The sequence below is a fragment of the Pongo pygmaeus genome, chromosome 10 (genome assembly GCF_028885625.2).
Source record: "Pongo pygmaeus isolate AG05252 chromosome 10, NHGRI_mPonPyg2-v2.0_pri, whole genome shotgun sequence".
Taxonomy (NCBI): Eukaryota; Metazoa; Chordata; class Mammalia; order Primates; family Hominidae; genus Pongo; species Pongo pygmaeus.
Genome location: NC_072383.2, coordinates 56,206,994 through 56,279,082, shown reverse-complemented (window position 1 = coordinate 56,279,082; position 72,089 = coordinate 56,206,994). Strand labels below are relative to the sequence as shown.

Sequence of the window (72,089 nt, the reverse complement as noted above, 5' to 3'; positions counted from 1 at the left end):
ATACAAGTGCCATGATTGCTTGCTGCACCCATCAACCCGTCACCTACATTAGGTATTTCTCCTAATGCTATCCCTCCCATAGCTCCCCCACCCCTCAACAAGTCCCTGTGTGTGATGTCCCCCTCCCTGTGTCCACGTGTTCTCATTGTTCAACTCCCACTTATAAGTGAGAATATGGGGTGCTTGGTTTTCTGTTCCTGTGCAGGAAACTCACAGTTTGCTGAGAATGATGGTTTCCAGCTTCATCCATGTCCCTGCAAAGAACATGAACTCATCCTTTTTTATGGCTGCATAGTGTATACGTGCCACATTTTCTTTATCCAGTCTATCATTGATGGCCATTTGCATTGGTTCCAAGTCTTTGCTATTGTGAACAGTACTACAATAAACATATGTGTGCATTTGTCTTTATAGTAGAATGATTTATAATCCTTTAGGTATATACCCAGTAATGGGATTGCTGGGTCAAATGGTATTTCTGTTTCTAGATCCTTGAGGAATTGCCACACTGTCTTCCACAATAGTTGAACTAATTTACACTCCCACCAACAGGGTAAAAGCGTTCCTGTTACTCCACATCCCCTCCAGCATCTGTTGTTTCCAGATTTTTTAATGGAGTTGTTTTTTTCTTGTAAATTTGTTTAAGTTCCTTGTAGATTCTGAACATTAGCCCTTTGTCACATGGATAAATTGCCAAAATTTTCTCCCATTCTGTAAGTTGCCTGTTCACTCTGATGATAGTTACTTTTGCTGTGCAGAAGCTCTTTAGCTTAATTTGATCCCATTTGTCAATTTTGGCTTTTGTTGCCATTGCTTTTGGTGTTTTAGTCATGAAGTCCTTGCCCATGCCTATGTCCTGAATGGTATTGCCCAGGGTTTCTTCTAGGGTTTTTAGAGTTTTAGATCTTAGGTTTAAGCCTTTAATCCATCTTGAGTTAATTTTTGTATAAGGCATAAGAAAGGGGTCCAGTTTCAGTTTTCTGCATATGGCTAGCCAGTATTCCTAACACCATTTATTAAATAGGGAATCCTTTCCCCATTGTTTGTTTTTGTCAGGTTTGTCAAAGATCAGATGGTTGTAGATGCGTGGTGTTATTTTTGAGGCCTCTATTCTGTTCCATTGGTCTATATATCTGTTTTGGTACCAGTACCATGGTGTTTTGGTTACTGTAGCCTTATAGTATAGTTCGAAGTCAGGTAGCATGATGCCTCCAGCTTTGTTCTTTTTGCTTAGGATTGTCTTGGCTATACGGGCCCTTTTTTGGTTCCATATGAAATTTAAAGTAGTTTTTTCTAATTCTGTGGAGAAAGTCAATGGTAGCTTGATGAGGATAGCATTGAATCTATAAATTACTTTGGGAAGTATGGCCATTTTCACAATATTGATTCTTCCTATCCATGAGCATGGAATGTTTATCCATTTGTGTCCTCTCTTATTTCCTTGAGTAGTGGTTTGCAGTTCTCCTTGAAGAGGTCCTTCACATCCCTTGTAAATTGGATTCCTAGGTATTTTATTCTCTTTGTAGCAATTGTGAATAGGAGTTCACTCATGATTTGGCTCTCTGTTTGTCTATCATTGGCGTATAGGACTGCTTGTGATTTTTGTACATTTATTTTGTATCCTGAGACTTTGCTGAAGTTGCTTATCAGCTTAAGGAAATTTTGGGCTGAGACAATGGGGTTTTTTAAATATACAATCATGTCATCTGCAAACAGAGACAATTTGACTTCCTCTCTTCCTATTTGAATACCATTCATTTCTTCTCTTGTCTGATTGCCCTGGCCAGAACTTCCAATACCATGTTGAATAGGAGTGGTGAGAGAGGGCATCCTTGTCCTGTGCCAGTTTTCAAAGGGAATGCTTCCAGCTTTTGCCCACTATTATACTGGCTGTGGATTTGTCATAAATAGCTCTTATTATTTTTAGATACAGTCCATCAATATCTAATTTATTGAGTTTTTAGCATGAAGGGTTGTTGAATTTTATCGAAGGCCTCTTCTGCATCTATTGAGATAATCATGTGGTTTTCGTTATTGGTTATGTTTATGTGATGGATTACGTTTATTGATTTGCATATGCTGTACCAGCCTTGCATCCCAGGGATGAGGCCTTCTTGATCGTGGTGCATAAGTTTTTGATAGGCTGCTGGATTTGGTTTGCCAGTATTTTATGGAGAATTTTCACATTGATGTTCATCAGGGATATTAGCCTGAAATTTTCTTTTTTTGTTGTGTCTCTGCCAGGTTTTGATATCAGGATGATGCTAGCCTCATAAAATGAGTTAGGGAGGAGTCCCTCTTTTTCTATTGCTTGAAATCGTTTCAGAAGTAATGGTACCAGTTCCTCCTTGTACCTCTGGCAGAAGTTGGCTGTGAATCCGTCTGGTCCTGGGCTTTTTTGGTTGGTAGGCTATTAATTACTGCCTCAATTTCAGAACTTGTTATTGGTCTATTCAGGTATTTGACTTCTTCCTGGTTTAGTCTTGGGAGGGTGTATGTGTCCAGGAATTTATCCATTTCTTCTAGATTTTCTAGTTTATTTGCATATAGGTGTTTATAGTATTCTCTGATGGTAGTTTGTATTTCTGTGGGATGATCTCCCCTATATCATCTTTTATTGCGTCTATTTGATTCTTCTCTCTTTTCTTCTTTATTAGTCTGGCTAGCGGTCTATCTATTTTGTTAATCTTTTCAAAAAATCAGCTCCTGGATTCATTGATTTTTTTGAAGGGTTTTTCATATCTCTATCTCCTTCAGTTCTGCTCTGGTCTTAGTTATTTCTTGTCTTCTGCTAGATTTCGAAATTGTTTGCTCTTGCTTCTCTAGTTTTCTTAATTAGATCTTTCCTGCTTTCTCCTGTGGGCATTTAGTGCTATAAATTTCCCTCTAAACACTGCTTTAAATGTGTCCCAGAGATTCTGGTACGTTGTGTCTTTGTTCTCATTGATTTCAAAGAACTTATTTATTTCTGCCTTAATTTTATTATTTACCCAGTAGTCATTCAGGAGCAAGTTATTCAGTTTCCATGTAGTTGTGTGGTTTTGAATGAGTTTCTTAATCTTGAGTTCTAATTTGATTGCACTGTGGTCTGAGAGACTGTTATTATTTCCATTCTTTTGCATTGCTGAGGAGTGTTTTATTTCCATTTATGTGGTCAATTTTAGAACAAGTGCAATGTTGTACTGAGAAGAATGTATATTCTGTTGATCTGGGGTGGAGAGTTCTGTAGATGTCTATTAGGTCTGCTTGATCCAGAACTGAGTTCAAGTCCTGAATATCCTTGTTAATTTTCTGTCTTGTTGCTCTATTATTGACAGTGGGGTGTTAAAGTCTCCCACTATTATTGTGTGGGAGTCTAAGTCTCTTTGTAGGTCTCTAAGAACTTGCTTTATAAATCTGGGTGCTCCTGTATTGGGTACATATATATTTAGGATAGTTAGCTTTTCTTGTTGAATTCATCCCTTTACCATTATGTAATGCCCTTCTTTGTCTTTTTGATCTTTGTTTGTTTAACATCTGTTTTATCGGAGACTAGGATTGAAACTCCTGTTTTTTTTCCTTTTGCTTTCCATTTGCTTGGTAAATATTTCTCCATCCCTTTATTTTGATCCTATGGGTGTCTTCGCACTTGAGATGGGTCTCCTGAATACAGCACACCAATGGGTCTTGACTCTTTATCCAATTTGCCAGTCTGTGTCTTTTAATTGGGGCATTTAGCCCATTCACATTTAAGGGTAATATTGATATGTGTGGATTTGATCCTGTCATTATGATGCTACCTGGTTATTTTGCCCATTAGTTGATGCAGTTTCTTCATAGTGTTGATGATCTTTACAATTTGGTATGTTTTTGCAGTGGCTGGTATGGGTTTTTCCTTTGCATATTTAGTGCTTCCTTCAAGAGGAGCTCTTGTAAGGCAGGCCTGATGGTGACAACATCTTTCAGCATTTGCCTATCTGTAAAGGATTTTATTTCTCCTCCACTTATGAAGCTTAGTTTGGCTGGATATGAAATTCTGGCTTGAAAAATTCTTTTACATAAGAATGTTGAATATTGGCCCCCACTCTCTTCTAGTTTGTTAGGTTTCTGCAGAGAGATCCACTGTTAGTCTGATGAGCTTCCTCTTGTGGGTAACCTGACCTTTTTCTCTGGCTGCCCTCAATATTTTTTCCTTCATTTCAAACTTGGCGAATCTGACTATTATGTGTCTTTGGGTTGCCCTTCTCAAGGAGTATCATTGTGGTGTTCTCTGTATTTCCTGAATTTGAATGTTGGCCTGTCTTCCTAGGTTGGGGAAGTTCTCCTGGATAATATCCTGAAGAGTGCTTTCCAACTTGGTTCCATTCTCCTCGTCACTTTCAGGTACACCAATCAAACATAGGTTTGGTCTTTTCACAAAGTCCCATATTTCTTGGAGGATTTCTTCATTCCTTTTTATTATTTTTTCTCTAATCTTGTCTTCACGCTTTATTTCATTAAGTTGATCTTCAATCTCTGATATCCTTTCTTCCACTTCATCGATTCGGCTATTGATAATTTGCATGCTTCACGAAGTTCTTGTGCTGTGTTTTTCAGCTCCATCAGGTAATTTATGTTCTTCTCTAAACTGGTTATTCTAGTTAGCAATTCCTCTAACCTTTTTTCAAGGTTCTTAGCTTCTTTGCATTGGGTTAGAACATGCTCCTTTAGCTCAGAGGAGTTTGTTATTACCCACCTTCTGAAGCCTACTTCTGTAAATTCATCAAACTCATTCTCCATCCAGTTTTGTCCCCTTGCTGGCGAGGAGCTGTGATCCCTTGGAGGAGAAGAGGCGTTCTGCTTTTTGGAATTTTCACCCTTTTTGTGCTGGTTTTTCCTCATCTTCGTTGTTTTATCTACCTTTGGTTTTTCATGTTAGTGACCTTCGGATGGGGTTTCTGTGTGGACATCCTTTTTGTTGTTGTTTATGCTATTCCTTTCCATTTGTTAATTTTCCTTCTAACAGGCCCCTCTAATACAGGTCTGCTGGAGTTTGCTGGAGGTCCACTCCAGACCCTGTTGGCCTGGGTATCACCAGCAGAGGCTGCCAAACAGCAAAGATTGCTGCCTGTTCCTTCCTCTGGAAGCTTCATCCCCCAGAGGGGCACCCACAAGATGCCAGCTGGAGCTCTCCTGTATAAGATGTCTGTCGACCCCTGCTGGGAGGTGTCTCCCAGTCAGGAGGCATGGGGGTCAGGGACCCACTTGAGGAGGCAGTCTGTCCCTTAGCAGAGCTCAAGGGCTGTGCTGAGAGATCCTCTGCTTTCTTTAGAGCCAGTGGGCAGGAACGTTTAAGTCTGCTGAAGCTGTGCCCAGAGCTGCCCCTTCCCCCAGGTGTTCTGTCCCAGGGAGATGGGAGTTTTATCTATAAGCCCCTGACTGGGGCTGCTACCTTTCTTTCAGAGATGCCCTGCCCAGAAAGGAGGAATCTAGAGAGGCAGTGTGGCTACAGAGGCTTTGTGGAGCTGTGGTGGGCTCCGCCCCGTTCGAACTTCCTGGCAGTTTTGTTTACACTCAGTTGGAAATGCAGAAATCACCCGCCTTCTGTGTTGATTTCACTGGGAGCTGCAGACCAGAGCTGTTCCTATTCAGCCATACAGAGTCTCCCTCTTGGCAGCTCTTCAGAATAGAAGCCATGTCTCAGGCAGCAATGTGGCCAGATAGTAGATTCTTGTATGGCTACCCCCACTATTTTTATTACGTGGCTACAGAGCTATTTCATTATTCAATGCAATCAAACCTTCTGTCAGTAAATGGAAATACGTGGATTTTAAAATAGAGGATTTTACTCCCCACACTCAGTCTAATGAAGCTAGCAGTTTAAAAATCCAAAAATTATAAAGTGAAATGCTCCTTCCTCTTCTGATGATATTCCTGAACTCTAATAGACAGTGTTGGGCCCAAGGTCCTTGTCCACCCAGTGGTTTGATGAAAAATCACTGACATAAGGCAGATTGATTAGTTGGAGAAAAGACACACACATTTATTTAATGTGTATGCATGGGAGCCTTCAGAATGAAGACCCAACCTCGCAATGAGGTACATAAACTTACAGAAAGAATGGAGGGTTGGATGGACAGAACAGGTTACAGGAAAGGGAGAAGAGGAATTCTACTAACCAGCAATAAATGATTACTAGGCAGAATGATTGGATCCAGGGAAACAGAAATTAACTTGCAAATATTTCTCTTTGAAATTTACATGATCCTTGGAGACAGTCATTATCTTGAAAAAAGGGGTTTGTTCAGGTGTAGTTTCATTCTTGGTCATCTTTTCTGTAATGGCCAGAGAGGGGAACAAGAAAAATTGTTCTCCTTGGCGGTCTGGATCTTAGGCAGATAGAGGAACTTCAGTGTCTAGGAGAGGTCATACAGACCTTGAAGGCTTCTTCAGTGCAGCATGTCAAAAATGCCATATTTGGGGGTATTGTTTCTGAGCCCCAACAATAGCCTTTGTAGGAGAACAGAATATGCCACCCTAAAATATGCCTTTTTGGCATAAGGGTTATTTTGAACTAATTATTTTGAGAAATGGCAGACACATAAGAAACTCTGAAAACAGAGTTAAGGCTACCCTTTTTGTAAGGGAAATTAACATCTATACAAAAAATCTTAATTTGTAAAGCTATCTCTCTGTCTGCCTGTCTCTCTCTCTCCCTGCCCCCCAACCCCTAGCCAAGAAGAGATGTATGATTATAAATCATTTAAGACTCTTGTCAATGGAGAAGGCACCCACTTAAATCTGCATAACAAACTTTTCTCTTATTTACTATGCTTTTCCCATACCATTCGTTCTTTGTTTCAGTGGTAGATTGTCTGTAAGCCCAAGTCTAAACCAACTCTTTGAGATTTAGTGATTTCTCTAGATAGCTCCCATGTATACATGAGGTTACATGTTAATAAAATTGTGTGTTCTTTTCTTATCAATCTGTCTTTTGTTATAAGGGCCCATTCAACTAAAAACTATGAAAGTAAAGAGAAAAATCCTTTTTCCTCTCCTACACCTTAAATAGGGAACATACGACTAAAAATATTCAGTCAAAAAGAATTTTTCTGAATTGATGCTGAGTTTCTGTCAAGAAAATTTGTGGCTACCACACAAGGGAAAAAATCAGAAAATAAAATTCTCACTTTCTGGTGCATAAAGCAATGGGTTCATTTGTTAATATGGCTTTTAGTTTCACTATCAAAATTTGAACTTTTATGGTACATTAGCTGAGCTATTTCTAACATTCTTCTGAAAATGAGAAGATTCATGTCAAAAATTGGCTGTGACATATTTCTAATAAACAAATGGATAAGTGAATATCAGCTGCCTCTGCAATTCCCACTGACTTGAAAACTGCTTACTTTGAGCCATTCAGGATAATTCTAGAAAGTTATAATGATTTTCTGGGAACATGCAAATAATGAAACTCTGAGAAAGTGATTACATTACCATAGTTTTACTCTGGAACTTGGCATAATGAAACTGAACCTTTTGTCAACAGTTAAAAATATTTGAGATTTGCTGAAGCAATCTAGTGCTAATGTCTTGAGTTGACTTTATAATTGAGACAATATGAGCCCTACTGAATGCAGTTATTGTGATAGAAAGCTAATCTAAAGAAAGTAGGAACACGATAGACTGTACACATTCTCAACCAGGTTCAATTTGGTATTTCAGTTTTAACAGTAAAGGTATCAGACTGCTGAATATTTTATTGTTGTATAACCACCAAGGATACTGTGTAGACAGGTAAGATATTTTAATTTTCCCCCCTCTGGTGAATACAAGACCCATCAATGTCAGGAGTGGCACAGTGCAGCTGTAAAGTAATATTTTCTTTTGCATTCCAACAGCAGAAAACATCTCTGGCTGCCAACAGTATCTGCATTTAAATTCTTCAGAATCACAGTTTCCTGTTCTTGCAAAGGACACACATTAGGGCCTGAATGGCCTTTGAAAGTCATCTTATTTGTATTTGAGTGAGGGCTAAATTATATATCTTTTCCACGCTAGGAAGAAAGAAAGTGGATTAAAGAAGAAAGATAACTGTTTGAAATGCACAATGCCTTTACTAGGAACTAAAGGAACTGCATTCAATGGAAGCTGAATTTCAGACTAGTAAATGTGTTGGTAATCCTCTCTTTGTTTACTGAAAATGAATCACTTCTCAATTTCTGAAAAGAAACAAAGAAATGTGCCCTGTGTTTGCAAAGGCTATAAATCCTCTAGTTGAGGCCACTTCAAGCTCACTGAGACTGCAGGTAAGGTTGAGTCATGCTTTCAAGAATTCATGGCGCAGTTTCAAAAAGAAAAAACAAAATGTGTTCCGAGTCAGCAGCGTTGCTGAGCAAACTGATGATGAGGTGTTCTGGAGAATCAGCCTTCAGCTCTGTGCCCACAGTCAGGTCACCCATTTATTCCTCAGAGTCAAATGGCAAATGTGTTCGTGCTGGTAAAGGTCAGTCAACACATCCAACTCTCACCCTTGGAGAGAAAGCTGGAAACCATCTTGGACACTTCTCATTGGCTTAGGAATGTCAGCCGAACTTGGAAACCTGCCCAGACTGTATTTTGCCATGACTGGCAGAGATAGGGTTTCCCACCAACTTCTCAGAACCACACTTGCAAAGATTAACTCTTTTGCACGGGAAACACCAACTTTCAAAAAAGTTGGTAACACTATATGTCCCTGGTTCCTTAGCAAAGCTTGCTTTCAGTACTATTCTTAAAATATTGAATTGAGAGAAAATGACAGTCAGTACCACTGGTGTCAAAAACTTGAAGGAGCTTCTCTCTAAACATTTAAAAATTAAGGTGTGGGGGTGAAAAATCAAATCTTAGATGTTGTGTAGATTTTCTAAGTGATCTGTTTTAGTCCACAGGTTCATAAATACCATTAAATAGTAAGAAGAACTTTATTTGCCAAAATATTAACAATATCAGAGTTTTTTTAATACAAAGAACCTAAAAACACTTTCTAAAACATCTAATATTTCAAATATGTCAGACATTATTCTGATGTAAATTTGTGCTCCTGAATAAATTACCTATACCAGAGATTTCTATCATGTGGAAAGCTTTTTAAAAATGCAAGCTCCTGAAACTGACTTTGCAAAAATTATAACTGAGGATATTATGACAGTGAAAGAAGTCAGACCTAATCGACTCCATCTTGCTTTAAGCTGTCCTTGTTCATTCCTGGGTGTCCGCCAAATTAACCTTGGGAAGGAAGTTAGTTTATAGTTTGACTCTGAAACAAAAGTGTTAATAGTCCTTTTCCAAAAAGACCCCCTTTTTGCCTGGGGACCAGTCTGCCTTTGTAAGACTAACAAATTAGCTACAAGATTAGAAACTACTGTTTACGGGCCATGCAGCAAGGGTCTGAACCTCCCCAGATTGCTCCTGGGGATAACATCACTATTGTAAAACCTAAGATCAGTGCTTGAGATATTTTGCAGACCCTGTGCTCAGTGGATCAGCTGACACCACCCAAACTGATAATCTGGCTCAACCAATTCTGTGATCCCACCCAGGAACAGAAGACAGCAAGAAAAACTCACTTCAACCCTGCTGTAATTCCATTTGCCACCTAACCAATCAGCACTCCCCACTTCCAGAGCCCGTATCTGCCAAATTATCCTTAAAAACTCTGATCCTCAATGCTTGGGGAGACTGACTGCAGTAATGATAAAACTCTGATCTCCCATGCACAGCTGGCTTTGCATGAATTACTCTTTCTCCATTGAAATTCCTCTGTCTTGATAAATTGGCTCTGCCTGGGCAGCGAGCAAGGTGAACCCACTGGGCAGTTACATTCCTAAGCCTTACACCAGATCCACGAAATCAGAATCTCCAAGGGCAGAGCCCTTGAATCACTTTTTTTAAATTCTCTATCATTCTGATCATTGCTAATCATTGGTCATAGATGGGATTTAAAATCTTAGTTTAATTTGTTATACAGATTTGATCTTAAATATTTAGATTCTGTTTATACCCTTAATTATATCTAGAATAATCCTAAAATGTACATTTTGTATTTTTTAAATAAATCATTAACAAAATTTAAATTTTGCACTTGAAAACTTTTCACAGGTTTTATTCTACTTATGATAGAATGTGTAGGTTTTAAAAATTATCACGATATGATTAATAACACAATTTAAAGGTTTATATATGTCAGTGGTTTTATCACAACTCAAAAATTCCTAGTAATTAGTGCTTTGAGCCCCATTTAGCCTAAGAGTGCTAATTTGGCCCTGTGTGTTATTGAGCTTTATTAATTAACTCATCACCATGTATTTTATAAGTTCACAATTTATTTAGTGTGGTAGGAAAATAGATAAGCAGCAGCAAACAAACTTATTAATGCCGGTATATGTTGTTTTATTTGCTGTTTGCTTTCATTTTTTTGTGTGATTTTAGCTTGCACCACCATGAACCAGGAAACCTGGCCATACGTTGCACACTAACATGTTGATTCAGCACAATGAATGAACATCTCCTTTAAGTGGAATATAAATGACCGTTTTAGATGGTGGCAATGACTGCTAATTGTCCTACCTGTCAGTCCCGGCCTCCAGCCTGCCCCCAAGATTATATGGGACAGAAATATCTGTCTTATTTAAGCCACTGCTATCTTGTCTCTGCTACAACCAACACCTAACTAATACACAGCGAATGGTACTCATTGTGTCCATTTTTAGGATGCTCTACATCCTTTTCTGTCATTTTGACATTGATAGCATTTGGGATGATGTCAATTCTGCATACACAACGTACAAAACATCTACTAAATAAGGCAATAGAGCTTATGCTGCTATAATATTTATGTTAATGAAGGTACTGTACACCTACAGCAGAGATGAAGCTAAATCACAAGCTCATAATACATAAATGAATCTTAAATTTGGGGATTTAGACGTTGAAAGAATTGCAGTCCTTCCCTGGGCTAACAATATCTGTTACAACTCATTCTGAATAACATCCCAGGGAAGAGGAAAGGGAATAACTGGATAATCAGAAACCAAGAATTTTTAATGTGTATGTGGATAGATTTATGAATACTAACTGAAACTCTCAGTTAAAAGACAGCTACAACTGTGCACATATTGAGCCAATTTTTAACTGGACCATTGGCCCTTGATGGAAATTATTAAAGTACCATTGAGAGCTGTTGCACGGATCAGCAACAGGGTGTTTTCCACAGTAAAGGGGAGAACTAGACCATATTCTGTCCCGGGGAATGATACGTGGCAGATATGAATCTAGGTTGGAGGAACTTGGCTCCTGCTGGAAGATTTTCTTCTAAAAATCATTTAGTAGCACAAATGAATGTTCAGTGTTTGTTTTGGATAAATGTTCACATGTGAGGTTACCCTGGGCAAAAAGACTAATCGCTCTTTCACCTGCTTTTTTCTTCTTCTTTTATCTTGTACTCCAGCCTTAAAGGTGAATCTTTCAAATTTTGATTTACTGTATGATTTTCTTCTTTTTACCACATTTGAGTTTGTTTTTTGTCACTAATTTCTTTTATGTGGTTTCCAAGGCAATACATATTTTTGTAATGAATGTTTTTAAAACACCTCTTCTATTTTTCATTAGAGCTATCTACAGAACAATATCCCCTTATTTGTCTAGCAAACATATTTTATTGTGGATTGTTTGTGTTTTTCCATTTTAACCTGCTTCTTTATACAATCAAACTTACAAAACGCCCTGTTTTATATAATGTGAAAAATAAAATACTGAGTGTTGGAAAGGTCCACTCCTGGTCTAATGCTCTATAGATCAGCACATCTCAGCTGCTCTTCCCCACCTGTGCTGGCAAGATTCACTAGAGAAACTCCAGCATTTACTCAGTGAGCCAGTAAATGAAATGCTTCCTTAAAAATATCCAGATTACTTAGATAACCTAGAATGTTGCCATATAAAAGCACCTTTTCTGCTTAAAGGATCATCCTCCACCAGGTATAAGAATGTCTCTTTACTATGGAGTCACTTGTACATAGTCTAGTGCCTGACACTGAGTAAATGTTAAAATATTTGCTAAATGTTGCTGATTGCCAACAAATTACATGAGAAAAATGGTGGAGGTTTTTTTATTTTTCTTAAAGAAGACACAAGTAAAATCTTCTTAAGTAGTACACTTCAACATCCTATCATTTATGTAAAGTCTTCCCCATTCTTCATTTTAATTATTTCTATTTCCTCCTATTGATGCAGGATATTTTCTTGACTCCTTCATGGGATTTGCAACAGGGGTGCCCCATTTACTCAGCCTACCCCACTCAACCCCTCGCATGAGGGTGTGCGAGAGTAAACAAGTGGAGGAACCAGCCAGCTGCTTTGGCACCAGTGGGGGAAAACTCCATTCACTTGGGTGCGCCACTCCACCCCTTGCAGGAGGGAGCACATAGGCAAGTGAGTGCAGGAACCAGTTGGCTGCTTTAGTGCCAGCAAGAGCAAACTTCATGCAGGCCCCATAGCAGCATACAGGCCGGGGTGCCTGCGACCCCAAGGCCCCAGAGGGTGTGTTACAATGCTGTCTTAGCTCTACCGTCCATGGACAGCAGTGTGTTATCAGCTCAGTGGGCCCTTTCCATTGTCACATGGGGTGGCTGCCCTCTGCCAGTGAGGGCAAAGGGCCAGTGTGACAGCCTTTTTGGGTACCTGCACTTGGTGGATCCCGAATTCTTGCCTGGTGCTCAAGGAGAATGAGGTCGTGTGGATGAATTGAAGGGTGGTGAATGCATGTCTCAGCAGAGAGGGGAGCTGGAAGGGGACAGGAAGGGTGGTTCACTTTCCCCTGAAGTCAAGTTGCCTCTTCCCAACGTCCAGCCGCTTCTCCTCTCTACTGGCTGAGTCTGGGGTCTTTTAGGCACAAGATGGTTGGCAGGTGGGCCATAGGCACTTTTGCAAAAGGCAACATTCGATTGGTAAAAAGGACCTATTCAGAAACATCCAATCAGGAAATAGCGAGCACACTGGGATGGAAGTTCTCACGTTGAGCTGCAGGTTTAAGGCTTTTTGGCTTGAAGGTGGGGTTTTGCCAGGGACCCACCCCTGTCTGCCTAGAGTTTCTCTGCCTCCTGCCTCTATCACTATTAGTACTTCTATTTTATCTATACATCTATTAGTCTCCTCCTTCTTCTATTATATCAGTTTTAACATCTTTATGGCATTAGAAATTTTTATATTTTTTATATTTTTCATATTGAGAATAGCTACCAAATCCATGAGTTAGTACATTGTTTATCACTCATCATCTTTTCCATCAGACTCTCTCTTTGAAGTACAGTAACATTTTTTAATTCAATAAAAAGCTGTCTTCATTTAGTTTTCAGTCTTGTTTTCTTATTACAGAAGTATGTTTTAAAAATGTTAAATATAGTAAAGTCATCATAATGCATAAGCAAGTTTTGCACTGCAGAAAAATTGACCACAAATTCTTTTAGCTGCCACAATTGTTTTAATATGCAATATTTACAATCTCCCCCAGAAGGTTTTAACTAACCAGATATTTTAAATATAAAATAAAGATGCCTTCATGCAAATACCTTTAATGATGCTTCATTGTTTAGTGAAAAATATAAATCCTTTAGGTTGGCATCTACAACTTAGCACCGTATGGCCCTGATGTTCCCTTCTAACCAAATCCAAGTGCCTATGTTACAGCAAAAATGGACTATTCCTTATTCTTCAAACATACATTTCATTTTCTCATCTTTGTTCACTTTTTTCTACCTGGTACAACCTCTTCTGTCCCACTTCTACCTTCCATTATTTTCACTTCCTTTTAGTTCCACTTTAACTGCCCCTCCTTCCACTTTGGCTTTCTTGATCCTACCAACTACCAACTAGCTCAAGAATCTCCCCTTCCACTGAATAAGCATAATGTATACTTTTTTCTCTTACAGCTCTAACATTTTGCCTTTATTGATATTTCTTGCTTTAATGTCCTCCTATATAAGGATAAATAAAGAGGAAAATACTAATCATTTTTACTTATCATCATAGTCCCAGCCATACCAACACAATTTTGTTACAGCATCCCCAGGAAACTAATACACTCACTAAATAAGTATTTAGTGAGTGTATTAGTTTCCTGGGGATGCTGTAACAAAAAATAATAATAATAATAATACCACAAACTCAGAGCTTAAAACAACACAAATTTAATCTCTTATAGTTCAGGAGGCCAGAAGTCTGAAATCACTTTCACTAAGCTAAAATCAAGGTGTTGGCAGGACTGCACTCTCACTGGAGACTCTACGAGAAAAATCTATTTCCTTGCCTTTTTCAATGTCTAGAGCTGCATTCCTTGGCTCGTGGCCACTCCTTCCATCTTCACCATCAACAAGTAACATCTTCAGAATGCTTTCTGCACCTGTCTCATCACCTTCTCCTTCATATCAAATCTCCCTCAAATCTCCCACTGCCTCCCTACGATTTTTTTTTTTTTTTTTTTTTTTTGTAATGGAGTATTGCTCTGTCACCCAGGCTGGAGTGCAGTGGTGTAATCCCGGCCCACTGCAACCTCCACTTCCCAGGTTCCAGAGATTCTCCTGCCTCAGCCTCCCAGGTAGCTGGGATTACAGGCACACACCACCACACCCAGCTAATTTTTGTATTTTTAGTAGAGATGGGGTTTCACCATGTTGGCCAGGCTCACCTTCAACTCCTGACCTCAAATGATCCACCCGCCTCAGCCTCCCAAAGGGCTGGGATTACAGGTGTGCATCACCACACCCAGCTCTGCCTCCCTCTTAAAAAGACATGTGATTACTTTAGGGCCCACATGGATAATCCAGGATAGTTTCCCTGTTCCAAAATCCTTAATTTAATCACTTCTTTTGCCATGTAAGGTAATATTCACCCTGTTGCCATTATTCTTAAGTTCTGGGATTTAGGACATGGATATCTTTGGGAACCATTATTTAGCCTACCATGGTAAATTTAATGTAGCAGCCTTCACTAGTTCTGTCAATTACTTTTGTCCCTAGATAGGATGATGTAATAAGGTTCTGAATAGTTTACAAAGTGCTTTTATATTTAATCATCAGGACAGCTCAGTGAGTTCAGTATTGTTATTATCTGTGTTTTTTTGTTGCTTAATATTTTTTTAGAGACAGGGTGTTGCTCTGTTGCCTCAGCATGATCATAGCTTACTGCAGCCTTGAACTCCTGGGCTCAAGTGATCCTCCTGCCTCAGCCTCCCAAGTAGCTGGAATTACAGACACATGCCACCACACCCAACTAATTGTTTTTTAATTTGTTGTAGATACAGGATCTCGCTATGTTGCCCAGGCTGATTTCAAACTCCTGCTCTCAAGCTATCCTCCCTCCTCCTCCTCTGGAGTTACTGGGATCACAGTCATAAGCCATAGTGCCTGATTTATCTATGTCTTAACCACAGAGAGGTCCTGTCCAAAGCTGCAGAGTTGCTCTGTAAGCAAGCCGGGTTAGGCAGACTTTTTCCCTGGGACTCCCAGAACCATCAGCCTTTGATTCCTTTCTGGGCATCTTTCCCATGTCCAAAGTACACCCTTCTGTTAAAACTTTGTAAGCCACATTCATTTAAAGACTTTTAAAATATAACCATCTGATGTAACATTCAAAATATTTATACATGCTGAGTCTTCACCTAACAAGCAGTTTCCCCACTGACAGCATCTGATGTCCTCAGAGGTAGCAGTTCTACCCCGACAACCTCAGCTTCTGCCTATCTGACCCTGCTGAGTCCTCTGACCCACGTAACCCACTGGGTCTGCCTTCTATCTCTCCTAGCCTTGTTAGAGAGTTCATTTTCAGCAGCCTTACTTGAAAAAGCTGTTTCTTAGAAGGAAATGACTACCTTTCAGTCAGAACTCTCTACTAATCTGGTAGGAAAATGGTTGGATCTGTCTCTCCTCACTTTTGTACAGCCTGAGTTTTCCTGACAGTCAGATGCCTTACGCACAGCATACTCCACAGTCTGGCTGCTTCCTGGGTCTCTAGCATCTTCCCACATGGAACTGTGTCTTAGCACAGTTTGCACAGGCATGCCCTCTAATTGGAACACTTACTCTCACCCCTCCTTTGTCTCCCTGACAACACCCGCTCTTCCTCCAGGGTTTAGCTGCATCCACCTCCTCTTTACAACTTCCCCCAAGCAGAGCTGACCCTGCTTTATTTTGTCCCCCAGCATATCTGGGACCATTTTGCCGACATAGTACACTATTTATCAACTGAATGGCATCATTGTTTATCTCCTCACATAGGAATTCCCAAGGAACACACATTTTGTGTAATTCTTAAACTTAATCTCCCTGGGTCTCAGTTTCCTTATCAAAAAATAGTGATGATGATAATTCCTGTCCCATAGGGTTATTAGAAGGATTAAATGGATAAATATATGCAAAACAGACTAGTTCCTGGCACATGGAAGTGATCAATAAGTGCTAGCTGTCGTTATTCATGACATTTATCACACTCGGACATTATTTTAATACATTTGCTTATAGTCTTTCAACCTGCTTAGAAAGTAAGCTCCGTAATGGCAGATATTTTTGTCTGTTTTGTTCACTAGTGTATCTGCCAGAGCCTGGGGACTCTATCATATGCCTGGTACACAGTAGGCACTCAATAAAAATTTGGTGAACAAATACATAAGTCAATAAAACTTAAGCAACTAACATTATGCCTGTTATGTAGTAGGAACACAAGTTTTCTTTAAGTAGATTTTTTTCTCTAGTATCATTTTTACCTACCAGATTCTGAAACTGCACAATTGCTTTTTCAATGAAGTATTATCCTGAATTTAGATGAAAGACATATCGTCTCCATAACTAAAAGTTCCCTTCTACTAGTTCACTTTGGTTCAAGGTTTCCTCATCTCCTGTATTTTCTGTTCAGTTGCAAGGGGTTTTGGAATATTTTCTCTAGGTGTTAAAGAAATACTTTAAAGTATCAGCCAGGATACTGTGAAAGATAAATAGAATCTCAGGACCCCAAACTCAGTATGCCAAAAGGAAAGTTAAGCTTGGAAACTGTCACCCATACTGTTTTCCTTTTATTTCCAGATTGCTGTAATTTCACAACCCATGTCATAGCCTCGCTTCCCCTACTCCCTACTTTCACATGTAAAATGTAGGTTTACTGAGGCTAATCAGAGTCTCACAAGAATGTAACCACCTGCCTCACTGCCTAGCGTCCTTTCTTCCCCACCCCCCGACCCACTCCCTGCCCACTCTACTTGCTCTTTTTTCTTTAAATACCAAAGTTCACAAAATCCCCTTTGGAAAAGCATAGATGACAGATGCTCCTGTGATTCATGTTTTTTCCCTGGTGAGTCCTCAACTTTGGCTAAGTAAACCTCTAATCAATTGAGACCTGACTCAGTCACTTTTTGGTTTACAATGCTTATTTAAATGAATTGAGACTAAATAAAATTAAACTTTCTTTTCCTGAGTCACACTAGCCACACCTAAAGTGCTCAATAGCTGTATGTGGCTAGTGGCTACCATACCAGACAGTGCAGATATAGAACACTCCAATCATTACAGAAAGTTCTATTAGATAGGCCTGGTCTACTAAGTTATGCTTCAGGAACAAACACCACCAAAATCTCAGAGGTTTAATGCAGCAAAAGTTTATTTCTGTGTACCCAAAGTTTACTTCAGGTCAGGATGACTCTAGGGTACTACCTTCCATGTGCTAGCTCAGAATTATAGGCCATTTGGTTTTTGTGGCACTTCTATATCCACATATATTTCCATGAGCGCAGTGGCAGGGAAGAAAACAGATAAACATGCACCAGTTCTTATGTGCTTCCACCTGGAAATGACAGCCATGCCTAACTTCAAGGGCCTGGGAAGCCCAGTGCTCTTTGAACACAGAAATAAAAGGAAATTAGTAAACATTAGTAATATCTGCCACATTTAGCATGACTAAGTTTGTGTTCAAACAATCTCCTTTAGAAACTGCTTATCTTACCAAGGATTTGACTGGAATGGCATGCTTTCCTTTAAGGAGTCAAACTTGAATTATAGGGCCAATAAAAGCCCCTTGGGAAAACTAGCTTCATACTTTGCCTACACAGTCCCTGTACAGGGTTCCTGACCTGTGATAAGTACAGAATGTCACTTTCTTACAGGCCCAGGAGCCCCACATAACCTTGGGACCTCAAGAGAAAAGGAATTTACCCAGTTCATAGGTATTTAAGGGTACAAACCCATGGCTGAGCTTGGCTTTAAAAAAAAGTCTTATCTGAGATTCTTTATGGAACAAAGTTCCATCGAAACCAATTTTAAAAGCCTATGTAAAACAATTATTATTCTTGCTGCACTTTATACAAATAATCAGGCCAAGTATAATAAAGCAAATTGATCTTACCATGATTTGTCTTTAGTAAAAACGGGAAACTGCAGGGAGAAAAAAAAAATATGTTTCAAGAACTATGGTACATTCATTATTAGATTCTAGTCTCATTTTTAAGCTTTTTAAAGCTTTTTTCCTGCAATTTAGACTAACCCTGCTTATTCCTGTAAACCAACCAGTGATCTCTGGCTGTAGCTCAAAAGAAACAAGAGGGATGGGTAATGTAAAAAAAATCTGGATCAATATTCTAATTCTGGGCACATATTGGAATCAGCTAACAACCCCATATCAGCTTGGTTCCAACAGTTGCCGACTTCATGGAAAGCCTTCTAATTTGGTTTATTTGGGGTAATTTTGCTTCTTTTGCTTTACTGTTATGAAATACGTTTGCTGTTGTACTCTTTGTGTAGGAATACAGGATAAGCTTACTGAATGTTTTCTTAAATTGAACACCTCCTAATCTTCCAGATATTACCTTTTGTCAGAGTTATGAATGGCCCTTACCATGCTGATGCTTTCTGACTGAGCTTGTCTCTCTCCTTAATACAAAGGACCCTAATAGTTAGGCAGGAATATCATCACTCCTATTCAGCCTGAAGAACTTATAGAAGGTGGATCTTCATCCTCCTACAACCCTTAGGATTAAGGGTTCTCTTATAAAAGGGAGGCGGGGGAATATGTCAGAGGTGTTTGAACCAGAGCAGCTCCATCTTGAATAGGGGCTGGGTAAAATAAGGCTGAGACCTGCTGGGCTGCATTGCCAGTAGTTTAGGTATTCTAAGTCACAGGATGAGATAGGAGGTCAGCACAAGATAAAGGTCTTAAAGACCTTGCTGATAAAACAGTTTGCAATAAAAAAGCCAGCCAACACCCACCAAAACCAGAGTGACCTCTGGTTGTCCTCACTCCACATTGTGCAACAATTATAATGCATTAGCATGCTAAAAGACACTCCCACCAGTGCTGTGACAGTTTACAGATGCCATGGCAATATCAGGAAGTTACCCTATACTGTCAAAAAGGGGGAAAAACCTTCAGTTCGGGGAATTGCCCATCCCTTTCCTGGAAAACTCATGAAAAATCCACCCCTTGTTTGGCATATAATCGAGAAGTGACAAAAAGTATCCTTAGTCAAGCAGCCCATGCTGCTGTTCTGGCTATGAAGTAGCCATTCTTTTATTCCTTTACTTTCTTAATAATCTTGCTTTCTTATGGAGGAAAAAAAACTATCTCCTTGTATGTACCCTCCTGTAATGAAGACTATGGCATACTCACTGTCATTTTAGAAACACAGTAGAGACTGTCATAAATGCTACTTCTCTACATCTTTCTCTTCGCAATCATTTTTAAATATGATGTCTCAGGTTTTGACCTCAGCATGATTAAACCCATTTTCTACAATACCTCAGAATGACCAAATCATTTATCTGCTCAAATCCTTCTGCAGTTCCTTACTGAATACAGATTAAAATGCAGTCTCTTGGCTGGGTGTGGTAGCTCACACCTGTAATCCCAGCACTGCGGGAGGCTGAGGTGGGAGGATTGCTTGAACCTAGGAGTTTGAGACCAGCCTAGGCAACACAGCAAGACCCCACCTCTATTCTAAAACAAATTTTTAAATTTGTTTAATTTTAAGAAATGCAATCTCTTTAACATGAGATTCAAGGTCTCCCAGAATCTGGCCCACCTGCTCTCCCGAACTTATCTCCCATCATGCCCTGCACTCCAGCATTACTGCACATATGGCTGTTTTACTCCCTGGTCTTTTGCATAATTCCCTCACCTTATGCTCTCTCTCTGCCTGAATGTCCTTTCTCTCCTTCCCTATCCATCGTAGTTCTCTCGGCCTTTTAAATGCCACCTTCTGTGATTTCTTCAGTTAAAATTAACCTTCATCCCATATTCTCCCATAGCTTGTATCTTACTCTGGTTATGTATCTCTTATAAGCAGCTTGAGGAAAAAAATATAGTCTTATTCATCTTGATTGTCTTACCAAAAGCTAGGAATATACAGCCGTCTGTGCTTAGTAAATGTTTGGTGAATTTAATAACACTTTCCCTGAGAAGTCTTTCTTCAGACATTTTCCTCCCAAACTATTATCATCTTGCAGAAAAAACTATATTCACAGATTAGAAATGCAATCTTTTTTTTTCAATAAGCAACCAAATAGATTTGGGTTGAAAATATAAGGAGTGGATCAATACCTTAAAATTCAAAAGAAATTACTCAGTGTTTCACTCCTAAGAAAAGTAAACATTTAAGTCGTTTTGAATCAACATTTTCTAAGACTTTAGAGAAATGAAAGATTATATTTTAAAGGCTTTTAATAGAAATCAGGAAAATTAAAGCATATTTAAAAATAGCCTACAAGAACTTCCTGTGTCCTTGAAATATATGTATATGCTTTAATATGGTAAGAGAACATAATTGTGAATTACCTCTAAAATTTCAATATCATTAAGAAGGCATTGAAAAGAGATTCTGAAAAAAGATAGCAAAGACTTAAACTAGAAAAAAGAAGTATAGGAAAGATGTGATTTAATTTGTTAAATTATACAAGAATAAGGGGAAATACTTCTTGAAATAATAGAAAATGGAAAAAGGAGAGACATTATCTCAAAACATCTGGAGATGAATGATAATCATTTCCAAATAGGATGAAAACCTAGAAGAAATTATCTCAATGATAGTCTACATAAAAGGAAAAAACTGGGAGGTTTTTCACAGTCACCTACAGAGGCTATCTGTAAAATAAAAGGTAGATGACAAACTGATAAAGATGTAACAGGCTATTTCCTAAGAGAATGTTCTCTGTGGGAGAAAAGATATTACAGTTGATTTTTCAAATTTGAGTTTTTAACAGTTTAGCTCTATTAAAAAATATGCCCTTCCTCATTTTCAAAGGATCACGGGGAACATATAATCACTCTTTCAAATACCCTTTTTGGAGTAAAACAGCTGCTTTTCTTACAGATGGCCCAAATCATCAAAACATCATGGTGGATGAGCTCTTTCCTAGAAAAGTCAAGGAAAAACATCAACACTCTCTGATGAGCCAATCATAAAGACGGTAAAGAGTCTATTTGTGCCCAGATGGCTGGCAGCATTCTTTAACCCTTACCTTTGATTCAGCTGTTGTGCCCATGCTAAATAGATCAGCTCAATTAATGTAGTATCCCCTGGGATCACAGCCATAGGTGTCATCTCTATTCAGAGAAGTGAGCTGTGCTCAGAGAAAAACTGTGCTATAGCCACAGGAGGTTGCTCTGTGGTGGTCATCCAGCTCATAAATTAATGTCATTGGTTACAGAATCTGGGTCAAGATCCCCAATTCTTGAGAGTGGGAGAGAGAATGTCTAAATTTCTTTTAAAAATGTATCCATGGACTCCAGTGAATGAGTTTCTACCCAGCCTAGAGGACAACCCAGATGGCTGAGTTCCAATTTGCCCTAAGATTTAAATATGTTGTAGGACATGAAAAATGAGAATCTCTGAGAAAATACAGAGAATGCAAGGTCCATTCTAGAAGAGCAGCAAGGCCTTAAAAGGTCTAACTCTTTAAGGCCTAGAATAGATGTCTCAGAAGTGTGGCTGGCTGGGAATGACTTGTGTTGTCACATATAAGATGGCAAGAATCTGCTCTATGCCCCTATGGGACACCGACCCAGATTCCGCCATCTGACCTTTTCTGACCTCTGTCTGATTACCAAGCCAGAGCTGGTCTGGAACACACATCTTTTCTTGGTATCTAATGCCTCAATCCGTTGTATGACTAGCGCTCCTGACCTGTTCTTGCTTTGGCATTACCCAACAATTTGTCCCAATCTTCGCCTATCTCTTAGGCTCCAGGATACCATGTTCCCCATTAACCCTAGCCTGTTGGTTCACATCTCCAGCAGAAATGTGCAGAAACCACAGGAACAAAATGGCCCTCTGCTCCAACTGACCCAACAGGACAGCAGAAAGACACCCAAGCTATGCCCTGGGCAACAGAGAGAGAGACGCAAACATCACATTGCTCACAACATGTCTCTCACTTTGCCATGATTGAACACAGCATCCACTCGAATATCCTGATATCTTCCTTCATGATGTCTTCTCTATAAAGGAAGCCTCTTTCCACCCACTTCCCCCTTAGTGCCCATCTCCACCTCTATTTCTACCACTCATTAAGCCAGTGCTAGGGCATGTGGGGTTCATATATTCCCTAACAGAAACAGTGTCATTGGGGATTTCCAAATTAGTTAAGATTATAACCTTGAAGTCAGGTAGAATCCCAACACCCCCACCTTCTAGCCATAGTAACATACTCATAAAATTAGTCTGATATTCATTTTTATTTTCAAATCTCCAAAAGACTATTATAACTAATCTCATAGGTTTGGCATGAAGATTGTATCAGATAATGTGTACAATGTACCCAATACAATACCCAGCTCATAGCAAGCATTTAATAAGGTAAAATATTATCCCAAGTCTAGACCATACAACAGAGACACCATCTATCATGTTCATCACTGTATCCCCAAAACTTAACATAGTGCCTGGTACAGAGTGGGCACTAAATAATTATTTGATGAATGAATCAATTAAATAGTAATGAAATGCATAATTGTATTCAGTATCCCTTCTCTCCCACCTGTTCGCATATAATAAGAAAAAGAGTAAAGTCAAGGTCCATTAGACATAATATCACTATTTAATAGATCTAGAATAGTCAGCTATAATTTAAACAAAACTAGTTCTCAGGGGGACATACAATTAGGTTTAAATAGAGAAAGGGACAATGTTCAAGGCATATTGTGAACACATGGACAGACTGTGCCAGTTGGCCTGCATAATGCACTCTCACTGTCCCTGTACTTCCTGAGCAAAGGCTTCCAAGGTCAGCAGACAAACCTCTGCACAGTCATGTCCTGGAGGAATGCTCTGGGACTCCCATGCCCAAGATGGATCTTCTGCCAGGTTTCTCTTTCGTCCCTGAAGGCATTTGTGGCAATTAAGAATTGGGTTTGTCTGCAAGTAACAGAGATCTGTTTTCCATGGTTTACACATGTAAGTTTATTATTAATTACAAAGTCTGAGGATAGCAGCTGCTGTCACTAGCACAGCAGCTCAAAGATTTCAGGGACACTGTCTCTGTGTGGTCTTTAACTCCTTATCCCTAGCATCCAAATATCATGTCCACATGAAGGAGAGAATATCACGTCCAAATATCATGTCCGCATGAAGGAGAGAATGGAAAAGCCAAAAAAGCACAGCATCTGTAGCAGAAAAACAACTGTTTTCAGAAACCAAACACTGTAGTTTATGCATCATTGGCCAAAATTTTATCACATGACCTCCTCTAGGTCAAGAGAGATTTGGGAATGTAGGTTGTTGTTGTTTTCAGCTAGGCATATTGATGCCCTAAAAAAAATTAGTGAGTAAAGCAGGATGGGCAATGGATACAGGGTAAACAACCAGCACACTCTGAGCTAGCACTGTACATGTCCTGAGACTGGAATGAATGACAGCCAGGGTTTCTTACTGAAATCTTCATTCTTAATTACTCCCTCTACCAAGCTATTTCAAAAATATCAAGTCTTTCAATGACTGCCTAAAGCTCAATTGTCCTTCATCCTCTTGAGTTAGAGAGCTATCCCTGCTGCCAGGTCAGTGACAGGTATTCACCTTGGAGAAAGATGCTTTTAATATAACAGTAAGGTCAGTCTCATCTCCGGTCAAGAAAAGCTGCTTCTCTCCCCTCATAAAAAGGCATCTCCAAATCAATAGAATAAACTGGATCAATATATTTTTCATTGCCTTACATATCAAGAAGGCAAAAGAGCTTTGCCCTTCTGCACAGTGGAATCCATATAAGGAAGCTTCACTACATCCTCATTGCTTTCCAGTCAGTTAAAGATTCTCCTACACATAGAGGGGGAACAACAGACACTGGGGCCTTTAGCAGGATGGAGGGTGGGAAGAGGGAGAGAATCAGGAAAAATAACTAATAAGTACTAGGCTTAATACCTGGGCGATGAAATAATCTGTACAACAAATCGCCGTGACACACGTTTACTTATGTAACAAACCTGCACATGTACTCCTGAACTTAAACTTTTATATATATATATTATATATATTACTATTTAAATTATGTATAATATATATTACATATATGTTATATAAATTATATATTATATACATATATTTAAATTATATATATTATTTAAATGCTCACAGAGCACCAATATCCCCAGGTGAGTTTGGAAATATATCTAGAGCAGCCTCTCTAATCTCCCAAGAACAAAACAGCCAAAACATAGGCCTCAATACATCTCTTGCAGTGGGAAACCAAAATATAACTCCCACTAAGCATCTCAGCTTCCTGGAAAGTTAGGCAATGAGTGCACTAAATGAAATTCCACTGAAGACACTCAATGAAAATTTCCAAACCCATAGCCTATGAGCCCTTTACTTCTCCAAAAGCACAATTACTCCTTTCATATATTGAACCAGGCACAAAACCACACTCTCAGTTCACACACTCCCTCATTCTAAAACTCAAGCTGATTCTTAAGAGCAGTGGAGATGGTGACTTTATACATACTAACGTGAATACAGCCTAGAGGCCTTGAGCCTTGTTCCCAGCTGGGTCCCTGGAAGGGAAGTTTGGGGAGTGGGGTAATGAGAAAAATATCAGAGACCAGAAAAACAAACATTGAATGCCCATTTCACCAGGCTGAGTTCTAGAAGAAGAGTAGATGAGTTCAGTGAAGAAAATCAGACCTTTTGGGACCTGGTTCCACTTACCTCTCTGGCCTCCCCTCCTGAACTCCCCTCTTCTGGCTCTGCATTCAGCGTGCACATCAAGCGTGCTCCCTCTAGCCTCTGCTTTTATGCATGCTGCTCCCCTGCCTGGAACACTCCCCCACCTCATTCCTGCCCTCCACTTGGCTAACTCCTATGTGTTCCTTAGGACACAACGTGGACATCACTTCCAAGTTAAAGATCTCACCTCTATGCTTCCGTCATTTCCCTTAGCAAGCACTTGCCATATCTACAGCTATAATACAACTCACACTTGCCTGTTGGTAACATCCTTCCTCTCGACCCCACAGTAAATTCCAAGATGGTGGCAGCTGTGTCAGCCTTGTCCACAGGTGCATCCCCCATGTCTGTGACTGGCCTGCTACATAGTAGGCACTCATTAGAAGTTTACTGAATCAACGAGTATCTAAAAGCAGGTGCAGGTACAGACAGGTGGCCTCGTGTTCTCTCTCAGAGCTGGCTGGCCAGAATTTTCTCCCAGTCACATACCTGGATTCACCCTGATACTAAGAACATGCAAATGAAGGGAATAAAATGTGGATAATTCATGGTATAGCGCCACAAGCAGGGAAACAACTCATTAATAGCTCAACAGGTGAAAGGTCAGAAGCATCATATTGTACGCTGGCAATTGATGTGTCTGTGTGAGTTTCTTTGTAGATTTGAGGGAAGGGTTGTTTGTCTTTTCTTTTGTTTGCAAGTATTTCCATATTATTTTCTTCCTCTGATAAGTTACAGCTGGTTTTGTTCCAGGCAATTTTAAACATTTTGTATAAATTCAACCACCACCATGACTTTAAAAATGGATAAGCATACCAAAATCACTGTGGTCCAAGAGAAATCACGACAGCCTTTTGTCATTAAAATAGAAGTACATACTATCACGTTGGGAGAATCTCAACAAGCCAAAGGGAGAAAAGAATGGGGAAAAAGCATAAAATGAGTTGTTTTGCTTCCGATTCAAGGCTGTCTCCCCACAGGCAGAACAAGTCTGGCTGAATCAAAATCTATGTTCAGGGTATTAGCTTTCTTATCCGAATCAGGCTGTAGGTAACTTGGGGACGTCTTTCTCTCTCCTTCAAATAACAGCACTAACAGCACCCGTGAATGTTAATGTCGCACTCACAAGCCTGCCATAGCACTAGCTCTAAAACTCTCTTAAAACAGTTACCACACCACTTGGCTTTGAAGACATAATAAGTATATGTAACTGTCGCTTCAACCAGTTGTGAACTCCTAGAGGGGAAGAGAGACCACTTCCTTCCACCTTTGAGTCCTACATAACACCCAGCCATTCAGTGCATGGTATGCGTAGGTCTCCTGATACTTCTTTGGAGTTGGGAATGTCAAACAGAATTGGAATTTTAAACATTTAATTGGGGCTAACTAAATATTTTTGACTTTTAAATGATGTTTAATTCCATGAAACCAACAGCATTCAATTCTAGTAATTATGCTTTTGATTATTTTCCCCCCATATCTTATGACTGTTTTGACACTGTGTAGCTTGAGTATTTTTAAATAGTTATTGAATTGCTTCAAAATCCCATTAACTTTTACCTTTTATCTAGTGTGCTTATTCTTTTAATCCATGAAATTTGGCTAATGGAAATTAATTTATTTCTTCTAAGTGTAATTTTCTTGCCACATCTAACCCACATCCTATGTTACTAAGCTTATAGGTTTGTTATGTAGTCATTTCTGGTGTTAAGTTTGTAAATGATGCTTATATTTCTTATACCTGAAGAATATTGCTTTGCTATCTTTCCAGGAGTAATTAATCTATAATATCTTGGTTCATTTCAATGGGATTTTCATGTTTTTTTTTTTTTCCAGCAGAAAACTAAGTCAGATCATTACTGTCTCATTCAACAAATATTTAAATGCTCCAGATCTCTAAAGGTGATTGTTGCCATTGCCATTTATTGCACTGATTTAGGAACTATTCACTTGGTAAAACTGTCCTTAGTACTATACTGTGGGAAGGAAGATACCTTGCTTATGCTTGTCTTTGAAAACTCTTACGTGCTATTAACTAGCCGTGTGACCTTAGGCAAATTACTGGACATCTCTGAGCTTTAGTTTCCATATCTGTACCTAAGTCACAGGATTGTTGGAATAATTGCATAAGAAAATGTTTGAGAAAGTTTCAGGAAAGATGTCCACTGCATAATAGGGGGTTAAATAAGAGTTTATCTTCTCTTATCATCTTCCTAAAGTAGCTCCTTTCTTCCTATTTCTATTCTATATCCTAAAGGTCTTATCGTCAGACTACTTAATGATACTTTAATAGGGTCCTTTTAATGGGAGACTCTGAAAGTCTGAAAAAAAAAACTAATGTTCAAAAGATACGAATGTTGGGCATCAGGAGAGGTGAGAGGGGAGAATTCAGAGGCCAGAGGTAGCTCCTGGCCCCATCAAACTACATTGTATTGGTCTATGCTTTCTGCCCTCATCTAAGGGCCTGTCCTCTGGGCTCATTCTTACAGTCAAGCAAAAAGAGAACAAAAAGATTGGTTTTTCAGGATATTTGATAGTAGATGAGTCGCTTGGGAAACAGTGCAACCTCCCTCTGAATTTTGGCCACAGTGTTCCATACCACTGTGATGAGGAGAAAAGAGAGCAAGATTTTTAAAAAATCTTTAAAAATTAAAGACATTATGGACTCTCAGAAGCAGGTGCCCTACTGGCTATCAGCACATTACTCTTCTGGGGTCGCATTGTCTTTAAAGCTTTAACATGGAGTACTTTGAAATTCAACGACAAAATAAGATGATGGGTGTGGTCAGGTGTATCTTATAGCCTTTCAATTCTCCTGTAATGTGGAGATTTTCTATGAGGATTTTTAAATGCTTCTTACTTTTATTAAGTGTCAGTTCTGCTGCTCAGCAGTAATTAAACTGAAAGAAAAATGCCAAGAATGATAAATTACTATTACAGGTTTATTCTTTCTTTTTTTTCAGAAACTAGTCAGCCCTGTATCATGAGATTCAAAAATATTAACTTTGAGGATATTGAAGAAGAAAGCCTTCCTACTATGTTATTTTCAATAAATGCTGTCTCAAATCCATGTAAATTTTAATGTCTAGGATTTAAATATAATCCATGGTGTCTGAATACCCCCATGTTTATTCAATTTCATTTAGAACTACTTGACCCTGCAGAAGTAAGCTACCACAGCTGAAACAGGCATACATGGCCAAGTTTGTTATTTGACTAAGAGTCAATAACTTTATATTTCAATATTTAACATAGAGAATGAGGTGGGGTTGAGTGAATAATTTTTCTGAATCAAGTCAATCATCATTAAAGTTTTTTAGAGACAGTTTTCCAAGTGTCTCTGGTATTTTCATCCAAATAGAGCCTTAGGGATCATGAGTAAGAGCATTAAAAGCCAATTACTTTTCTAAGCATTATATTCCAGACTTGAAGTCTCCTTATTTGAGATAATTACATTTCGAGCTTATTTCTCAAACAAATAGAAGTCAAGATAATAAGCAGGATGGAAGTATAGAGCAATTTAAAGACCCCCCCCCAACAATTGATTAGTTTTGGATGATGGTATCCAATTTCAAGGAAGGAATATGTAAAATCTAGAAATATAGTTTTCAAATCATTAATATTAATAAAAATGTACCCATTTTTCTTACAGAAACATTATATCTGTCCAATTGAGTTAGACACATCACTGCCTCACTCTCAGCCAAAACTAATTTCCAACATTTAGTTGGAGACAATAATTCCTGTAAAAGTAGCTGAGAGGTAAGAGAAACAACCTACAATAAGGCATGGTTTCTGGGAAGTGTAGACCCTCCACATGTAAAGATTTGCATGTGGAAACCAACAGAGAGGAGCCTTGGCAACTGTGTACATTGGGAATTGTGGTGTTTCATGTGTTACATAAATCAAGGAGTTAAAAATATTAGGTAACAAGAATATTAGGAAATAAGAAAGAAGATTTCTTTCCTTCCTTGGTGTAATAGAGTTTTAGTATAAGAATACCTTCTGGATAATGAGAATTGAAATGGGAACTGGGAGCATGAAAGAACTTGGAAACGGATATGAAGGGATTTGAATATTACCAAGTTAATGGTCAATTAAAGACTATGCTTTTCCACCCACATCCAGCCGCTGTATGTTTGAGAAGCTCAAGACTAAATAAATCTCACTTTGAGAATAAACAAAGAGGAAAGATTCACACTTGGAACTATAGAAATTTCAGAGAAAGAAAAATTAAAAATATTCTAAAGACTACAAAGAAGAGTAGACTCTTAAAATGATTGACTTTTGTAAATAGAAGATATTGACTGATTTGATTGATTGATTTAAATCGGTATTTATTTCATAAAATATAGTCCACACCTGCACTGCAATAAATGTTAAGAAAGTTCTACAAGTAGAAGGAAAATGATAACATATTAAAATTCAGATTTACAGAAAGGAATAACGTGTGCTGGAGGTGGTAAATATGTAAGTAAATAAAAATATTTTTTCTCATTTGTTCATTTGTTTTATGCTTAAAACGAAATAACAATAATGTATTGTGAAGTTCGGAACATATGCAGAAATAAAATATATGGCAGTGAAAGCCCAAAGAATAGGGAGGGGATACTAAAATTTTGCTGCTGTAAGAGTCTGCATTTCATGTGAAGTAGTGTAATAGTATTTCATAGTAGGCTCTGATAAGTTTTAAAATGTATATTCTAAACTCTAGAGCAACCACTAAGAAAAATAGCAAAAAGAATAGCAAATAAATCAATAGTTGAAATAAAATACTTAAAATTACTTAACATAAAACAAAGATGGATTTTAAGGAGGAATATAAATAGTGTAACAAATAGAAAACAAATATGAGAAAGTAGATTTAAACTCAACCATATTAATAATTACATTAAATATAAATGGTCCACCACTCTGATTAAAAGCTAGAGATTATCATTTAATTGAAAAGCGTCATCATTGTCAGCTTCATTATCCTGTTTAAAGAAATTCCGAACAGATACAGATAGATAATTCAGTAGTTCTTTCTAGAACAATTAGTTTACCTTTCAGAAACGAAAAATGAAATTAGATCCCACCTTGGACATTAGAGAAAAATAAACTTGAAATAAATTAATAAGTTGAATTTAAAAAGTAAAATCATGAATTAACTGAATGAAAATATAGATCAGGATTTATCTGATATTAGGATACTTTTTTAAGCAGTGATAAAAACAGAAACCATAAAGGCATACTTTTAATATAGCAAAACTTCAAATGTTTTGCCATTCCAAGCACACAATTCAACAGAGAAGAAATAAAGATGGCTAAAAAACATGGACAAAATATGCTTCATCATTGAGAAGGCAATTTTTAAATATCTAATTGGAAAAGATTTTTAAAAGCATGACATTATTCAATACTCATGAGAACATATGGAATCAGGCATTCTCATAAACCATGGAAGAAGCATGAACACATGCAATGCTTCCAGATGACTATTTACACTATTAATATGTGCTTTAAAATATTCACTCCTTTTTAAAACATTTTTGTCCAGTTTCTAAAGTCATTTAACAGTATTGAAGATGCCCACAAATATTTTTTAATAGACAAAATTTTAGGGTTGGGCATGGTGATTCATGCTGGTAATCCCAGCACTTTCAGAGGCAGAGGCAGGAGCATTGCTTAAGGCCAGGAGTTTGAGACTAGCTTGGTGAAAATAGTGAGATCCTGTCTCCAGCAAGCAATCACTCAATAAAATATTAATATAAAAGTATGCATATTCATACAATAGAATACTCTGAAATTATGCAAATTGTTTTATTTTTTTAAATTTATAGATTCAGGAGGTACATGTGTGCAGGTTTGTTACATGGATATATTGTGTATGGCGGAGTTTGGGCTTCTAATGTACTCATCACATGAATAATGAACATTGTTATATTGTGTATGGTGGAATTTGGGATTCTAGTATACTCATCACATGAATAATGAACATTGTATCCGATAGGTAATTTTTCAACTCTCATCCTCTTCTGACTCTCATCCTTTTTGGAGCCTCCAGTGTTTATTATTTCCATCTGTATGTCCATGTCCAGGTGTACCCATTGTTTAGTTCCCACTTATAAGTGGTATTTGGTTTTCTGTTTCTGAGTTATTTCACTTAGGATAATAGTTTCCAGCTCCACCCATGTTGCTGAAAAGACATGATTTTATTCTTTTTTATGGCTGAGTAGTATTCCAGGGTATATAGATACCACATTTTCTTTATCCAGTCCTCCACTGATGGACACTTAGGTTGATTCCATATCTTTACTATTGTGAATTGTGCTGCAATAAACATACAAGTGCCAATATCTTTTTGATATAATAATTTCTTTCCCTTTTCATATATGCCTTGTAGTGGGATTGCTGAATCAGAAGGTAGTTTTATTTTTGTTCTTTGAGAAATTTCCATACTGCTTTCCATGGTGATTGTGCTAATTTACATTCCCATCAACAGTGTATAAGCATTCTCTTTTCTCTGCATCCTTATCAATATCTGTTGGGGTTTTTTTTCTTTAGTTTTTAGTAATAGCCATTGTGACTGGTGTGAGATGGTCTCTTATTGTGGTTTTAGTTTGCATTTCTCTGATAATAAATGATGTCCAGTATTTTTTCATGTTTGTTGTCTGTTGAGAATTTTCTGTTCATGTCCTTTGCCCACTTTTTAATGAGGTTATTTCTTTTTTTCTTGTTGAGTTGTTTGAGTTTGTTGTAGATTCTGAATATTTAGTCCTTTGTCAGAAGCACATTTTCCAAGTATTTTCTCCCATTGTGTAAGTTGGATGTTTATTGATCATTTCTTTTGCTGTGCAGAAGCTTTTTAGTTTAATTAAATCCCATTTGTCTATTTTTGGGTTTGTCACATTTGCTTTTAAGGTCTTAGTCAATTATTCCGTGCATAGGCCAATGTCCTGAAGAGTTTTCCTTAAGTTTTCTTCTAGAATTTTTATAGTTTCAGGTTTTATATTTAAGTATTTAATCAATCTTGAGTTAGTTTTTATATATGTTGAGAGATAGGAATCCAATTTTATTCTTCTACATATAGCTATCCAATTTTCCCAGCACCATTTATTGAATAGGGTGTCCTTTCCCCATCGTATATCTCTGTCAACTTGCCAAAGATCAGGTGGTTATAGCTATGTGGCTTTATTTCTATTCTCTATTCTGTTCTGTTGATCTATGTGTCTATTTTTATACTAGTACCACGCTGTTTGGATTACTATAGCCTTGTAGTAAAATTTGAAATCAGGTGATGTGATGCCTCCAACTTTGCTCTTTTTGCTTAGGATTGCTTAATTCTACTAAATGTAAAAAGAAGAGCTGGTACCATTCCTACTGAAACTATTCCAAAACGTTGAAGAGGAAGGACTCCTCCCCAACTCATTCTTTGAGGCCAGCATCACTCTGATACCAAAACCTGGCAGAGACACAAAAATAAATGAAAACTTCAGGCCAATATCCTTGATAAAGATTGATATAAAGATCCTCAGCAAAATACTTGCAAACTAAATCCAGCAGCACATCAAAAAACTAATCCACCACAGTCAAGTAGGCTTTATGCCTGGGAGGCAAGGCTGATTCAACATATGCAAATCAATGAATGTGATTCATCATATAAATAGAATGAAAGAGAAAAATCATGTGATCTCAATAGATGCAGAAAAGGCCTTCGATAAAATTCAACATCCCTTCATGTAAAAACTCTCAATAAACTAGGTATTGAAGGAACATACACCAAAATAATAAGAGCCATCTATAACAAACCCATAGCCAACATAACACTGAATGAGCAAAAGCTAGAAGCATTCCCCTTGAAAACCAGCACAAAACAAAGATGCCCTCTCTCACCACTTCCATTCAACATAGTATTGGAAGTTCTGACCAGAGAAATCAGGCAAGAGAAGGAAATAAAGGGCATCCAAATAGGAAAAGAGGAAGTCAAACTATACCTGTTTGTGGACAACATGAGTCTATATCTAGAAAACCCCAGAGTCATAGCCCAAAAGCTCCTTCAACTGTTAAACAACCTCAGCAAAGTTTCAGGATACAAAACCCATGTGCAAAAATCACTAGCATTCCTATACACCAACAACAGCCAAGCCAAGAGCCAAATCAGGAATGCAAACCCATTCACAATTGCCACAAAAAGAATAAAATACCCAGGAATACAGCTAACCAGGGAGGTGAAAGATCCCTACAATGCGAATTACAAAATGCTGCTCAAATAAATCAGAGATGACACAAACAAATGGGAAAACATTCCATGCTCATGGATGGAAATAATCGATATTGTTAAAATAGCCATACTACCCAAAGCAGTTTACAGATTTGATCCTATTCCTATCAAATTACCAATGACATTCTTCACAAAACTAACAAAAACTATTTTAAAATTCATATGGAACCAAAGAAAAAGCTTGAATAGCCAAGGCAATCCTAAGCCAAAAGAACAGAACTGGATATATCATGTTACCTGACTTCCATACTACAGGGCTACAGTAATCCAAATAGCACAATACTAGTACAAAAATAGACACATAGACCAATGGAACAGAATAGAGAGCCCAGAAATAAGGCTGCACACCTACAACCATCTGATCTTCGACAAAGCTGACAAAAACAACCAATGGGAAAAGGACTGCCTAGTCAATAAATGTTGCTGGTATAATTGACTAGCCATATTCAGAAGATGAAACTGGACCCCTTCCTTACACCATATACAAAAATCAGCTCAAGATGGATTAAAGACTTAAATGTAAAACCCAAAACTATAAAAACCCTGGAAGACAACTTAGGCAATACCATAGGAACTGGCAAGGGTTTCATGAGGAAGATCCCAAAACCAATCGCAACAAAAGCAAAAATTGACAAATGGGATCTAATTAAATTTAAGAGCTTCTGCATAGCAAAAGAAACTATCAACAGAGTAAACAGACAACTTACAGATTGGGAGGAAGTATCTGCAAATTATGCATCTGGCAAAAATCTAATATCCAGCATCTATAAGGGATTTAAATAAATTTACAAGAAAACAACAACCCCATTAAAAAGTGAGCAAAGGACATGAACAGACAGTTTTTAAAAGAAGACATAAATAGGGTCAACAAACAGGGGGAAAAAAAGCTCAGTATTGCTCTTAATTAGAGAAAGGCAAAGCAAAACCACAATGAGATACCATCTCACACCAGTCAGAATGGCTATTATTAAAAAGTCAAAACATAACAGATGCTGGCGAGGTTGTGAAGAAAAGGGAACACTTATACACTGTTGGTGAGAGTGTAAATTAGCTCAGCCATTGTAGAAAGCAGTGTGGTGATTCCTCAAAGAGCTAAAAACAGAATTACCATTCAGCCCAGCAATCCCATTACTGGGTGTATACCCAAAGGAATACAAATTGTTCTACCATAAAGACACATGCACACATACGTTCACTGCAGCACTATTCACAATAGCAAACACATAGAATCAATCTAAATGCCCATTAATGACATATTAAAGAAAATGTGGTACATATATACCATGGAATACTATGCAGCCACAAAAAGATCTTTCCTTTGCAGGAACATGGATGGAGCTGGAGGCCCTATTCCTTAGCAAACTAATGCAGAAACAGAAAACCATATGCCACATGTTGTGACTTATAAGTGGGAGCTAAATAATGAGATCAAGCGGACACCAAGAGAAGAAGGGAACAACAGACATAGGGGCCTACCGGAGGGTAGAGTTTGGGAGAAGGGAGAGAAACAGAAAAAAATAACTGTTGGGCACTAGGTCTAGTACCTGGGTGATGAAATCATTTACAGAACAAACTCCTGTGACACGAGTTTACCTATATAACAAACCTGCACATGTACCCCTAGACTTAAAATTAAAAAAAAAAAAAAAAAGAAAACAGGTGATCCTAGATTATCCAGGTATCACTAATGGAATCACAAGGGTCCTTATTAGAGCTAGGCAGAAAGATCAGACTCAGTAGAAGGAGATATGATGACAGAAGCAAAATATTGGAGGTAAGGAATAGGAAAGGAAGGAGCCATCCTCTAACAATGCAGGTGACCTCTAGAAGCTGAAATAGGGAAGGAAACAGATTCTGCCCTGAAGCCTGCAGAAGGAGCATCATCCTGAAAATACCTTGGTTTTCGACTTTTGGCCTCCAAAATTTTAAGAGAATAAATCCTGTGTTGTTTTAAGCTCCTGCACTTGTAGTAATTTGTCACAGAAGCCACAGGAAACTAGTACATACAAAGTATTTTTAGTGGCCTCTTTGACCACACTAAAACTTCCTCTGCTGTTGAGTTAAAAATTCCTCTCAATTTCACGCTTTAAACAGTCCTAAGGAGTCCCCTAATGCAGGGCATCCGGTGTCCTGAGTGGGTCCAATATGTCCAGTCCGCTTCTAGCAGCTGTTCAGAAACTACACTGACAGCATAGTCAGCCAGGAAGACTCCCATTCATTACAATGAGGAGAAAGTAAGTTTATAAGCAATTTTGCAAAGGGTAACTATGTCATAATTGCAGCTTCAGTGTATCTGCTATGACAGCGGAGAAATCTATTTTGAAGAGCAACTATTTTTATTTTCTTTTATTAATTATGTATTGAACAAGTAAGATTCCCTGACATCAAACAGACCAGTTCTGAGGTTTTACCCAAGATAATTTAACAGCTCCAGCTCCTGCAGTGTTCATCAAAATACAAAAGAAAAAGTAGAGGTCATCTTTTTTTGATAGCAAATTGGACTGTTGCAAGCTAAGGGAGAGAAAGCTATGTCATACATGGAGATAGGGTGCTTCCAAGGGTCTGTAGGTTTAGAAGCATGGCCTGCCTGGCTCACACACACTCCTACTGGTGATGCCAAAGACATCCCACCAATATGTCTAAGACAGTGTCAGTGCTGGAGGCAATGAGCCCACTCTGGCCACATGCTTACCAAGGGACAGGTGGGGCCTGTGTCCCCTGAGCTGGCTGTGGGCAGGTGGATGGGCAGCTAAGCAGCCTAGGGGAGAGTGGGCTGGCAATGGGTTCCTAGTCCAGCCCTTAGGAACCATGGAAGCACAGGGACAAGCACAAGGCTATGGGATGCAAAGTGACTCAAGAACAGGTGAGTCACAGGGGTCTCTACTGCAATCATGCAGAATTGATGTGGTCTGACAGGCCACCACCTCACATTCCTGAGGGGAACAGCCAAGCTGGTGACTAGCATCCAGGCCATAACTGCAAATCCACACTAGGGAGTGTCTCCCTTCTGTGTGTTCAAGTGTTCTCAACTTGGATTTTTAACCATTTTAAAAATGGCTGAGTTCAGGCTTAAAACCAACCACAAGAATGGATTTCAACACAGCTCTAAAGCCAGGGGTGCGTCCAGTAATCCCAACACAGTGACTCCCAGAGGCCAGGTGCCCACAGGCCTACAATCCCTCTCAGCACTGACCAGTGAGTTGATTTTATTTTTTACAATTAAAAAAAAAAAGCTGAGTAATATTGCACGTGACTACCAGAAACTGTCTTGTTGGAAACAAAACCTATTTACATCTAATGAAAAGCCTGGCCACAGGCTGCTTCTGCCACATTTACAGCACAGTGCAATGCACACAATAAGCCAAACCACAAAGGCAGTTTCTGGTACTCACAGTACAGAGCTTTTTGCCACATGGGAGTAAAGCAGAGGTTTTAAGAGGAGGAGGGAGATGGAGAAGGGTGTCACATTCACTTCTAGTTCTGGAGCTGACTGGACAGCCAGTCCAGTCCTTCATGGAGCTGGTCACCACAGGTGCCACAGGTGGCCTGAATGTACCAGTTCCTGTGGAGCAGGGAATGCAGCCCCAGCTTGTCTGTGATCTCAGTGGTGTTCATGGTGTTGAGGAGGGCCTACTTGTTGGGAACACCAGGGGGACTGCATTCCAGAGCTCATCCTCAGCCGACATCCTCATGAGCTCCTCATGGGCCTTGTTCATGTGCTCTCTGTCACTACTGTCCTCCATAAAGATCAGGCCTTATGTGTTCTGGAAGTAGTGGCACCACAGAGGCCAGATCTTGTGCTGGCCTGCCATGTCCCACACAGTGAAGCTGATGTTCCTAGACTCCATGTGTCTGCATTGAAGCCTGTGATGGGAACAGTGGTCACAATCTCAACTAGCTTCAGCTTATACAAAATCATCATCTTGCCTGCAGCATCCAGGCCCACCATGAGGACAAGCATTTCTTTTTTGCCAAAAACGCCCTTAAAGAGGTTGGTAAAAGATATTCCCCATGGACCCTCAGCTTCCCAAGTAGCTGGTACTACAGATTAGCACTACCACGCCTGGCTAATGTATATATTTTTATTCTTAGCAGAGATGGGGGTTTTGCCATGTTGGCAAGGCTGGTCTCGAACTCCTGGCCTCAAGTGATCCACCCACTTCAGCCTCCCAAAGTGTTGGGATTACAGGTATGGGCCACCATGCCTGGCCTCCATCAAATAACTTTAAAAAAAAAAAACAGTTCTCTTAACTTCCTTGCATGACTATCTTCCCTTCACACTCCCTGGAATTTGTCTCCATATCTAGACTTTCCCTGAGCTTCTGATCACACTGGCAAATATTACATAATTTTCCAATTGCTATCACTCTAAATCAAGGGTCTTATCTGGGCTCCCCTTCCTGCTCCACAACCCCTTCTTCTGTCTTTGGTCAAATCCCTTTTCCACTTCCTGAAGTGATGCTTCAAACTTCATTGTCTCCTTAGGCTTCCTACTCTACCCTCCGCAATCCCAGCCCTCCCTCAGGAAATTATCTCACTTCATACTTCGCATGAATTTCAACTTCTTGTCCCCTGTCTCACCACTACCTCCCTTTAAGGCCAAGCTTCCTTTCTTGCTTTGTGTCCTCAGAAGATGAGATGTTCCTCCTCTAGTTCAAAACTAACTTCTTTCTTTGGGTTTTAATCTCATTCTGTTTTATTTCTACCTCAACTTACTCCAATTATTATCTGCTCTCTCTCTCCCATTCAATTGTCTGTTTTACCTCAAAGTATACAGTGCTTTAGTCATTCCCGTCTTTGAAAAAAAAAAGTGTTTGGACTCCAAAATTCCCTCTTGCTTTGAGCCACACTTTCTAGACCACTCTTGATTCCTCTACTTCTTCACCTCTCATTCACTCTTCACCATAATTTAATGTCTACTCCAAAAGCAGCCCTGAAATTACACTGGCAAATATGACCAATGAACTCCATGTTTCCAATTCCAACAGATATGGTCATTACTAGATTCCTTTTTAGAAAATAGAGCAAGAAATTAGCTTAAACAGAAATAGAGAATTTTTTTTAGGGTTATAGAAATGACTCCACAGGACTCAAAGGCAAAAATGCCTGAGCTTCAAGAAAGACTAGAACCAAAAAGCAAAAAGTTACTGGCAATTTGGGCAGGTTTCCCTCTCTGCCTCCACTCCCCTCTACTGCCCTAGACTCTGTAGATGGGCTTTCTCTGCCTCTTCTGTCCACATAGCATCCCCAGTGAGTCATCATCAGTGCTACACTTCATTGCCTCTGGTAGAATTCATCCCTTCTGAGGTATCTATCTCGTTTTAAATCAGCTCTAAGATTAAAAGTTATTTATGTTTCTACACTCTGTCTCCCTGCTTCTTCCAAATAACCTACATCCTACTTCTCAGACTACATAGAATAAACTTAATCTATTTTTATACATATCATTCCTACAAATACTTCAAAACAACTATCATGTCTTATTGAATTTTCCTCTTCTATGAGAAAAGCATCCCCAGGTCCTGGTCCTCCCTAGCCTTATCCTGGTCTAAACCAGTGGCTCCCAAACCAGCAACAGCATCATTACCCTTAGGAACTTGTTAGAAATGTAAGTTTTGGGGTCCCAATTCAAACCAATTGAATGAGAAACTCTGGGGCTTAGGATTCAGCAATCCGACTTTTAAAAAGCCCTCCAGGTGTTCCTCATGCAGCTCAAGTTTGAAACCCATTGCACTAAACTTTCTCTCATCTGTCTAATTCTGCAGAAGTGTGACTCACCTCAGCTGAGGACAATTCTATAGGCATGGGGTTGGGTGATAGATACAAAAAAGAACAGTATGGTCTTCATCACTCTTGCTGTTCTTATTAACACTTAACAGTAACTGAAAAGTATTTTATAGATTTGTTTGTTGGTTTTTATTTTACTAATCACGAGAATGTAAGTTCCTTTAAATGAGAAGACCATGTCTGCTTTACTCATCCTTTTGTTCTTAGTGACCAGTGTAGCACCTGGTTTACGGTAGGTGCTCAATAAATAGCTATTGAATAAATGAACAAATAAATGAGTGAATAATATACTATGATAATTTGTTGTAGCCACATCATATCATTGATTCATATTGAAAGTGTAGTCAACTAAAGGTTTCAGGACATTTTTCTCCCATCTGATACACATTCATTTGGGGTTTTGTAGCTAAATATGGGAATTTGCCTCTATTCCTTATCAAATCTCACTTGTTAAGTTTAATCTATAATTTCAGGCTATAAAGATCCATTTTCTTTTCAAATATCACAATTCTATCATTTGGAATAATATTTCAGCCCCATTAATATATTATAAATTTTACCAGGATTAGATAAATTTCTCTTCCAAGTACCTATTCATAAAACCAAATACCGTTTTCTAGCATTCCTTTGGTAATTCATTTAAGTAGCTGCAAATTTATCCATGTACAGTGCTGCTCCAATCCTCTAAAGCCCGTGGTTCTCAAACTTGAGATGCATCAGAGTCTCCTGGAGCACTTACTGAAATACAGATTTACAGGACTGCACTCCCAGAGAACCTGATTTGATAGGTCTGGTGTAAGACACAACAAATTGCATTTCCAAAATTTTCCCAGATGATGCTGATACTTCTCATCCAGGGACTACACTTAAGGAACAACTGCTTCACTTCATAACACACCTACAATCACAGAAAAAGGGCCTCTTATACGCTGGCATTTTTACAACTTTAATCTCAATCTACTTGTTGTTATTCCTTTGAACTCCACTTTTAAATTATCATGGGGATCAGGATCTTAGGGATTAAAGAAAGCTTGTATGAAAATAACAAATGATTCCTGAAGCTCTGGAAAACACTTGTTAAATTATTAGGTTCAGAATATTGAAGTATATAAGCAAGTCGCTCCATAATTTTGCCTCCCCCATTCCATTCACAATTTAGACTCCATATACTACTGTACTATTACATCTGTCTATATAGAATACAGAGCTTATGTAGCTATCTAATTTAAGATTTTATATTCTGCAACTAATTGCCACCTAGATATCATTCTTTGGATGACTTTGTGCATAAAACATATTTGAGCGGTTTTCACTCGCGTGGTTGAATTTAGAGATTGGGCTTATGTGAGCCAAACAGTGCTCAGGAGAAACAGCTCTAAAGCCTGGTTATACTGTGGCTTTTTTCACTATTCTTGTAACACTGATGGAGGAAAGATGTGACTTTTCATGTTGCCAATAGCAACTATAAGCTTCTTATGGTCTGCACGTGCATGAGTTTTTGAGGTGGTCTGTCAGCCCAGCTATGGCCCGTATCTGTCCTATCTTCCAGGCTTTTGTCCTCAGAACTCATGTTCTCCTATATTCCATTCACCTCACCCTCTGCCCTTGAGCTTCGCATTGCTTTTCCGACTTGGACCTTTTGCTTTCCAATGCAGCCTGTCACTCTAACTACATTGCACTGCTTTTAAATGCCTGGAAGGTTCTATTTTTTGGGATGGATTACGAGATGGGAAAAAGTAGAAATATAGAGTTTGAAATAGGGAAATAATACAGCAACATTCTGGGGGAGAAGGAAGGGATAGAATTAAAAGCAAGTCAGTGCATGCATGCAGGGGCTCACTGCGTGCACAAGTTTACACCTGGGGTAGGAGGGGATGGGAGTACTGACTACACATGGAGAGAGGGTCACATCATCTATCCTCTGACACTGAAAGAAAGAAGAAAAAATAGATACAAATGGGGCAATTCTGTAAGTGGTGAGTGGAGAGTTCAAGTTATTTCACAACTAATTACCTTGCTTTTCTTGTGAAAGTAGCAAAAGACATACTCTGCAGAGAATTAGGAGATATGGGCAGATATATGACTTGAAACATTTAGAAATGATTTGTATTGCCTGAGGAGAAACATGGAAGAGGGAAATGATGAAGCATGAAGGTCCTACTGAGGCTGGAGACAAGTGTGTGTCCAGATATCTGTTCACATGGCAGTAAGATTTTCTTCAGCAGCATGGAGCAGCACCGCTAAAGGAGCAGAGAAGGTAAATTGTGGCATTGAGCTCAAATCCACACACTCAAAATGCAGGTAACAGGATGAATGTTAGTAAAAGAGTTATTGGGCTGATGCATGGAATCCAGATTAAGTACTGGAAAAAAAAGATAAATAAGTGAAGATAAAGAAGAATTCAAAGATTAAGGTCAAATCATGGTTTTACTAGGAGTGAGGATTTAAGAAAGCTGGAAGAAGTTGAGGTTGTAATCTGCAAATGGAATATTGACACTTAAGAACTTTTAATGGATATAAATTTCTTGTGCCAACAAGGTTTACTAGATGGCCGCAGTGTCAGTGCCTGAACTTTGGCGATGTTTGAGGTTGCTAGAGTTGGAAAGAGTAAAAAATTCTGAGACTATGCCACTAAATTGACTATAAATAGGACACAAATAATAAAAGATACTTCCAAGACATGAACAAGAGACATAAGCCAAGTGCCAATATTTTTACTTCATATAGGGGAAAGATCAGAAAATTAGCTGATGGCAAGTAAAGGGTAGAAAATAATTAACCCCAAAGATAGGATTATAATAGCTATCATTGAGCATGTATTATATACCCAGATTTATCAATGTTTAAATCACATTGTAATCACAACAACCTTTTTTACAGGTGAGGAACCCGAGACCCAGAGAGTTTTAAGTAGCTTGCTCAGTGTCATCTAGCTAATAGTAAGTGATGTCAAGACTCAAACCCATGAGTCAGTCATCCAGTCAGTAGATCTGACCAGAGTCATCACTTGTAACCATAATTCAGTGTGTTTTTTCATTCCAGAAGGAGCAAGAATTACACCCAAGGTGGGGAAAATCATGTTCTGGAAATAGAGAGGGAACCAGCAGAAGAATTAAATTTGAGAAATATTACCAAATTCACTTAAATATTAAATAAAAATATTAATATGAATTAAAGCAGTTTTTCAGATTCTGCCATACAGACCCATGCCAGATTGAGAGTTAATACAGTATGAAAAAGAAGAGATGGCTAACAATTAAGTGGCCTACTTTTCTTTTTTTTTTTTTTGAGACAGAGTCTCACTCTGTTGCCCAGGCTGGAGTGCAGTGGCGCGATCTTGGCTCACTGCAAGCTCCGCCTCCTGGGTTCACACCATTCTACTGCCTCAGCCTCCTGAGTAGCTGGGACTACAGGCGTCCACCAACACGCCTGGCTAATTTTTTGTATTTTTAGTAGAGACGGGGTTTCGCCGTGTTAGCCAGGATGGTCTTGATCTCCTGACCTCGTGATCTGCCTGCCTCGGCCTCCCAAAGTGCTGGGATTACAGGTGTGAGCCACCGCGCCTGGCCTAAGTGGCCTACTTTTCTTAGAGACAACCACTGTTTTGGGCAAATATTATAGCTTGTAAATAGATCTGAGAGTATGTCAGTCCTTAGGGACAAAAGAATATAATGAACAGAGGACCTGCATTTGAAACTTCTGTGTTTTTTCAAATATGCATTACTCTTTTCAACCATAAAATTCACAGTTTATAGAGTTAGATTCTAAAGGCCTGCCATATTACTATTCATGTATTTTATTATGCAGTTAAAATCAAGATTATAAAAATAAACATTTTATGTTCTATTTCAAATCAAATTTTCTAACTAATTCTCTCAGTAAAAGAGGAGAAAACTGCACACACACCCATGCATGCACACAGACACACACACACTGGTTTTGTTTGTTTTACAATGGAGCCTGCCTAAAATAGCAAGTCAGAGATAGGGTCAAAGACTTATGAATTTATGCTTCTTTTTTAAAAGAAATTAGTTAGAATAACTCCACTCCAGCAGCATCAATGTCTAACAGATTTCTAAATCACTAGCATTCCTGTCCCCACTTCCTCTCCAGAGCTCCCTATTCTCCTCCTATATCAAATCTTACCAATCCCCATGTGTTAACAATTAACACAATACTCCAGCCTATAGGATCAATTGTTATTGCCTCTGAACCAGGGCAAAAAAAAAAATCAGTTGATCTTTTAGCATTTATATATTGTGGCAAACAGTGTCTAAGATGGCCACCCAAGATCCCTACCGCCTGGTATTCATACCTCTGTGTAGTCACCTCCCCTTGAGTGTGGGCAGGAACTATGTGCCTTTCTTCTAACCAATAACAGATGGTAAAGATTATGAGATGCTACTTCCTTAGTTACTTTAAGTTATATAAGACTCCATCTTGCCAGCAGACTCACACTCCAGAAACTCCTTGCTGGCTTGATGAACTAATTCACCACGTTGGGAAAGCCCATGGTGGGAAGGATATCCAGGAACCATGAGTTGCCACTAGGAACGATGAGTAGCTTCTAGGAACTTAAGTAGGCTCTAGGAACTATACCAACTTTAGGAAGTAAAGATGGCCTCCAGCTGACATCCTTCAAGAAGCTGGGGCCCTCAGTCCTAAAACTGCAAGGAAATGAATTCTGCCAACAATCTGAGTGAGTTTGGAAGAGGTTGCTTCCCCAGTTATGTCTCCAGATGAAAAGGCAGTCCAACTGACACATTCGTTACAACTTTGTGACACACTAAAGAGTAGGCTTAGCTAAGCCATGTCCAACTCCTGATCCACAGAAATTGTAAGGTAATAAATGTGTATACAACCTTCCATATTCAACTTAGACTCCATGGTCTACCACTCATCCACTTTCTTGCCAATATCCCCAACAACCTGTTCTAAAGCAAATATCTACCAAATTCCCAAACTGGAATAAATCCAACAAATTTCCTTCTCCATTCTTACCCTGTACTCATTGAAAAAATGATTCAACTGTGCAAATTGGTGATACTGAAAATTCACGAGTATAGAAATCTTTTCATTATTAAAAATAACCAATATGTGTGTGCATTTTGTGAAGAATATTGAAAAGGTGGCTGGTGAAGTACTGGATGCAAATTTAAGTGAAAATTATCTCACTGGTGGATAATGCATATAATGGTGATTTCTTCCCTATTTAGGTAATGCTATTACAACTGTATTTTTAAGTCTTACAAACAATTATTCAGTCATTCCTGCTATGCCTGGCAGAAAGAAGGCAAAGGAAGTGGGGATTCCAAGAATTCTTCCTTGTGACTCAGTAGAAGTCATGTCATAGCCTTTCTGTTCTCATTTCAGAAACAGTAATGTCTCTGTGTCATTTGGTGAGAAAAGCTACTTTGGTTCTAATTTGCTTTGGGTTAAGGTATTTTATTGGCTAGAATGCAAGTGGCTCTTGGGAGCATAATGGAATTGTTTAATGGCTTATGGTTCCTGAGTGGGGAAGACACGGCTAGATATTTCACCAAATGTGTGAGATTGTTCTTTGTTACTGTCCTTGTCCTGTAGTAACAAAAACTCTCTTAATTGCTCTTCCGTTACAGATATTCCCAAATCCATTATTTCTATATCTTTCTTTTTTTAGATACAGAAACTTCAGAAAATAGATAGCATTATTTTTTAAAGTATCCGTTTTATAATATTCATTTAACTGCTAACTAAAAACAATTATACCAAATAACTAGCATTGTGTATTCAAGACAGCTTTGTCATCTGAGAGTTAGTGTTTTTTCACTTCTGAGAGTATATACTCTTAAAATAAGTAGAATTTTTGTATGTTGTTTGTGTCAGTATGGCATTAAATTTTTTTTTCTCATTTTTTACTTTCCTAAAATATCTTAAACTCTTTCCTCTTCTAGCTGTAGCATTTTCTATCTTCTTCCCTGTCTTCCTTTTTGGCAACAGTTTCATAAAGATAGCCCTAGTATGTCCAAATCTAGATCCCAAAGATAAATTTTACTCTCTTTTTTTATAGGAATTATATTTAGTGGATAACGGGCCACAAAATAATGTTTAAAAATGAATACCATATTCATTTATTCGTCACTCCTTCTAGAGTAAGCTTTATGCAAAGCTATGAATTCACTTCGGTTATGTTTCTGCCAGATTCTGTGAAGTAAGTGAAGTAAATCGTAAATTTCTTTTATTCCCTGTCTACCCTCCTTCCATCCTTTCAGCAATCACCTCTTTATATCAAAGAAACAAACGCCATCCCCAACAGCTACCAGCCTTGGTTTTACTTTTTGAAAGGACCCAGTCATTTGAATGTCTACTGAATTCTTAATATGTGGAAGACATTGTGCAAGAGGAGCTGTCCTCACTGCTAAGCCCTTACCTTCTGCCTTGACTGGTTTCTCTCTGGGCACTGTGCTTCACCTGTCTGGGACTAGTTGACTCCCATTCACCACTCAGGTCTGAAACTGGTCAAGATTTCTTCTAGGAAGCCACCCTTGAGCTCAGCATTGTTCCCAAAATCAACTTGCTCAAGGTGTTAATTGTATTTGAAGTTAAGCTCCTCCAAATTATTTGTTGTTGTTGTTTTTATAGTACCTAAAAAAGGGAGAGACTGTTATTGGAATGAGATATGTTATCTTTAGTCATGCAGGCTTAGGGGGAAATCTTCTTTTATTCCTATTCATAGAAGGAGACATATCCAATGCCTCTTTTCAAAAGGTTTTGGCTTTCATCGCAAGCCTTCTCTGCAGTTTTTGAAAAAGAAAAACCTTGGCTAGTAACCAGCATTCTGATTTCATAAATATATACAAGGAGTAATTGATTATCTTTCCCCTTATAGAAGCAAGGGGAAGTAAATTCCTACCCTCTAATGTATACACCAATTCAAAGCCTCTTGACTGACCTGCATGCTTAAGTTTTCCTTTTTGAAAATTTAACTAAAGCAATAAAATTTAACCAAATCGACTACATAGCCCAGTATAGTATTCATTCATCACACAAAAATTAAAGTCAATTTAGTCCCATCAATAGGGCCTCTATTGCAGTCGTCATCAGAAATAACTTTGCATATGTTAGTGAAGTCAGTCAGATTTTAATCATTTCAGCATTTGTTCATAGGAAATAGGCTATAGACTATTTCCCTTTGGATTATATAAGCAAGATGAAATGTGTAAAATAAAAATTCAAGAAGAAAGCAGTTCAGATACAGAGAAAAACATTTCACTATTATACTATTTTACAGTGATGGTGGTGTGTGTGTGTGTGTGTGTGTGTGTGCCTGCACATGTACATGCTCTTGCTCCCTGTATCCTGTGGAGCTGATCTGAACAAGATGCCAGCTTTGAAAAGAAACATGCATGAGAGAGATACAGAGCTGGAAGGAAGCCGTAAAGCTGGCCTTTAGTTTAAAGATCTAGTTAAAAATACGTTCACATTTTTTTTTAGTCTTTTACTTCCTAATATTTTTGATGAATGTACATTCATAGTATCAGTCTCACTCTGTAAAATTAATTACATAATTTATAACCCTAATATAGTATCCAACCATGCATATTTCCTCCCAGATCAAATATATCCAGCCACAAAGAAATGACAAGTCAAAAAAAATTCATACAATGTTCTTCCTTTGGTCCTGATAGTTTATGTCATTGCTTCAGTCTCAATTTCCCTTTGTCAACAAAAGAAGAACTGTTCTAAAAATGTACCCTAAACACTCAGTCAGGATACACATCAGTATGCCAGAAAGATCTGATCACTCTCAAGACTGAGGGCTTGCAGACTTTTTCTTTATAGAGAGATGGAATAAAAATCCCCATCCCTGATAATAGAGGAGAAGCTAATGTGTAAGAGAAAAACCATTGTAGTATGGGGCACTATTGTCTAAATGGCTCCAGCTGGGACATTTTCTGTAAAACCTATGGGAAGCCTTTCTAATGAAAGCCAGGTCAGGAGGTGAAAAGTGCTTTAATTTAATAAAGTCAGATTTATTATTTAGAGAGAAGGCTCAAAGTCACAGGGGAACTATGCATCCCTTATATAGACCAGACTATGCAATGTCCATAAGAAGATAAATTCTCACCATATCACATATTTAACTGTAGATGAATGAAGACCTGCCATATCACTGGTAAGGAGTTAACTGGACTTAAAGCACTACTTCTTATTCAGCTCAACTACAAGCCCAGAGTTTCTCCCTGTCCCTCTGTGGAACAAGAAAACCCAAAAATTATAACAGAAATAAAAGCATAATCAAATGAATCCATTTATACTCAGTCAAAGCCTAAGGAGACAGAGTTTACAAGACAGAAAAAGGAACTGAGGGCAGGACAGTTATCCTTTGGAGAAAGGAAGCATTTTATAGGGTGGGAGTGGAGGGTGCACAAAGATACCAGAAAGAGTGGGCTGAAAGATAAGCTTGCTGGGAAACATGGGACCAATTACAGAGAAAATTGCTAAAGCCAGGGCACAAGGGAGATGTGAGTTTCCATCCTATTCCTTGGACAAAGAAATGTGTTGGCTAAAGAAAAACAATTCCCAAATTTCTGGCACTATATTGCTCTGGAATACACACTTGAAACCTTCTTAAACCCCTACCAGAGTTTAGTGTGAATTTAGTCTGGGGAAATAATGGCCAGTGTCTCTCTGGGGGTGAGGCTGGCATAGGGGAGATGGGAAGTGGGCAGTGGCAGCCTCAGCTCCTTATTCATCTAACAGGCACTGGCCTTGTGCAGATTCTACCCTGGCAGGATTTCCAACTACATTTCTTCTTTGCAGTGATTATAAGATTAAATCCCTGACATCTACGACCCAGAGGATGGTGAAGACAGCCACAAAGGACAGGAAAGGACAGGATGGCCATAAAGATGGCATGAGATTTCATTCAGAGACATATCTTAGGTCTCCTATGCCTGAGAAAGATGGGCCAAAAGAGTCATCTTTCTTCAATATTTTTAAACTCCATTTTCCTAGGGACACAACTATTTTTTCAGACGTAACATCATATGACACTTGCTTGAAAGGTGATCAGGAAACAAGAACTTTAAAAAAAATTCTAGACTTTTTAAAAGCTAAGGAGGAAATGCTTCCCCCTTCCCTGGCAGGTGTCAAAATTTATATCTATTTTATTTGAGCTAAGAGGCTCTGTATCCACCATTCCATTCTCTCCAACCATTCTAAGAAACAAGAGCCTCAAGCAGCACTGTCTGCCTGAAGGTCTCCTTCTTCTCTTCTCCCCTCTGGGACATGTGCCTCCAGGAAACACTGGGTCAAGTCTCCAGCTTGCATCCCCTCTAGTAAGAACTAGGACCAAACAGCTATTTGCAGAGCACCAGGATCAGCTAGAAGACACTTCTGTAATTACTAATTTAGGTATAATTCATTATCTAATGATGAATCTATGTTGATAGAAAACTATGTACAATTATGAGAGCATAATTTAATTAACTATGTACAATTAACTATGAGAGCATAATTAATTAACTATGTACAATTATGAGAGCATAATATAAACTTAAAGTTTAAAGAAACAAAATAACAAAGGTATAGCTCATATGCTTAGCATATAAATATAAATTGATTTTAATGACTGTGGAACTTAATCCAATCTTGGTTCTGTCTTTTCTGAAGAACAAAGTCCTCAGGTTCCAGACTCCCTTCAATGTAGGGGCACTTCTGTGTTTACTGAGGTTATTCCTGAAAAACTATGCAGACTTCCTCCATGCCTTCTCATAGGCCATGTGGGGGAGGGGGGACCTTCCATTAATTATCTAACAATATGTGGCTGGCCATTGCTTAGAAGGGTACCCCTTCCTGCATTGACACTTTGCTGATTGACAATTTTAAAACACGTTTTCTCCTCTTCTGCTCCTTCTGCCTGCTCCAAACCAAAGACAGCAACTTCTTCTCAATGGGAGCTTGAGTTCCTCCTTCTAACTCCAGGTCCCTTCACCTCCCATCAACCTATGAAGACCTGAATCACTGAGTCACTGGAATACATTTCTTCATTTGTTCCAATAAATTTAGATCGGGTCTTCTAGTGAAGAGCAACATAAATAACTAATGCACACAGAACAAAAGCAAAGTCATAAAACAGGTACTAAGTACATGTTTCTGTACACACCCCTTACTCCATTTCATTCATTTCAAAAAGCCAAGCCTTCTGCATTCTCCAGAAAAGGCCTGGCTGCTTCCCCAGCCTAGTGGGGACAGAGTCCTGATGGCTACTTTTCCGGGTTCTCTTCTGAAATGTGTTCCAACCTTGTCTCCCCCCACTCCTACCCCATCATTTCTCACCAGTCCCAAAATAAATCCTCAGCTTTATGCAATTATATTTTTGTACCATGTGTTAATGTAATGACATTTTTCTTGAAATCTATAAATATTTGTGTTGTATTACTATATGGTAGTTTGCAAATTTACAAAGGAAAAAATAAATTCTGAGTACGACCCTCTGTGTGGAGATTAGCAGAGTAATACATGGAAAAAGGCATTTAATTAATGGTTTTCTGTCATAAAAAGAATCATGTTCATCCATCTAGAGCTCTTTCCATTAGCTTATACTGCCCTCTTCATAACCATCATGTATTTCAGAAAATGAGTAATCTCTCCATTTCCATGACTGACTACTCAGGGAAATGTGCTTGTCAATATAATAACTGTAGTGTGATGATAACATTTCCCACAGTTAGATTTAATGCCATGTGGACATGTGGAGATCAAAAATATGGATCCTGTCAGAACCAATGAATTCACTAAAGAAACGTGCAAGTAATACAAAAGATCAAGAAGCTGGACAATAGTCACAATGATACAGAACCAGCAGACAGAAAGGGTATAGTCTACGCTGGGTTCAATAAGGCAACACAACTTCAGGATAACTCTTTGCCAGGTGTTCTTCAAAACCAAATGCTTGGGAGACATAATGATGGAAGCGAGTCCGAATTACAACTCCAGTCTATGAGCATTAATTTGAATGTTTATTTTAGAATCCTTCGCTACATCATTTCTTTCTAGTTTCTCTTGGGGAAGCTGGAACATGAGATCTGGCAACATGCTTACTCTGAAAATTCACTAGAAAAGCAGTCTCTTCCCAATAAGATTCTCAAATCACCACTTACGCTGCAGCTAGAGGAGCTCAGTCAGACTGCCTAACCCTGTGAGGGCTGCAATTAGGAAGCAGACCATGTGTATTTAAAAACATAAATTGCTTACTTCCAAATAATTGCTCCCTTAACTTCTCTCCCCACCACTGCCTAGCTCAAACTCTCAACATAAGGGGCAACTTGACCACTGGTCAGGATTAGGAGTGAGGAAAGCTAAGGAGGGATGTTTGCATCTGCATAACAGAGGCAGATGATATAAAATTTCATTTAACTAAAACCCAGCTGGACGATCCTTCACTTACCAGTTTTGTTTCACTTGCCAGTCCCACAGTCTACCCCAGCAATTGCTTTAAGCACAAAAGCAGTTAGTACACTCACAGGAGAAATTTAGTTTTTTAAAATAATACATTAGAGAGTACATTCTCAAACTGTGCAACTTCAACCCAACTTCCTCCACATTCTCTGTTTTTACATTGACTATTCATGTTCAGATTAATGACACCCAGGCCAGCCATGGTGGCTCACACCCGTAATCCCAGCTCTCTAAGAGGCCAAGGTGGGAGGATTGCCTGTGTCCAGAAGTTCAAGACCAGCCTGGGCAGCATAGCAAGATCCCGTCTCTACAGATTAATGACAGCCAAACTGATGCAAGATTTTCAATCTTCAAAGATTCAATATTGGTCATGAAACTCTACTTGTTAAATCAAGAAGCATTTTTGAAACTTTCAAAATAAAAACACCTGTTTCTTTAAACCTCTTGTCAAGCAAAAATTTTAATTAACCAAGAGTACCTTCTTTCAGCATTTTTATCGATCACTGTGTTACTTTATAAATGATTAGAGAATTATCCATTTTTTGGTATAATCCATGTGTTTTTTACCCTTCATTTGAGTAGTCAAAATTGTCTGCATCTGACAATGAGCTTATGTGTTTTTAAATATACATTAACATATGAATAGGTTCTATTTTCAGGAATTTTATGCTCAAGTCCTAGAGAGTAAAGACTCACAAAAAGTATTTTTCAATAATGGAATCAAATAATATTGTTCAGTCCAAATTCTACAAGTATACTAAATGCTTGGCTTAAATGAAAGGCAGTATGAACAGTGATTGAGGTCTTAAATGATAAAATAATATGAAATAATAAGCTACTGTTAACAAAATACTCCCACTGTCTATTATATATTTAATATGTCTCACTGCTGTGCTTTATAACATATATTATCAACAAGTGAACCTCATTTCATAAACCACATACAATCATCAGACATGTCAATTGATAAGCACAGCTTGGGTATACCATTAGGGAAAAGCACAATATACTGAAACCCTCAATTAATTAAATTTTGGCTGTAATCTACTTTTATCAGAGAAGCTAATCACAAGAAAACTTAAGCAGCAAATGTTTTAAAATCCATTAAATCCTAGGGTCCAGAGAACATTCAGGCCAAACTCCTACATGGGTGGTTTTTAATCTCTTTTTAAGCAATAAAAAGGGTTTTGTCAAATAAAATTAAAAAAAAACAAAACAAAACAAAGAGGAGCTATTCCAGTTAAGGGGAAGGGTAGGGGGAAGGAGTTAATTCTAGAGCTCTGCCACTTCTGCCCTATGGATCACCCAGGGCCTTCCAAAGACTGGGATATGTTGTGGTATCAAAAATCTCAAAATCTCAGTGGCTTTATAAAAGTGTATGCCTTATCCACCCATGCTGCAGAGTCTCCATCTTGACACATGCTTCTATGATTACCACAGAAGGAATACTCAAGCCTGACTGTGAAAGGCTTTGACCTAAAGTGACATACATCACTTCTGTTTCTATTTCCTCAGAGAATGCACATAGCCATGCCTAATCTTAAGGTGGCAGAAAGTAGAATCTTTCTATGTGCCCCAAAGGAGAGTAGAATAAGACAGCAGTGGGTAGGAATAGTGTCTGACACGTGCCAACTAGCAGTGTCAAAACTACAAAACAGTTCAAAACCCTCGCCCTCCAGGTTTTCACTTAGTGCCATGCAGAAGGAGACCTTGAAAGATGCAAATTTATGAGGAAAAATATTTTCTTTCATATGTGATATCTATTATGAAAGCTAAACAGACACTATATTAAGGAAAGATCTTAAGAAGATGAAGGATTTTCAGAATACCACTTCAGCAAGCTATAAAATTCAATTAACCAGAACCACAATGTACTAAATATATCATTTAACTTAGGTTTACCTGTTTTATTTATGAGGTTTGGTAACATTTAACATACAACTACCCTTCAAAAATTTTAAGAGTACTAACACTTCCTAATCTTTCTCTTTCCTCTCTTTTTTTAAAAAAATTTTCTGTTTTCTATACTGTCAACAACTGCAGACACCCATATGACCAAAAACCAGAAGCAAGTGAAAATAAAAAAAGACTAAAGAATATTGGTGAAAACAACTTCAGTGGTCATCTATGTCACATTATAGTTATTAATTCACCCCTTAGTGAACGGATTTAGTATTGTGTGTAAAGTTGAGGTTATCAGCTTATAAAGCATGATTAACCTTAGTGACTCTCATTCCTTTCCTATCATACAGTAGACAGAAGATTAGAGGCAACAAGAATGATCAAAGAACTCCCAAAAGCAGCAGCAAAAAGCAACAACTAACTGGAAAAGACAGATGGAAGGCTATTTAGAAAAACACTTCCATTAGGGGGGCAAATAGTCTGCATTTAATAATCTACCATACACATTACAGGACAATCTAATGCTTAATGTTGATAATGATGACTCAAAGTCATGAATAAAATATTAAAACTATGACTGTATAATCTAGCTTGTATCATCTAGCCTCACTATCTTTACCTTTATTATCTAAAAATAAGGGAGCAGGAATAACTGATCTCTGGTCATTTCGTGATCCTATGCAGTTATAAACAATTGATCGGCACTAATATAAATATAAATAATATAATATAAATATAAACTAGAAAGCTGAAATATAAACTAGAAAGCTGAAGAGCAAAAAAAATTTTTTTGAGATGGAGTCATGCTCTTGTCACCCAGGCTGGAGTGCAATGGCATGATCTCTCCTCACTGCAACCTCCGTCTCCTGGGTTCAAGCAATTCGTCTGCCTCAGCCTCCTGAGTAGCTGGGATTACAGGTGCCTGCCATTATGCCAGGCTAATTTTTTTTTTTTTTTTGTATTTTTAGTAGAGACAGAGTTTTGCCATGTTGGCCAGGCTGGGCTCAAACTCCTGACCTTGTGATCCACCCACCTCTGCCTCACAAAGTGCTGGGATTACAGGCGTGAGCCACCACACCCAGCCAAGAAACAATTTAAACTGAAACAGGATAAAGAATTAGGCAAGGAGAAAAATTAATGAAGCAGACTGTCAAAATGCTTATATGATTAAATAGGCTGAAAATATAGTGCATCAGTTATAAGGATTTTGGGTGCAGTTGAAAGAAATCCAACACAGACAAGCTAAAACAATAAAGGAATGTATTGGTTCCCATCCCTGGATAATCTAAGGGTAAAGAGGATTTGAGGTTTGGTTTGAGCCAGCAGCACAAAAATGTCCACGAGGAAACTCAAACTCTGTCTCTACGCTGCCTTTCACAATGTCTACCTCATGCTCATAGTCACAGTTTTAATATTTTATTAAAATATGAAATCATAGTTAATATTAACTTATAGTGTAATATTTTATTCTTGACCTAGGGTCATCATTACCAACATTAATTGTTAGGTTGTTCTGTAATATGTAGAGGGTATGTTTCTAAGTGCAGACTACCTGCCCCCCCATGAAAGCTACTCCCCCAGTGGTTGCAATATCACTGCCAACAAATTCCACATGTTGCCCATATCCTACCTGAAAGAAAAGGCATCTCTGTCTCAGATTTCCAAGGAATAATCTTGAGATTCACTGCAGTTGGTCCAGGCTAGGTCTCCTGTTCATTCCTTAACCAAACATTGTAGCCAGGTTACACAGTGTGATGCTTAGCCTAAAACAGTGAGGGCCTAATCCAGAAGCAAGGATAGGATCACCTTCCCAGATGCATACAGGCCACCAACAGAAGGCTGGTGTGTTAGTTGGTTCTTATATTGCTATAAAGAAGTACTTGGGTACTTTATAAAGAAAAGAGGCTTAATTGACTCACAGTTCAGCAGGCTATACAGGAAACATGGCTGGGGAGGCCTCAGGAAATTTACAGCCATGGCAGAAGGTGAAGGGGAGGCAGGCATGTCTTACATGGCAGGAGCAGGAAAAAGAGAGCAAAGTGGGAGGTGCTACACACTTTTAAACAACCAGATCTCATGAGAATTCACTCACTATCATGAGAACAGCAAGGGGAAAGTCTGCCCCCATGATCCAATCACCTCCCACCAGGCCCCTCCTCCAACATTGAGGATTACAGTTCAGACATGAGATTTGCATGAGGACACAAATCCAAACCATACCAAGTGGATACCCAAATAAAAAAGGGGTACTAGCAAGAAGAGGAAAAGTAAAGGTCCACTACACACAGAAGAAAGCAAAATAGAACAGGAACAATATAACAAGTTATTTTAATTTATTGGGCAAATATTTAAATACTTAGATTTAGCAAAGTACTGTGCTAAACACTAGTGGAATGATAAGGTAGTGAGTAATATACAGTCCCGCCCTCCAAGGAACTTACAATCAAGTGATAGACAGCAGACATGCAAATAGTTGATTAATATAAGAATAAAAAGCATAGACTATATAACATCCATGTACTCTTTCCAAAAATAATTGCTTCAAAAACAAAAGGAAAAATCTCAAAAAGTGCCAGACATGGTGGCTCACACCTGTAATCCCAGCACTTTGGGAGGCAGAGGTGGGTGGATGGTGAGGTCAGGAGTTCAAGACCAGCCTGGTCAAGATGGTGAAACCCCATCACTATTAAAAATACAAAAATTAGCTGGGCATGGTGGTGGGAGCCCATAATCCCAGCTACTCAGGAGGCTAAGGCAGGAGAATCGCTTGAACTCAGGAAGCAGAGGTTACAGTGAGCTGAGGTCGTGCCACTGCACTCCAACCTGGGTGACAAGAGCGAGGCTCCATCTCAAAAAAAAAAAAAAAAAATCTCAAAAATTGATGTGTTGTGGTATTTTAAAAAAATATAATTGAATCAGGCCATTTAAATATAGTTATACCTAAATAACCATAGATAACAGTATCATAAAATGTAATACATTTTTCAAAAATATTTCTTTAAATGAAAGAGCCATGATGTCAAAATAAAAGTGTAAAATAAAAATCTGCATCTAATATAGCATATTATATCAAGAAAACCTAGAAAATAATGGTAGAAAGAAGAGGGAAATAAAAGAATACTAAATGAGAGAAAAACTGATTTCAATACATTATAATTAATGGTATCTATGTTATAGACACGAGGATGGATTTAATCACTTGTTGGGTGAGAGTCTGATGCCCACAACCAAGGAGGATTTAACAAAGGGATTTTATTTCTTGCAATAAGTAAGGAGGACATGGGAATGGTTCTCAAAGCAGTGTCTCCTTGAACAAAGGTGGAAACAGGCCTTTTAATGGGCTGATTAGCTGAGTCGTTGTATGTAGGGGTGGCATAAAGGCAGTGAAGGCATTGATTATGCTTCTACATACATCACATGTATAGAAAATGATGAATATATTTATAAAAAGTCTTCTGTATGGAGATTTTAGTATGGTAATGAAGAGAGTTTGGCAAAGTTCATCTCCAACTCAGGCATTGCTAGACCCTTCCTGGAACTTTTTGAAATGAGAACTCAAGGAGCAACAGTTACAGGTGGGTACTTCTTCACAGTGCATACCCCAAAACCCAGAGACACTGGGCTACATATACAGTAACTATACTGAATAAAAATAGGGTTAAAAGTTTTTAAATTACTGAGGGGAGCAAAGAAAAATATTCTATATAGCAAAAAGAAATGTAAAGTAAGCATAAAATGTAAAAAGTGTAAAATAAAATTATAGTGATACAAGCCTATCATTTGTGACAATAAATATGAATGGATTAAACTTCTTTAAGATGCGATTTTAAAATCCAGTAAGAGTTTATTATTTGTGCTTTTCTTTAGTTTCCAAATGTATTTCAATAAAGATACTTCAATTTTATAATGATAAAAATAACATTGTTATAAAATATAGAAAAAAACTAACTGGATAATGGGGACTGTTTTGACACACACAAACATGGTAAGTTTGCCTATTCTTGCCCTGTCAGCTAGATGCTGCTGGGTGCCACACTGAACAAACATCAGAAGCCCCTTCTAAGGCCAGCTGCCCATCTACAATCTCTACTAAAGAACCAGTGCTCTGCCCATAGTGTGGTCCTGTCTTCCCTCCCTCTCAAGCACCCGGGCAGAGTTGATTGGACAGCATACTCAAAGTCAACAGATCCATGGGTTTGCTTATGGCCTGCTGGGGAAAGACGAGCTGGAGCAATTTGATTTCCTCTCTAGAATATGTGGGAAGGGAAGGGTGAGAAGAAGTCAGTCAGCAGTGACAGCCAGAGCTACTCAGCTGACAGCTCCTTAGGTATCTTTAAAACAAATTCTCCTTTTTCCAGAGGCAACATGAACCAGTCTCTGCTCCAGTAGCCAAAAACGCCAAACGAAAATATGGTGGAAAAGTGAAAGATCCTATTAATCAAATAATCTGCTCCACATCAAATAAAAAGTAATTTACTGAATTGACTGAGTCGATTCATTTTTAGCACATTATGAGGATGTGATTTTCACTCCATATTGAATGGTTACTTAATTTATTAGAGTTCTGCCTAATAAGGTTCACTAAGGAACTTTGTGTTAAAATTGTTTAAATAGAGTGACTAAAACAATTAACAAGTTGACTAGTGTGTTCACATCTGTCTGAGTGAACGAGAGCATCCTCTCTCCATAGATAAGAGTGACACTGTTATTACATTCAGGCAAACACTTTTCAGGCCTATGCCTGTTGTAAATTTCTCATTATCTTGTTTGAATTGAAGAAATAATAGCACATTGAATTTAATTCCTTACAACACAAACTTTCTTTGCCTTATGTTTATGGTGGCTGATAGTTTTAAAAATTATACTGTCTGGTTACTCTTTTTCAGATCCAGCCATTATTGTCATGTTTCTGATTAGCAGTAGATATGATCATTGGAAATGAATAAATAAAAGTACTTGAAGTGTTTGTTTGCTTGCAGCCTTGCCAGTGTCCCCTGTAGTACCCATTTGTTAACCCAGAATTCTGTAAGGGGTGTTGCCTTCCATGTTTTCTAACTTTTGACTATCACAGTCTTTGCTAGAACAATCAGGAAAGGTCTGCCAAGTACAGATAAATAAGAAAAAGAAAAATACTTGTGTTTCTATGAAAACAGTGAAATAATAAATAATGACTAGATGCACACTATAATTTTTACCTATTAAATGAATGAATGGATGGATGAACAAGTGAAGGAATGAGCAATAAAAATAAGAAATAAGTGAATAAGGGAACAACTTATTAACACGCAATGAAAACTTTAGAAACAGTTTACCTTCCAGTTAAACAATTATAACCAGACACAATGGATAGTTTACTGTAGTGTTAAATTAATTTCTAGCACCCTACATTGGAAATGGTGGAAAATATAAGTTTTTATATTATATATGTAGCGTCTTCTAACAAAGACGCTGCAAATACAGTTTTCCTTTTAGTTATTCTCTCTCCTCAGTTTCTGCTGATGCTTTTCAATATGTCCCACATTGTTCTGGTCAGAAATACTTGCTTCTTATTAAATAGTATTTCAGAGCCTACGTTACCAATAACAGAAAAATATCAGTTCCTTCTTACACACTTGCTCAATGTGTACGATAAATGCAGTCTTTGTCAATGGCACTTGTAAAAAGAGATTATTCTATTAATATTGAAAATGGCAACTATGTCCTTTCTTTATTTCCCTGAGAATGGCTTTTTTCTCTGCCTGTTGTCATAGTATTGTCCTCACTCCTTTCTCGTTCTCTCACGATGGTGCAGTCCCATGGCATAGCAGAAAGATGGGGTTTTATATTAGGTGTTTTGGATAGAAAATCAATTTTCTAAGCACAAAACAGATTCCCCCCTATTGGATGAAAATATACCCACCATATCGTTTCTTCCACAGCACATAAAATATTCCCTCCCCATGACTTAGCCTCCTAGAAGTTTGACTGTATAACCACTTCAGTATTGACATTTGAGTGTTTTCAACTTTTGGTAAAAATTTATCCTGTAATCTATTGTGTCTGTTTTGTGCTGTATTAAGTCAACTTAGAATATTCTACCATCCTCAACTCTTCGAATCTTTGAAGCAGGAATTCTCATGGTACCTAAGTATCTTTATATATGTCTATATATATTAATTAAATTAAATTGAAATGACTTAACATTGTTTGGGTTTTTAATGCAGGAAATAATAGAATGTGTAATACAAAGTAATCAAAATATTTAAGATATTCTATTGGGGAAATACTAGACATGAAACATTAAAAATATTAGTAGCAAATGCAGTAAAAAATATAATTTAATTTCTTATTACATGGATTTGGAGACATATTAAGTGTTAAATCACATCTCTTGAAATATAACTCGATAGAGTAAAATCCTAAGGTAACCCAGTTATCCTCTGGGTTTTGTTCTCCTACCTCAGCTCTATGATGGGGTCTGACTTCATGGATTGGCCTTGCTAGCCAAGAAAATATAAGATAGAACTGATGAAAAAAATATCTTGACAATGAGGTCTCCCATGTTAGAAAAATTTTTCTGAAATGGAATTGTGACAAGTATCAGCTCCTGGGGACATAGAAAATTAGTTTGCTCAAAATTCCAGAAGGCATGCTCGAGTGAGGCAGTTTCAATCAATGCAAAAGAAGGGATATGGACTCAATAACCTGCTAGGTCTATTCCCTTCTTTATGTCTCCGAACGTGTCTGAAGCACATTAAGAAAACATTTATGTGCTGCTCACCTTGAATGCAAAGGCACACACTGCATTTCCCACACAGCTCGCACAGGACCTTTCATTTTCAAGTTTACAAAGAATAAAATAAAATTAGAGCTTGTCACCTTTAGGGGGAAGAAAACAGACTCAAATCATGCAGCAACCTGAATTGCTCTATCTTCAATTGAAAATAACCAGAAAGAGGAGCCCTTGGCAGCCTATTCTTAGGCTCAGAGAGTGATGGGGTTTCTCATGCATAATGTGAGTGGCATAATTGCTCTAAGAACCTGAAACTTTCTGTCACCTGACTCTAGACGTCATAAAGTCCCACAGACTGTTCATAACATTGCAGCGAGTGGTCGTTAACCTACAAAGAGCTATATTCCTGACCCTCCCCTACCCAACATGGTGTACAATTTCATCTACCCGGATTCCATGAGCAAAGAATTCTGGATACTTCAGAAAGTAATTTGGGCTGAAGCTTATCTTACCTATGAGGAAAAAAAAGATTTATAAGATATTAGTGTTGTAAACAAAATTTCAGCAAAAATAAACAAATTCCATGGCAGAGACATAACGAAGCCTTAGCATTCTCCCCAGGTTGACTAAATTTTGGACAGGCTTCTTTCTGACTATAAGACCTTGACCTCCCTTTTCTTAGAGCATTTACTTTAGAAAACTTGCAGTTGTAAATTCTTCCTCTTACCCTTTGAGTTATAAGTGTTCTGTAACCCAGGAATGGAATGTCTTTCTCAAAGACCTGGGAGCCATCCTTCTGAAATGAAATCACCAAGAAAGATGGAGCCTCTGTATCCCAGTACCTGTGGGAGAGTAGAAGCCTAACACAGATGGTTTAATCACATTGACCAACATCCCCACTAACATCCTCCAGTACTTTTCCACCAGCTCACTGCTACGTTTAAGAATCTTCCCTCATTTTCTTATAGCAGAGATAAGCTCAAGTTTCTCCCCTATTGCAGTAGTCTTGAATAAAGTCTTCCTTGTCTGTTTAACTGGTCTGGTGCAATTTTTCTTTTATAGACAATGGTTGGCTAACCCATTGTCCATCATTTCCTTCTTTCTTACTCTTAGAATCCAATTTTACTGAGGGCAGCACTACTCCCAGCTAAAAGACTAGGTGCTCCAGCCTTCCCTGCACTTTGGGATGGGCATTTCTGCTGCAGCAGCTCTGTGTTAGAAATGGCTAGGGAGGGGGCATGACCAAGCCAGGGACCCTGATAACCTTGTGGAACTGCCATTAAGCCTCATCTCCTTACCTCCCCACTTCCTTTGCATGAGAGAGAAATACATTGACTGCGATTTGGGGCAGTGTCTTAAGCAAAGGGAGGACTCAGATTGTATGACAGGATAAACTTTTCAAGCATCCTTCAAAACCTCAAAAACCTCTATTTCATACATATCTTAGGACTTGATGGGATGTTAATCCCCACTCAGTATTTTACAGATGACAAAGCAGAAGATGCAAATATTTCAATCAGCTTGACTAAAATCCTTTATATAGGCCAATAGACAAAATGCAGATCATTAATTTTCTCCAGTGCCCAACATGGTGCCTGACACCTGGCAGATGATTGATGTGTGTTTAGTGAGTAGAAGAGCATGTAAACAAATAATTACAATGCAGTGTGGTAACTGTTACAGTAGACAAATAAATGGAAGCAGAAGTTAAGAGGTGCATGCCTAAGAGGTGCATGCCTCTAACCATTCTACTTGCTAGTCACTGTGTATACCATCTTTAAAGTTGAAATACTCATGTTTAGAGACTTATTTATTATTAATTCTTTAAATCAGACTTTTCACTAACAAGAACTGGCCTATGTGTTAGTGCTTTTTATATTTTTCACAGCAGGTCACTTACTCAACACACAGAGTTTGGCGAAAATATTCTGTAAACCCAATTCTCTCTGTCCATGAACAGCACAATCTGAGTCCCAGACACGACTACTTTTGGGGGTCTGTTGCTCAAGGTCTGTGTGAATTTATGGCAGTGAAATGAAAATATTAATTTCAATTGGATTAGTTCCGCTGTTGCACGTAAATCTACACCAAACGTGCCAAACCAAAATGTAAATTCTTTCATATGCCAGATTTGCAATCTTATTAATTGTATTTTAAAATTTTGCAGATATTTAAAGACAAAAACATGCATACAAACTTTCTACTGAGGCATAAGCTATATTAAACTGGCAGCCCGTTTTTTTTCCTGTTTTTTTTCAGAGGTGTTAATATGCAGGAGACTTTACAGGGGAGCTCCCCCCAGACTCTGTTAATGTACTTTTGTGGGGCTGTTTTGTTATATATAATGATGGTGTCAGACCAGACAGCATTTCATGTCCCTGCCAGCTCTGATCATCTATAATACTATGATTTAACTTCTACAGTGTGTGATATAAGGATTGCTTACTTCTGCTCCCTCACATTCCAGAGACAGAAGAAACTTCTCTACTTCCAGGGAAGGGGAGTACAGGAACAAATATTTGGGTTCCCTGTCTCCATCCCCTTACTCACTCCTCACAGGGGAAGAAGGAGTAACTTATCCAATGGGTGAGGCAAGGAGCTCCTGAAATCCATGGGGCCTTGTTTACCAAGAGTAAGGTCACAACATCAAAGTTTACACAGCCAAGCTCCTTGCTCTCTTGACTCATTTGTTCTCATGCTGGGTGCTCTCTCCACCTCTGCCTCCTGCCCCAAACAGTACCTTTCCTCCACCAGAAGACCCAACATTCTCTAGCTTCTCTGCTGAGGACTTACAGGCAAGTTTCAGCTGGGATATAAGAGGTCAGGCCACCATTCTCTAAGTCAGCTTTCCTTGTATAAAACTGATACTGTACTTGAATTCTTATTTGACAACTGGTACCCATTATCAATTATTTAAACATCACAGGCAATAATTATCCCAAAATAAGAACCCAAGCTGGATATCATCTGCATATTCCAGAAAGTCAGGACATGTCCCCTCCTAGAGAAGAGGATATGACTAAACCTTGGAGCCCGATGGTTGGGTCTCATTTTCTTGGCAACGTGTGGTAGAGTAAGAAATTCACAAACAGCAAATCAAGTCAAAGCAAAGAGGAAGCTCTCTAAGCATGGTCCACTGTGTGAGGATGTTTGTATTGTTTTCCAACCCTGCCCCAAGCAAATTTATTCCAAGAACTAATCAAAATAACAAACTTAAAGAGGAAGGTTAATGAGCAATGTCTAGCATCAGGCAAACTGTAACAAACAGAGTCAAATTATTTGGTTCCTTAAAGAAATAAATACATAAAGGCACTTGTAACAGATAGGGACCCTGTTTCCTCTCCCATTTACCAGCGATAGTAGTGGAGCAAAAGTAAGCCCTGTCTCAAGGCAATGACAGGAACAGCAGCTATAGCTAAGAGGGGCAGAGCAAATATGGAGCAAAGGAGACAGGAGAGTGGATACTGCCAGGAGTTACGGCTCAGAGGAGACACTTGGGATAGGATCCCTGAATGTCAGGACCTGGTGACTGGGGTTCCAATAACTTTTCACAGCTCACCATGGAATATCAAAGGATCATTTGTCACAGTGAATATTCTTAAACCAGCATTGTCCAATAGAAATATGTGTAATATGTACATGTATACACATATATTTTCTAGAGACATCAAATAAGTAAAAAAAAGATGAAATTAACTTTAACCTGATAGATCATATATATATATATTCATATATATACACACACACACATATATATATATACATACATATATATATATTTTAAGACAGAGTCTCACTCTGTTGCCCAGGCTAGAGTGCAATGGCACAATCTTGGCTCACTGCAACCTCTGCCTCCTGGGTTCAAGAGATTCTCCTGCCTCAGCCTCCCAAGTAGCTAGGATTACAGGCACCCACCACCATGCCTGGCTAATTTTTGTATTTTAGTGAGACAGGATTTCACTATGTTTACCAGGCTGGTCTCAAACTCCTGACCTCATGTAATCCACCCATCTCAGCCTCCCAAAGTGCTGGATTACAGGCGTAAGACACCGCACCTGGCCAGCAAAAATATCACTATTTTAATATGTACTCAATGTTTAAAATATTAATATATTTCCATTTTATAAAAATATTAATATATTTCCATTTTGAAATTTCATTTCCATTTGAAATACAGTGTGTATTTTATACTTAAAGCATATCCGAATTTAGCCCAGAGAGAGTTTAAGTGCTCAGTAGCCACATGTATCTAATGGTCATGACACTGGACAACATAGTCTTCAACAATATCTTAGAAGCTGAGTAGAGTGTGAAACCCAGATGTCATATATGTATGTATACAAGAAAATATTTCCTAATGGCTGTAGGAGTTATAAACTTTGAACTCTAAGACATTACTACTTAGCCAAACTGTGGATGATTTCATCTCGCAAAGGAGATGATGTCTTAATCTATAGCCACTGTTTACCCTCATATTGTAGGTTTTATCTTAAGGCCAAAAAAAAAAAAAAAAAACTTGTATTTCAGGATGTCAAAAACCTGGCCACAAAGCTGTATTTTAAAATCCACAGCTCTTACACATTCAAGATTGGCTTCTCCTGGGCAAACCTCCCTCTTCCCCTACCGCAGCTCTGGGTTCATGTGAATAATGTGATGACAAATTTGCCTCTGCTCCCAGGAGCAAACCAGTGAACTGAACTGTTGTCCCTTGTCTCACTGGGCATCAAACAAAGGCTGATCTCGTAAGTTTCCAAGAAAAATTACTCTTTTCTACCCATGAAAACATTTTCAGATTTCTGCTAGTAAGAGATTAGCCAACAATGGAAGGATTTTTTTTCATCAAAATTTGAATCAACGAATCATTTTCCTGTCCTTTACCTTTGCATACTTCCTTAGTAATCATGAAATTGGAGACACAGTTGATGATTTTTAAGAAAAATATATCCTCCTATTTCTATGAAAATGTGCTCAAGAGAATAAGATGGGTTGCCTAATATCAAAGAAAGTAATCTTATTTGAAAAATAGGCCTCCTGTCTTACATAGAGACAGCTGATAAATTAAAACGAAACAGAAGAATTAAGTAAAAGTTCACATATGTTTAAAGATATATAAGTTGATGCAGCCTGAAGGCAACCTCAGCTTTAATGCCAACAAATCATACCATTTTTACAAGGTTTTGCCTACTGATTTTACATTAAAGAATGGATAGCTAATAAAGCAAAAACAAGCATCTTCTTACAAAAACATATATATAGCAAGGACAGAACAAATAGACCCTTTTTTCACCATTGAATTAAATTCTTAGCTACAGCAATTAGCAGTTGCCAAATGATCAATACCTGAAATTGATTCGCTCGGGAACTTGTGAAACTATATCTTGACAGCAGGAGATTAGTGACCATCAACGTGCTGGTGAGAAATCACAAATAAAGAGAACTTTGGATAAAGAGTGAATCGATGGTTTCACCATGTGTGAACGCTGCTCCCTTTGCAATTTAGTTGTAGAAGCTCAAAATGACTGAGCACGACTCAACAGAAGTGACCTGACTTTTTGAAGTCCTGCAAGAAACACATCACCCCTGAACTCATAAGATCTTAAGCATACCCTCAAATTCTCAGGACTGCAGTCATCCAGACAAGTCCAATCTCAAAAGATATACTCTATTTGTTTATGTGCCCCTTCATCATTAGCACATTTTGTCTTTAAGCCCTGAGGCTAATTTCTCCCAATGGTGAATATCAGTAAATGGTGTTTAAACTCTTTTGTATTAATGTTGGCATTCTCTGGAAATGGATCTCACTAATATTTAGGCCTTGTGGCCACAAAGGTACAGAACCTGTCTTCACCATGCCTCCCCATGAGCAACTTACAGCCTCCTTTTTGAAATAGACTTATAAAGGATACAACTCTATTATTTTCTCCTCAGAAAGTAGGGAGAAAATATTTCAGGACTGAGCTTCATTTAGTAAACATAAAGGTGGCACAAAATTCCATACAAGAAATGCAGTAATTATTGTTTCAAGTGTCAAAAACTATTGAAGGCTTTTTTTTTTTTTTTTTTTTGAGATGGAGTCTTGCTCTTTCGCCCAGGTCGGAATGCAGTGGCGCTATCTCGGCTCACTGCAACCTCCGCCTCCCGGGTTCACGAAGGCTAAATTCTTTAGTGGCACATTTTAGGAAGTAGTCCATGACCTCTCCAGGCCAACCAGAAAAAATCCACCCAGAACACGTACCTTCTGGGCACCTGGGACTTCAGTTTAGGCAGCAGAATTTGGATGCTCTAGATAGTGCCCTGGAACTTGAAAACAGATTTTGCTGGAGACAATTAATCACTTGCCTGTCCATATCACCTGCCCTTTAAGTGTGGCTGAAAACCCCAGATGTTACTCCAAAGATAGCACATAAAATCCAGCTGAGTGGGCATGGTAGTGCATGCCTGTAATCCTAGCTACTCAGGAGGCTGAGGCAGGAAAATCGCTTGAATCATGGAGTCGGAGGTTGTTGTGAGCCAAGATCATGCCACTGCACTCCAGCCTGGTGACAGAGCAAGATTCCATCTCAAAAAAAAAAAAAAAAAAAGAATCCAGCTGGGTCACATACTGTGTGTCTCAGGGATACACCAGGGTCATCCTCCTGTCTGGACCCATGGTTTCTTGCTTCCATATATTTGGTGCTATGATTCCTCTGGTTTCACATTCAGGTGTCCAATATCGGCATCAAGCACTTTTACTTGTAGACAATTTGGACTCTCTTATCTGACTTACCATTGTCTCGCTCTACCCTAGTCATTGTCAGCCCTAGCCATACAGATTAGCCCCCTGTCTACACCATCCATCTACAAGAGAATGATTGGACATTGCCTGCCTCAACTCCCAAACACCACATCTGACAGGTCCTCCTTCTCTGTGCTCCACCTCCCTGTGGGATACTTATCAGTTACTTGAGTTTGAGGTGGCCTTCCTGCCAGGCTTTAGCCTTTGGATCTTGTGTTTGGATGGGTAAAGCTAAATGTCAGTCAACACAAGCAGCTAAATCTATACCCCCCTCCCCAACTCCTCACCCACCCCTGTGAGCTGAACATTCCCATGCCTTATTTATACCCACTTCCTTCCCCACTCTAAGTCATTTCTCTCCCACTTAGTCTGCCACATTGCTGGCATAGTTATTGGACCACTCCTAGCTCTTTCTGTGAAAATAGCAGCTCTAGAGTGACATGGATTTCAGAGAATTGAGTAGTAGTCCAGGAGTTGGACATCTTTTCTTCTCATCCTAAGTTTAGCCATCAATGGTATTTCATTGTTCTTTTAAAGTAGTTTTCTAGAACATCAAACACATGCATATTCATCAGCTGCTATCTGTATTAGATTATCCATGCTTCTGCCTTCTTACGTCAGTGCAGTTAATCAGGAGCCCCAAAAAGTAGAGTTGCCCTGGGAAGTCTGAATTTTTTGGCAAAGTAAGTGTGTGCAGAGCTAGCAGATACCCTTGCTGTATTTGTTGACCTCTCATGAAGGTGCAAAGGAAACTGAAAAGCTTCAAATATTTCCAATGATTTGAAATGGTTTGGGAGGAATTTTATTTGCCCATAAGACTTCTCTAAAGGGAATTGCATTTTGAACTGTTATATCACATATACATTTTTATTGCCATTTCTGTTCACTCAGTCATCCAAATACCAAGTTAGAGCATTGGACCACTGGACACAAGGATGAATTCCAAGAAGATTAGGGAACCAGAAAAGCGCAGAATGGGTTTAATGACTCGTGGGTAAAGCATTAGTCATTGGCCATAAACCAATAGGGAACCAGAGACACTGGGAACAAATTCAGGCTACAGAGCAACAGGCTCTGCAGATTCCACTCAACAGTAAAGGCAGCTGACTCAACACTTACACCAAGTTTACACAGCAGAAACCCTAGATGGTTTATTCTACTTCATCTTCAATTTAACCTTTTACAATCAAGGTCTCCTTTAGCATACTAGGACACCACCAAAAAATGATTTATGAAAACATATGATTCCCAAGAAAGAGAACAATGACTTTTAATACCCAAATACACATAATACTTTACTTACACATAAGTAAAAGGCTGCAATAATTAAGCTAAAAGTATTTTTAATGAATGCATTGAAATAAAGCTCCTAACATAAGGGAATATCTAGTGGTTTCATGGGTGACTAGGAACTAGGAATTCTAGCTCTGCCTAATTCTACCTGAAATGCAGGTTCTAACAGTCTAGGTAGATCCCTTGTGTGTTCTGTCTCCCCATTTTGGACACATGGGGAGGAATGTGTACCATCTCAGGATCCTTTCCAGGCCTTACCACACCTCTGAAGGCTTGTCTGACCCTTCCACATGCCATAAAGTAAATTATACTCCTCTCTGTACCACTTCTCCATCCTACAAGTATTTCCTTTTTTACACATATCCATTTGTATTCGTGGTTTACCAGGTGGTACTAACCTCCTGCCCACTACCCAGTTCCTCTTCATATGCTATTAACAGAGATTCATTATTACTTAAGGCTGACAAACACACTTTGTCAGGGATTGAATTGGGTGAGCCATATGAAGTTTAGAAAAGGCATAATGACTTTAGATTAACTGGCCAGAATTGTGGTTTCCAGAGTCTTGGGAATTCTGATCCAAATGTCTTTAGTTAATTAAACAACCAGTAGGATAATCATGCAAAGGGCATGGATTTTGAAATCAGAGAGGCTTGGATTCCAACTCCAATTCTGTCTCAGATCTGCTTTAATTCCTTCATTCTACAAGTATATATTATGCACCTGCTCTGTTCCAGGCATGGTTCTAGATGCTGGAGGTATAGCAGTAAACAAAACAGATAAAAGAATTTAAAAATTGTGACTCCAAAAGAAAATTCAGGGATTCTCTAAGCAGTAATTCTACCCTCTTGTTTTACAAATGAAGCAAAAGCAATTCATGGAAGTAAAGTATTTTCCACAAGTTCATGCAGCCACTTGGTAATTGAATCAGGGTTAGAATTCAGGTCTCCTGATTTTCAGGTTAATGCTCTTTGTACCAAACCAACACATAGTCAAATCATTAATCTTAAACAAAAAGTTAATCTCAAAGTATTTATGACACTGTTTTTTAAATGAAAGTAAATTTCTTTGACTATAATGTTCTATATCACTGTAGGATGACTACAGTTAACAATAATAGCTAGAAGGAGGATGTCGAATGTTCCTAACACAAAGAAATGACACATGTTTGAGATGATGGATATGCTAATGACCCTATTCTGATCACTGTACATGATATGTATAAAAATATCACTATGAACCCCATGAATATATATACTTATTATTTGTAAATTAAAGAAATACAATTTAATAAACAAATCTTTAAGTATTACATATAATAAAATAGTTCTTTTAAAAATACTATGTTGCCCTTCTAGACTATTGGAGATACTCTGGTCATAACTTCTGCTTCCCTGAGCCCAACAGAAGGCTGAGTTTGAGCAGTTGTGTGCCAGTTACACTCGTCCACATTTGGCATAAAGTATATCGATTTTTGGAAAAGCTATGTCAAGAAGGTCATCAGTTAGGGAGTCTCCGTGGGCAGCTTCTCATGTCTCTTGCAGTTCTTCCACACTGCAGCACTGGTCAGCCTATTTGTGATGGAGCTCCTGACATGTCCTGGGAAGCCCATGCCTGCAGCTGCTCCTTGAAACTCCTTATATGCCTACCAAAACTGCTTTCTCACCAGCCACATCTCCCCAACCTACACCTGAGATCCAGGTAATCTTTCTTGCTCTAACACACAGCGTCTTATTACTGCACTGGTCCTAGGTTATAAAATACCAATTAGGAGTCACAGCTTCTCAATTACACTACCACAAGATTAGGATAACTAGTCTGTGGGCTTGTGCTCTACCAAAAGGCCATTTATCTACCTGATCTTGGCCCATCGTATGCCATATGAAAAGGACATGAGCTTTAGTATCAGATAGTCCTGCATTCAAATTCTCCCTCTGCCATTTTCCAGTTGTTTGACTGTAGACAACTTGCTTGAATTATCTTGGTTTTCTCATTCCTACGGATAACGACACCTTATTATAATGACACCTTAGACATGCAACACAAATACACAAGTCTACTGTTTGTCAAATTGTTCCTTGTAGCTGTCAGCATAGCTAAAGTTCATTGCACAATGTATAATGTGTTCACCTGTAACCTAATAGCATTTTGTTGTTGTCTCCGGTTGTGTGGGGTCTAGGGCACTGCTGCTCAATCAGTGTGTCCACAAGACTTTCTTAGTATTAGGAATACTTTTCTTCTTTTTTCCAATTCTTAACAAGCAAAGAAAAGAATAGAACTATGGTTCTCAGCTGCTGGTAAACATCAAAATCAACTGTAAAACTTTGTCAAAATACTCACGCCTGGGTCCCAATTCCAAAGACTCTGATAGGAGGTTGGGGGTATAGACAACCCTATGAGTTTTCAATAAGCTCTACAGATAATTGTAGGACACACCAATGGTTAAGAATCACTGGGGTAGCCAAGCACAGTGGCTCACACCTGTAATCCCAGCACTTTGGGAGGCCGAGGCAGGTAGATCACAAGGTCAAGAGATCAAGATCATCCTGGCCAACATGGTGAAACCCTGTCTCTACTAAAAATACAAAAATTAGCTGGGCATGGTTGTGCACACCTGTAGTCCCAGCTACTCAGACGGCTGAGGCAGACGAATCTCTTGAACCGGAGAGACAGAGGTTGCAGTGAACCAAGATCACACTACTGCACTCAGCCTGGCCACAGAGCGAGACGCTGTCTCAAATAAAAGAAAAAAATAAATAAAAAAGAATCACTGGGGTGAAGAATGAATGTAGTGGTAACTGGTAACTGTGGTAAAGAGCAAAGGATGGATGTAACCCAATATGTGTTTGTGTCTCCATATATTCAAAAGATGCTCAATAATGGTTCAAAAGTAGAACCCCAGAAATAAGCTTTTATAGCCAACCAGGAGGTTTACAAATCATCTAGACTGAATATTTTCAATCATTTTTCAGCCCATGAATTCTTTGTTAAAGAAATGGCTCTGAAAGTTGCTTTTTTACCCCAGCCTTAAATTTATGTACGTGGAGCAAAACCTTATCCACCTCTCTGTCCCATGCCAATTGTGCGCGTGTGTATGCCTATATGTGTGTGTGTATATGCAGGTAAAAGGATTCAGTGAGATGCTTGTTATTTTAAGATTACATATTTCAGGGATCATGTACACATCTGCTTTCATAATTGGCTATGGATAATTCTTTATGGAACTTCAGAATAGATTAATCTAAATTCCAATTATGAAGAATTATGGTCAAATATATTCTAATACAAATACAAATCAATGTGAATCACTGAGTTAGATAAAATCTTCTACTCACAGAGTAAAAATGGAGCAGTTGAGTTAGTTCAGGGAGGACAGCTAAGCCCCTCATACCTACCTCTTCTTCTCCACTCCCTCAGTGGCTTCTAAGGGGACTTCAAGGAACCCCTAAGAATTCTAAGGGGATGGGGAAGATGAGAATCTAATATAAGATTCTCAGTCTGATGTATATATTTTTTCTCTATAAGCAAATTATATGGGGAACTAAATTATGATCACAATATTTCATGAAATGTATAGAATCCATACAAAATGAATTTGTTATAGTTTTGAATGTATAATTACATTGGACTGAGAGGGCCTGAGAGAGCCATCTCACAGCGATGGATGGTCTTGCCAATGGGTAAGGAAAATTCTAAGTCCTTGAGCTAAGGCTCCTTCTCCCTGGATAGTCCTAGGAGGACACTTGCCAACATCTGCCTCTGACTTTCCATTTTCTGTTCTTCCACTGCTGGCCAACTGCAGTTTTGAACGATCAGTTCTTCTTTTAGATATGTTAATATAGTTAATCAAGTTACAGTCCAGTTTTGCTGATTCCGTTTAAAGTTATTCTCAAAAGTGACTTTCATGTCTTTGTCCTAGCCTGCTAGGCGCAGAGGGAACTTTTATTCTCCCTGTTTTCAAATTCATGGCTTCACTGTCCTCTCACCCCACTGTGGAGATAACAGTTTCTGATGTTCAAATGCTTGCCCTGCCCCAAGCTGCTTCTTGTCCCACAAGTTTCTAAAAGCTGGAGCAGGACTCAATTAAAACAGGATCTTATATATTCTCTAATTTCCTTGCTTTTTATTAAAATAAATTTTCCTGCATTTGAAATCTGGTTTAAGATATCATTAAAGCTCTTATATCCTTTACTGATTAAATTTTCAGATTACTTGGATGTAAGAGACAGAAATAACACTGTAACTTACATGGTGCTTGCTATTTACAGGCACTAGAGTAACCACTTTATACATATTATTTATTTTAAGCCTTTTAATACTCTATGATGAAAAGTAGCACTACCCTTCACACATGTACAGGGAAACTGATGCTCAAAGAAGTTAAGTGATTTACCCAAGGTCATGAAGTGATACAGCCGGGATTCAAAATTAGGCCCATCAAATATCAAGGCATGTAAATCACCTTTCTGTGTTCACAAATATCGAAGAAGAATTAACCTGGCCTCTGTTAGGAACATGGCTGTTTTTCATCTTTACTACACCACTCAACCCATCCAGAAACTGAAAGATGAAGCATATTATATTTTGGTGGTAGTCTCCCTGGTTCCTCCAATTCTGTTTGGATCCATTTGCTGGTGGTAGTATGTTCAGGGGCTCCTAACCTGTGCCTCTACATCTTTGACACTGGCAGCCCCCTGATGTGTCCCAACGCTTTTACATGTATATCATTGCCTAG

The 72,089-nt window shown here is 38.5% G+C and overlaps 1 pseudogene; it reads right to left on the bottom strand.

Moving 5' to 3' along the window:
* Window positions 1–36,917: 36,917 nt before the first annotated feature.
* Window positions 36,918–37,437, bottom strand: LOC129010405 (ADP-ribosylation factor 1-like; annotated as a pseudogene).
* Window positions 37,438–72,089: the final 34,652 nt, after the last annotated feature.